The sequence below is a fragment of the Artemia sp. Qi Xiang Cuo genome, unplaced genomic scaffold (assembly GCF_049724085.1).
Source record: "Artemia sp. Qi Xiang Cuo unplaced genomic scaffold, ASM4972408v1 HiC_scaffold_23, whole genome shotgun sequence".
Classification (NCBI taxonomy): domain Eukaryota; kingdom Metazoa; phylum Arthropoda; class Branchiopoda; order Anostraca; family Artemiidae; genus Artemia; species Artemia sp. Qi Xiang Cuo.
In genome coordinates, this window is record NW_028297432.1 from 340,833 (window position 1) to 412,921 (window position 72,089).

Sequence of the window (72,089 nt, forward strand, 5' to 3'; positions counted from 1 at the left end):
AAATTAGTTTTTTCATGTCATAAATGACAGGAAAAAACTTGATTTTTCTCGACTCATCTAAAAATTAATTCTCACTCAACTCCCCATCAATGTAAATTATAAATAATTTCTAATTGTATCATTGTAATCATATTGTAATCAATTGTAATCATAGTAATATACAAAAGAAGTGTTGTCAGTTTAATGAAAAGCTTCCAAGGTATGGATTGACAACTGCGGAACAGTTTTATTACATTAAAAGACGATCACTGGAATAACAAACCATCGCAAATATTGAACTTAGTAAGCTACTTGATTGTTTGAGGTTCGTCTCTTACTATTTCAAAGAAGAAAAATCCGTAGGCTTTTTCCTGTTTGTAATCAGGTTTATATTTTATAATATTTCATTAAAGAATTACAAACGGGACCTAAGTCTATCTTATAGTAACTGATACAACAAGGGAAAGAAAAAGAGGTTTGTCGCATATATGACGTCATACAAGGTGACATTTGATTTTAATCAATTATTATCAATATCATTCATTATCAAGGAAAAGCTTATGTAACGCATCAAGTATCGAAAACCTAACAAAAAAAACAATTTCAAAATTTTTAGGTATTTTCCCAGATTAAATTTTAAGATTAAAATTATTGCTCAGAAGCAATAAATGTTTTTGCAGTTTATAACTTTATTGATTCTGTACTATAACTAAAATACAATAAAAATTGATTTTTTTCCATTTTTAATAAATCGGATGTGGTATTTAACATGCATTTTCAGACAAAAAAATTCAATTTTTTAATATATTTTATTTTTCAGTTTAGAATCGCTCAAGTTATTATGTAAACTGCAAAAATATTTATGATATCTGAGGAATAATATTAATCTTTTCATTCAAACTAACAAAATACCTGAAAATTTAAAAATTAGTTTAATTTTTTGTTAGGTTATGGTTACAGTAAAGAACAAACTTACTGCCCATAGTAACTAAAAAAATATTATAATCCGGGTTGCAGCGGTAGCTAGCAACCTAGTAAGAGAAAAATTGAAACATGGGGGGGATGCAAAAGTACATCATTAGAGCCACCTACTCCCAGTAGAGTCATCACAACTGCCGCAGCCAAAATTGAAAAGAAACTAGTTTTGGCATTCCCCCCCAGTTTCACTTCTTTCCCCTATCCTGGTTATAATAACCATATATGACCTAATGAGTGATTTCGTGAAAATAGAAAAAAATAAATTTTTATTTTATTTTAGTTATAGTACAGAATCGATAAAATTATAAACTGCAAAAACATTTATTGTATCTGAGCAATAATTTTAATCTTATAATTTAAACTGGAAAAATACCTGAAAATACCCACCTGGGAGTAGGTGGCTCTAATGATGTACTTTTCCATTTCCCTACCCCCCCCCCATGTTTCAATTTTGTCTCTTACTAGGTTGCTAGCTACCGCTGCAACCCAGATTATAATCTTATTTAGTTACTATGGGCTGTAAGTTTGTTCTTTACTGTAACATAACCTAGCAAAAAATTAAAATTATTTTTAAATTTTTGGTATTTTGTTAGTTTGATTGAGAAGATAAAAGTTATTGCTCAGGCATCATAAATATTTTTGCAGTTTACATAATAACTTTAGCGATTCTAAACTAAAAAATAAATTATATTAAAAAATTGAATTTTTTGGTCTGAATATGCATGTTAAATTCCACATCCGATTTCGTAAAAATGGAAAAAAATAAATTTTTATTTTATTTTAGTTAAGGTACAGAATTGATAAAGTTATAAACTGCAAAAACATTTATTGTGTCTGAGCAATAATTTTCATCTTATAATTTAATCTGGGAAAATACCTGAAAATTTGAAAATTGTTTTTTTGTTGTTAGGTTTTCGATACTTGATGCGTTACATAAGCTATTCCTTGATAATAAATGATATTGATAATAATGATATTGAAGCTAATTTTCAGTTATTTATATCAGTTATTAATTTCTATTAATTTCAGCTATTTAGCTGAAGTTTGTGCAGATTCAGCTATTTTCTGTTATTTAGTTGAAATTTGTGCAGATGCCTTACTGATTTGGGTAATCCTTAAGTTCTTACATGGCAAAGATGAATATAGTTGTCCAGAACTTGGGAATGGTTTCGAAAATAAGAACGATGTTAACGATTACTGTACTACTTGGATTAACAAAAGTGATTTCAGTATTATTCCTAGGGACAACGACTACGATTACAATACCGACTATGACTACAGTAGCACAAGACATAAAACAAGTTCAAAAGAAAGTCTTCAAATTAGTAGTAGTAGCAGCATTATTAGTAGCAACAAAAACATTAGAAACAGTAGTAGTATTATTAATAACAATAGCAAAAAGCCAAATTTTGCAAAATTAAGAAAACAGACTAGAAACATTTTCAAACATTTTTTTTTCAGAAAGAGACAGAAAGAAATAGAGAGACAGAAAAAAACAGAAGGAGACAGTGATAGGTCAATCTGTTCAACAAGACAGGCACCATACAACAAGACAAGTATTGTGTTAATTAAAGGTATGTTACGTTAATGTTTTTATGACTATTGCTGTTATGTTATGTTGATGTTGTTATATTGTTATTGTTGGTTATGTTATGTAAATGTTTTTATGGCTATTGTTGTTATGTTATGTTGATGTTGTTTCATGGTTATTGTTGTTATGCTATGATAATGTTTTGTTATGTTGATGTTATGTTAATGTTTTTATGGCTATTGTTGTTATGTTATGTTGATGTTGTTACATGGTTATTGTTGGTTATGTTATGTTAATGTTGTTTGATGGCTATTGTTGATATGTTATGTTGAAGTTGTTTCATTGTTATTGTTGTTATGTTATGTTGATTTTATGTTATGTTGATGTTATTTTATGTTTGTTATATTATGTTGTTTGATGGTTATGTTATGATGATTTTGTTTCATAGTTATTTTGATGTTAAGTTTTGTTGTTATGTTATGTTGATGTTGTTTCATGGTTATGTTATGTTGATGTTATTCTATGTTAGTTATGTTATGTTAATGTTATTTGATGGTTATTGTTATTATGTTATGTTGATATTGTTTCATGGTTATGTTATGTTATGGTGGTTATGTTATGTTAATTATAGGTTCCTTCACATTGCTACGTAAGAAATTACGTTATGTCGTTAAGTTACGTTACGTCTCTTAAGTTATGGAGCCCTTTTCACACTATTACGTCCACTTTCACATACAAACCCATAAGCCTCTACATAAAAATCCATAATTTCGTCACTATCAGCAGCAGCGGTTTTTTTTGAACTAGCAATATGTGGAACGGTGAAGACTCAAGCAGCTCTGATGATGAAATTTTTATGCTTTCTGCAGCTCTTTTGTGTGTAAAAGGAAAAAGCCCAAAGAAGAAAAAGAAAAGAGACTATTGGGTCAGACCTATTTTTACATCTGAAAACAGAGATGCATTTGGACAGTTGAACCTTCTACAAGACATGATTCTGTGTGATGATGAAGAAAAGTTTTTTAATTTTACCCGTTTTTCAAGAAGTGAATACCTTGACATATTTGAGCAAGTCAAAGATAAAATTCGGAAGCAGGATACAAACTTTCGAAGAGCTATTTCTCCTGAAGTCAAGCTGGCACTAACTTTGAGGTACCTGGCAACAGGAGCCTCCATGACTTCATTGCATTACGACTTCCGTCTGGGAATCTCTACAGTTAGTGGAATTCTAAGTGAAACTTTAAAGGCTGTTTTTGATAGTCTGTCACCAACTTATCTGCAACCACCCTCAACAAGTCAAATGGAAAAAATTGCAGACGATTTTCTGAAGAAATACAAAATGCCAAATTGTGTAGGTGCAATAGATGGGAAGCACATAAGGATGCAGTGTCCAAACAAAGGTGGATCTCTGGACTTCAACTACAAAGGTTTCCATAGCCTTGTACTACTGGCTGTCTGTGATGCCAGTTATAAATTCAGCTTTACTGATGTAGGCGCCTATGGCAGTGAAAGCGATGGTGGCATATTTGCAAGATCAGATTTGGGAAAAGCCATTGAAAACGGAAGCATACAGTTTCCTGCAAACAAATTGCTACCAGGCTCAGATATAGCTTTTCCCCACTTCTTGATTGGTGATGAAGCGTTTTCACTGAAACCATACATAATGAGAGCATATCCTGGCAAAAAAGTGAATGATCAACAGAGGATATTTAATTATCGATTAAACTCGGTCAGGAGGATAATAGAAAACAGTTTTGGGCTTCTATCACAAAGATTTCGCATATTTAGAACAGAGATAATAGCCCAGAGAGAAAAAGTTTGTCAAATTGTGCAGACAGCAATCTGCCTTCACAATTTCCTTATTGTCAATAGAGGTGTCACTCCTGAAGGTAGCTCTTCAGCATCATCTGATGGCTTGGGAGATATACGCCTGGCCACTAGCAACCACAGCTCAAGACCTACCCGAAACCTACGAGACAAGTTGGCAGACTATTTCATGACTGAAGCTGGTTCAGTGAGAGGACAAATGCAGAGGGCATTTCAAGGCTCATTTTGATTAGTCCCGATATTTTACTTTTTTTTTTTCCTTTAATTAATTTTGTAAACTGTTTATGGATGACTGCAACAAAGAATTAAAGCAAAGAATAATCTCAGAAAGGTTATTAACATTATTTCAATCTCGTTTACAAAAATATATATGAAAAAGGTAACTTTAATTACAAAAGAAGCTCATTCTGTATGCAATGTATTTTTCTTTCTATAATTCCTGATGATACTCAGAATCTCAAGTTGACAGTCCAGTTTGTCTTCCTGCGCCACTTGCTTGAAATGGGGTAAGATCGACTGAAGGAACATGAAATCTGGATCTGAAGTGGGACCACTTGTGTCATCTTTCTTTCTCTTTGAAGAAATTTTTTCAACAAGGTAGTTCTTCAGGGTTTCCTCTAGCTCACTGCTGTCTTCCTTCACTTTAGAAGAAGTACTGACTCCTGATCTCTTTCTCTTAACATGATGAACAGGACCAGGTGATACTGGGAATTCCTTTGGTAGGTTCTCCTCTTTCGACAAGTTAGCAGACCCTGGATCGCAACTTTCCTGTAATAAATCTTCTGGGGAATAAATAATGAAAGTACGTTCAATCTCTTTATCAGATTCTATTTCGGTAACTTCTCCTTGAGTATCACTTGAAGCATATGGCTGGATCTCGTCAGTATAATCAGTCATCATTGGCTTAGGTTGATTAACATTGCTGAAGGTTTTTCTATTTCTAGGCAAAATCACATCTTTCAAAAAATCCATCGCAATCAGCATTTTTACCTCTCCCGGCTTTATGTCGACATCTGCTAGACCAGATCCACTTGGGGGTTTCAAGTTTTTCTTGATCCTAGAATATCTTTCCCGAAGGCCGGTCCATCTTTTCATCAGGTCCTCAACTGCAATGAAAGAAATATCTGTAAAACAAGTAACAATTCAAACAATGCAGAGGTGTCATTTGCTGAAACCTTGGGAGGGACCAGGACCTGGAGCTTAGCCCTCCTATTTTTGGCCGCGAAGCGGCAGCAATTATAAAAATAGATCACTAAAAAGTGTATTATTCCTACATTTGCCTCTTAGACACCTATTTTAGAGAAGCAAATAACTTATAACAAATATCGTGCCGTGAGGTGTCTGAGTTTTCAAAAGTTCAGTATTAGGAAGTATCATTTTGTCTATTTTCTAATAAATGAACTGGATAAATCGCCTCCCCCTATAATCCTTCTTTAATAGTAATGTTAAATTTAAAACTGAGATCGATTTGGATTTTGTTGTAGTTAAATTGATTTTTCCACAAAAGTTGAGGGAAAACAATCTACTAATTGCTTACTGGGGTTATAGGCTAATAGACTTATTAAATAAACAGCAATAGGAAGCATCTTGCAATGAAAGACAACTTGGCCAGTTAGAGTGCTATGTAAAGTTTAATCCAATGGCAAAGGCCAGTTAGAGTGCTATGTAAAGTTTAGATATAACCACTAATCTTCTAGGAGCTATGGATACAATCTGGATTTGCAATTTGAAAAGCTTTGGCATAGGCTACTAAGTTTATTTATTGCAAAACATTGATCTCCATGTTGATCTACTAAACTTAAAACTTGTCATTTATAGCATCATAAAGAAGTACAGAGCTACTCATTGTCTAAGCATGTTATTACTTTAGGGGCTTGAATTTATGCCACTGATGTTAATACCTATTTGTATTCAGAGTTGCATTATATTATAGTACAATATTGAAATCAGTGGTCACTTACAGAAGTTTAAAAAAAATCAATCAAATGGCAGCAATTTACTCTATCTTGAAAAGCCAGGGAGATAAAAGTGACATTTTGGCATGCAGATTTGCTTATAAGGTATTTTTGCTCTAGTATCCAATGGCAAAAAGACAAAATCCAAAGGCTGAGGGCAAATCTGTGATTTAGATATAACCACTAATCTTCTATGAGCTATGGATACAATCTGGATTTGCAATTTGAAAAGCTTTGGCATAGGCTACTAAGTTTATTTATTGCAAAACATTGATCTCCATGTTGATCTACTAAACTTAAAACTTGTCATTTATAGCATCATAAAGAAGTACAGAGCTACTCATTGTCTAAGCATGTTATTACTTTAGGGGCTTGAATTTATGCCACTGATGTTAATACCTATTTGTATTCAGAGTTGCATTATATTATAGTACAATATTGAAATCAGTGGTCACTTACAGAAGTTTAAAAAAAATCAATCAAATGGCAGCAATTTACTCTATCTTGAAAAGCCAGGGAGATAAAAGTGACATTTTGGCATGCAGATTTGCTTATAAGGTATTTTTGCTCTAGTATCCAATGGCAAAAAGACAAAATCCAAAGGCTGAGGGCAAATCTGTGATTTAGATATAACCACTAATCTTCTAGGAGCTATGGATACAATCTGGATTTGCAATTTGAAAAGCTTTGGCATAGGCTACTAAGTTTATTTATTGCAAAACATTGATCTCCATGTTGATCTACTAAACTTAAAACTTGTCATTTATAGCATCATAAAGAAGTACAGAGCTACTCATTGTCTAAGCATGTTATTACTTTAGGGGCTTGAATTTATGCCACTGATGTTAATACCTATTTGTATTCAGCGTTGCATTATAATATAGTACAATATTGAAATCAGTGGTCACTTACAGAAGTTTAAAAAAATCAATCAAATGGCAGCAATTTACTCTATCTTGAAAAGCCAGGGAGATAAAAGTGGCATTTTGGCATGCAGGTTTGCTTATAAGGTATTTTTGCTCTAGTATCCAATGGCAAAAAGACAAAATCCAAAGACTGAGGGCAAATCTGTGATTTCCATCACAGCTGAAAAAAAACTTTGGTAAAGGTGCAGTGTAGCTCCCCTGATAAAAACAGCTTATTTCTAAGGGTATATTATTCAATCAATTGGGTTGTAAAGTTGCACAGATTGCAGCAAACATCCAGTAGAAGCAGAATGCAAACAACACACTTCTTACTGTATATTGCAGTTCTATTTGTAGGGCCTCTGCACCTATACTACAGGGGGAGCTACACTGCACCTTTACCACCATAATAACTTTGGTAAAGGTGCAGTGTAGCTCCCCCTGATAAAAACAGCTTATTTCTAAGGGTATATTATTCAATCAATTGGGTTGTAAAGTTGCACAGATTGCAGCAAACATCCAGTAGAAGCAGAATGCAAACAACACACTTCTTACTGTATATTGCAGTTCTATTTGTAGGGCCTCTGCACCCTATACTACAGGGGGAGCTACACTGCACCTTTACCACCATAATAACTGTGATCAATGATGGAATCACCTACCAAGGCTCTTTTACTAGGCTTTAAAGGTACAAAGAGTACTAGCCTATGTAGATACTGAAACAAAGGAAATGAAAGGAAAACGAACATTATGTAGGTGGCAACCAGTCATAAAACTGGGGTTTCTACCTCCCCCAAAAGCATTTCTTAAACCAGTTTTGCCTATGAAAAGTAGCAAAGAAGTTAACAAGAAAAGTTCTTCCACATTCTTTGTTGATTTTCTCAACAAATGAAGACCAAGCGTTTAGCTTCTTTGCAGAGTCCTTATAGTCCATCTGCTTTTTATCGTACAAAAAAGGACGTTGTTTGACAAAGTCAATTATTTTTTCATCAAGGGAGTCCATTTATCCCACAAAGCTTGAAACTTTTGCGTAACGTAACGTAAAAATAGAGCCCGACTCTATTTTCTATGTTCGTTATGCTATGTAAAAATCCTACGTTACGTCGAACGTAAGAGAACATAACGACCAAAACATAACGTAACTTCTTGATGTGAAAGGTTACATAAGACGCATAAGGCAGTGTGAAAGGCATGACGTAGCAATGTGAAAGCACCTTATGTTTGATGGCTATTGTTGGAATAGCCATCTTACCGTCCTTTGGCTTGAATATAGTATTATTATTAATAACAATAGCAAAATGCCGAATTTTGCAAAATTAAGAAATAAGACTAGAAATAAGAAAGAGATAGAGAGACAGAAAAAGAGAGGAGAGAAAGAGAGAGAGAAAAAGACAGAAAAAGAAAGAAAGAGACAGAAAGAGAAAGCAGGAGACAGAAAGAGAAAGAAAACGACAGAAAGAGATAGAAATTGGATAGGTTGGGTTAGGTTAGGTTAGGCTAGGTTAGGTTAGGATGACAGAAACGAGACAGAACGAGACAGAAAGAGAAAGTAGTAGACAGAAAGAGAAAAAAAGAGACAGAAAGAGATAAAAATTGACAGAAAGAGATAGAAACTGGCAGAAAGAGACCGAAAAGGAAAGAATGAGACTGAAAGAGACAGAAAGAGAAAGCAGGAAACAGAAAGAGATAAAAATTGGTTAGGTTAGGTTAGACTAGGTTAGGTCAGGCTAGGTTCGATAGGTTAGAAAGAGAAACAGAAAGAGATAGAAAGAGACAGTAAGAGACAGAAAGAGACAAAAAGAGAAAGAACGAGATAAAAAGAAAAAGTGGGAGACAGAAAGAGAAAGAAAGAGACAGAAATAGATAAAAATTGACAGAAAGAGACAGAAACAGGCAGAAAGAAACCAAAAAGGAAAGAATGAGACAAAAAGAGACAGAAAGAGAAAGAAAACAGAAAGAGAAAAAAAGAGATAGAAAGAGACAGAAAGAGAAAGAATGAGGCAGAAAGAGACAGAAAGAGACAGAAATATAAAGAAAGCAAAGGAAAGTGACAGAAATAGAAATAAAAATACAAACATAGGCAGAAAGAGACAGAAATAGACAGCAGAAAAAGCCAAAAAAAGAAAAAAGAAGGCAGAATAAGACAGACGGCTAGAGAAAGAGACAGAAAGAGACAGAAGTAGACAGAAAGAGACAGAAAGAGAAACAAAAAGAGACATAAAGAGACAGAAATAGAAAGAGACAGAAAGAGACAGAAAGTGACAGAAAGAGACAGAATGTGACAGAGTAAGAAATAGACAGAAAGAGGCAGAAAGATACAGAAAGAGAAAGAAATGGACAGAAATAGACAGAAATAGACAGAAGGAGACAGAAAGAGAAAGAAAGAGACAGAAAAAGACAGAAAAAGACAAAAAAGACATAAAGAGACAGAAAGAGAAAGAAAGAGAGAGACAGAAAGAGACAGAATAGAGACAAAAAGATAGAGAAAGAGACAGAAGGGGACAGAAGGGGGCAAAAAGCGACAGAAGGATATTAAAGCCACCGGTATTCGACAGAAAGAGACATACATATTTTGAAAGAGACAGAAAGAACCAGAAAGATAAAGAAAGAGACAGAAAAAGACATAAAGAGACAGAAAGTGACAGAATATGACAGAAAGTGACAGAATGTGACAGAGTAAGAAATAGAAAAAAAAAATAGAAAGAAACAGGAAGAGACAGAAATGGACAGAAGGCTGAAAGTGACAAAAAGTGACAGAATCTGACAGAGTAAGAAATAGACAGAGACAGAAAGTGACAGAAAGAGACAGAAAGTGACAGAATGTGGCAGAGTAAGAAAGAGACAGAAAGAGAAAGCAGGAAACAAAAAGAGAAAAAAAGAGACAGAAAGAGATAAAAATTGGTTAGGTTAGATTAGACTAGGTTAGGTCAGGCTAGGTTCGATAGGTTGGAAAGAGAAACAGAAAGAGATAGAAAGAGACAGTAAGAGACAGAAAGAGACAGAAAGAGAAAGAACGAGACAAAATGAAAAAGTAGGAGACAGAAAGAGAAAGAAAGAGACAGAAATAGATAAAAATTGACAGAAAGAGACAGAAAAAGGCAGAAAGAAACCGAAAAGGAAAGAATGAGACAGAAAGAGACCGAAAGAGAAAGAAGATAGAAAGAGAAAAAGAGATAGAAAGAGACAGAAAGAGAAAGAATGAGGCAGAAAGAGAAAGAAGGAGAAAGAAAGAGAAAGAGACATAAGGTGACAGAAAGCAAAGGAAAGGAACTGAAAGAGACAGAAACTAGCAGAAATATAATAAAAGAGGCCTACAGAGTCAGAAAAGTTCGTAAGGTGTAAGAAAGAGACCGAAGCCGATAGAAGAAGACAAAAAGAGACAGATAGAGACATAATAACATAATGTTATTTTATGTTGATGTTATGTTAATGTTTTTATGGCTATTGTTGTTATGTTATGTTGATGTTGTTACATGGTTATTGTTGGTTATGTTATGTTAATGTTGTTTGATGGCTATTGTTGATATGTTATGTTGAAGTTGTTTCATTGTTATTGTTGTTATGTTATGTTGATTTTAAGTTATGTTGATGTTATTTTATGTTTGTTATAACCCAATTAATTTTTAACCCAATTAATTTCCTTTAAAATAAGCCATTTAACAACTCTCTACGATGGATGTTCCAGTGCCAAATTATCTGTGAAAAACAAGAAAGAAAAAAGAAAAAAAGAAAAAGAATATACCGTTTAGGCAATATGTTGTAGTGGCTCCCACTTTTCTTGATTTTCAAGCCAATATATTTCCCTTTCTGTTCAAGCAAAGGGACAGAAAGTTTCCTATACAGGGGTTTCGGACAAGGCGGCTCTAATAATGTACTTTTTGTTTTGATCTGACTCCTTTTTTTTTAGGAACTATGGGTTTTTATATTTCTTAACATTGGACGTGATCGTCTCTTACTAGGTTGCTAGCTACCTGAAAAAAATCGTATAGTAAGGACATCTCAATAGTAACCGAAACTCTAAAAACGCGATTTTGATACCAATAGATACACCAAGAGAATCAGATCTTTTAGATGATTTCAAATATGTAATAACCATATATGACCTAATGAGTGATTTCGTAAAAATGTCTCTTTCTTTCTCTTTCTGTCTCTTTCTTTCTCTTTTTTTTTGTCTCTGTCTATCAATTCTGTCTCTTTCTGTCTCTTTCTGTCTCTGTCTGTCGCTTTCTGTCTTCTTCTGTCTCTTTATGTCTCTTTCTATCTTTTTCTGTCTATTTCTGTCTCTTTCTGTCTCTTTATTTCTCTTGCTGTCTCTTTCTGTCTCTTTCTGACTCTGCCACATTCTGTCACTTTCTGTCTCTTTCTGTCACTTTCTGTCTCTGTCTATTTCTTACCCTGTCACATTCTGTCACTTTGTGTCACTTTCAGTCTTCTGTCCATTTCTGTCTCTTCCTGTTTCTTTCTATTTTCTTGTGTCTATTTCTTACTCTGTCACATTCTGTCACTTTCTGTCATATTCTGTCACTTTCTGTTTCTTTCTGTCATTTTCTGTTTTTCTGTCTCTTTCTGTCTCTTGCAGTATTTTTCTGTCTCTTTTTGTTCCTTTATGTCTCTTTCTGTCTGTTTATGTCTCTTTATGTATTTTTCTGGATCTTTCTGACTCTTTCTTACTCTTTCTGTCTCTTTCTTACTCTATTCTGTCTCTTTCCGTCGGTGTATCTCTTTCTGTCTGTCTATGTTTCTTTCTGTCTCTTTCAGTATCTTTCTTGAGTTTTCTTTCTCTTTCTGACGATTTCTCACTCTTTATTTTTATTTCTTTCCCTGTCTGTCTCTTTCTGTCTACTTCTGTCGCTTTCTTTCTGTTTCTTTGGGCTTATGTATCTTTTCGGCCCCTTCTAGCTCCTTATGTCTCGGTCTTCTTTTTTCTTTCCTTTACGTCTCTTTCTATTTCTGTCTCTTTCTGCCGCATTCTGTTTTTTTTGTCTCTTTCCGCTTCTTTCTATCTCTTTCGGTCTCTTTTTGTCTCTTTAAAGAACGATAATTGAAATAACAAACCATTGCATACATTGGACTTAGTTAGCTACTTGATTGTTTGAGGTTCGTCTCTTACTATTTCAAAGAAGAAAAAGCCGTAGGCTTTTTCCTGTTTGTAATCAGGTTTGATAATAATATATATGATCCGGGTTGCAGCAGTAGCTACCAACCTAGTAAGAGACGATCACGTACAATGTTAAGAAATATAAAAACCCATAGTTCCTAAGAAAGGAGTCAGATCAAAACAAAAAGTACACCATTAGAACCGCCTTGTCCGAAACCCCTGTATGGGAAACTTTCTGTCATTTGGCTTGAACAGCAAGGGAGATATATTGGCTTGAAAATCAAGAAGTGGCAGCTACTACAACATTCTGCCTAAACGGGATAGTTTCCGGGTTGCATTATAATAAAGAACGACCTCTTGCCTTTACTAAATTTTACACGCCACTTAATTATAGTGTAGGCTAGTAATTCCAAAGACAGCTTGGCACTGGAAAATCATAGAGAGTTGTTTAATGGCTCATTTCAAAAGAAATTAATGGGGTTAAAAACCTTTTGTAATTATACAACAAATTATTTTTAAAATAGAATCATTTTTCATACGAAATTACATTAAAAGAAGATCATTACAATAACAAACCATTACATACATTGGACTTAGTTAGCTACTTGATCGTTTGAGGTTCGTCTCTTACTATTTCAAAGAAAAAAAGCCGTAGGCTTTTTCCTGTTTGTAATTATATTAATTATAATAAAGACAGAACGCTAGCTCATAGGAATTCAATAATAATTAATTGTAGTCCGGGTTGCAGCTTACACAAAAACATAATCACACACATACTACTGCAAACTTTGGGGGTTGCTTGCTACTGCTGCAACCCAAATCTTTTCTTACATTTAAAGTTATACCCATAAAATCACATGACGCGTAGTAAAAACCTAACAAAAAAAATAATTCTAAATTTTCAGCTATTTTTCTAGTTTGAGTTAAAAATTTTTAAGTTAATGCTCAGACACCATAAACATTTTTTCAGTTTACACAGTAACTTTAGCGATTCTGAACTGAAAACTAAAACGAAAAAAAAAGAATTTCTTTTCTACGGAAATATAGCACAGCGTTATAGAGATACACACTTTAGGAGTTACTTTAGGAGAACACCATTTACATTTTTGCAGTTTACACAGTAACTTTAGTGATTCTGAGCTGAAAACTAAAACAAAAAAAAATTGAAATTCCTTTCTACGGAAATATAGCACAACATTATAGAGATACTCACTTTAGGAGTGGAGTCAAAAAAGCTTGGTAACAGTTGACAATTATAACTTTAAAGTGACGGATGAGATATCACTTTCGTTGAATAAATCGAACAAAAAACAAAACTTATTTTAAAATTATCAGGTATTTTTCTACTTTGAATTAAAAAATTAATATTATTGCTCAGACGCTATAAATGTTTTTGCAATTTGCATAATGACTTTAGCGATTCTTAACTGAAAGTATGTAAAAATATACTGATGTCATTATCAGTCAGTAAAATCGAACTTTTGTTAAAATATTATATTTGACAATTTTTTACTTTCATATATTTTATTTGAAAAACTAAAAGTTTCTAGGCATTCGACAGTTTAAGCATAAATAGCAAAAATATTTCGGTAAAAAGTTCCATAGCAAATAAATTTCTAAGAAACATATTATAGTAAAGAACGAACTTCAGTCCATAGTAACTAAAACAAGATTATAATTAGCTTTGGTATAAAATACTGTCAGCGGTGGGATTCGAACCTGTGCCTCCGAATTGAAGAGTGGCTAACACAAGCACCTTAAACCGCTCGACCACGCTGCCTCGCATAACTATAAGGTTATAATGCCATTATAAACGCATTAAACTCTAAATTAAAACTCTAAAATAAAACTTAAACTCTTCGATGTGTTTTGCTATCAGGCCACCTTTTTATGAAGCTGTCACTGGATATGATGCTATAGAAAAATCAAAAACTCTAAGATGATTTACTTTTTAGTTGAGGTTAGTAATTCCACAGATAGCTTAGCACTGGCACATCGTAGAGAGTTGTTCAATGGCTCATTTTAATCCGGGTTGCAGCGGTAGCTAGCAACCTAGTAAGAGACGATCACGCCCCATAGTAAAAACTAATGTATAAAACCAATGACTCCTAAAAAAAAGTCAGATCAAAAAAAAAAATGCACCATTAGAACCGCCTTGTCCGAAACCTCTGCATAAGAAACTTTCTGTCCCTTGGCTTGAAGAGCAAGGGAAATATATTGGCTTGAAAATCAAGAAAAGTGGCGGCTACTACAACATTATTCCTAAAAGCGATATTTTTTTTTCTTTCTGTTTTTCCAGAGATAGCTTGGTTTAAATTTTTTTTATAAACAATTCCCGCAATACTACTTAAAACCATCAATTAATAGCAACTTTTTGTATATATTGCTTTAAACTTTGAACATTTGAAATGTTTCCAAATGCCTCTTTTTCAATGCTGACAAGCACCATGCCTATTTATGCTACTATTTGGTTTTAATAAAGCTCTTTGCCTCAATTAGAGAACTTTTTTTCTTGTATATTACTTAATGAAAAACGTCAAAACAACATAGAGCAAGATGGGCCACCGAAGGAATAGAAAACACATAGCTAGGTTTCGGCCACAGGCTGTAAAGGTGTTATGCCTTTATGTCATAGTTGCGAAAAAAGGATGGTAAACCCATAGGTAGTATAAGGGAGTTTACTCTAGATCCATCAGTAGAAACCGAAAGTTCAAAATAAACAAAATTTATTTGAAAACGTCATAGAGACTCAAAATGACTCAAAATATATGAATCAACAGCAAATTATTGGAATAACTGTGAAACCCCATGAAGCCCCTTGTGAAAATGCCTAATGTCATTCATTTACATGGGAGGGGTATTAATGATAACATACAGGTAGGAGTAAATTTAAGGTAGTAAACATCTGGGGTACAGCTAGAGCTACAAGAAACGAACATGGACATCGTAAAATTGTTTACTGGCAGTGTTGCCCCTTAGTTTTGTGAATTTTAATACCTTAGTGGCAAAAAAGAACTTCCAAGCTGAAAAAAGACCTGTCTTCAGAAAATTTTCACACATTTCGTGCTAAACTGACAAACTTGCCCTAGATAAAGGAATAAACTGAAAATGTTTTCCGGAGGTTAGATTTTTTCAAAATTTATTAACTTTAACGCAAATCACTAACAAACACTACTTTCTTTAGATGAACTTATAAGAGATGAAACAAAACTATTATAAATGTGCTTCCTTTGGCAACCCTGCTCTTTGGCTGATTTCATTTAACTGATTTGATATATTTCTTCTTAAATGGTTGGAAATCTCAAAATTTTGATCTGGTGACTTTGGGGAAAAAATGAGGGTGGGATGGGGCCTAGTTGCCACTAATTTTTTGGTCACTTAAAAAAAGTACTAGAACTTTTAATTTCCGTTTGAATGAGCCCTCTTGCGACATTGTAGGGTCACTGGGTCGGTAAGATCACCCCTGGGAAAAAAAACAAACACGCATCCGTGATCTTTGTTCTGGCAAAATATACAAAATTCTACATTTTTTTTTTCAGATAGGAGCTTGAAACTTCTACAGTAGGGCTCTCTGATAGACTGAATCTGATTGTGCGAGTTTCAGTAAGATTCTATGACTTTTAGCGGGTGTTTCCCCTTTTTTTTTAAATGAAGCAAATTCTCTCAGGCTCTTAACTTTTGATGGGTAAGACTAAACTTGATGAAACTTATATATTTAAATTCAGCATAAAATTTAATTCTTTTGACGGATCTATTGGTATCAAAATTCTGCCTTTAAGAGTTTCAGTTACTATTAAGCCGGGTTCCTCCTTACTTAACGTTCGTTACCAGATCGTAAAGGGAGGATTGTGCTTTCTTGAGCCCAAAATTATGCTTTTTCGGACAGAGTTATGCTACACTTTCTGTTATTTTCCCCTAATTCATAAGCAAGTCTATATTTTCTTAGATTATGCCATCATTAAAAGGATCATGAATATCATGATTGGATAATTCCGCTGTTTAATTCAGCTATGTTTAATATTATTATGATACATCTGGCAATATATATATATATATGTATATATATATATATATATATATATATATATATATATATATATATATATATATATATATATATATATATATATATATATATATATATATATATATATATATATATATAATATATATATATATATATATATATATATATATATATATATATATATATATATATATATATATATATATATATATATATATATATATATATATATATATATATATATATATATATGTATATATATATATATAGGAATATATTAATAGATATATATATATATATATATATATAGGAATATAGGAATATATATATTAACTATATATAGGAATGAACTATTTATGTATATAACTATTTATATATATAACCCCCACTTCGTACATAAGTAGGACGAGGGAGGGGGCTAATTGCAGAAGTAAAAAATTAATTTTATGCAGTTTCAATAAATATCCATTTCAAAAGTTAGCTAATCAAATTTCTAGCTTTGGAAAGAAACAACAGCCCATCGGCCTCCATCGAAATCACGTAACCAAGAATCACATTCCAATGCTTTAGATAATGCAGGATTTATTTCTGAATAAATATTTATCATATGCTCAGATAATATGCTCAGATAATATAGGAGATAATAGCCTCCCCCAAAATAGTTTAAGTGAAAAAAATATATTTTGAGTTAATTCAAACGCAAAAATGTCAGAAGAATTAAGCGAACTATTAATGGCGCAGAAGTTGGTTATGAAAAATGTAGAAATAACAAAATCTATTCCGCAATATGATGGACAAACAGATATCGACGAATTTAATATCCAATTGGCCCAGTTTGTAGAATTAACAAAAACAGAGCTAGAAACGTTAGTCGGTATGCTTCTATTTAGATTAAGAGGGCATTCCTTAACCTTCCTAAAGCAAATTGAAAATACTATAGGGGATGATGACAGCTTACCGATAAATACATTAGAAAAACTGTTAACGGCATTCAAAGTTAGATTCATCAAAACTAGTTCAACAAATAAATTAAAACACGGAATGGTAAGCTTTGACCATACACGGAATATAAGAGAATATCTTCACAATATACGGATTTCAGTAGAAACAAAATTTGGAAAAGGTTCAGGAGAAATGTATGAAAAAATCATACTAGAAGCCTTTTTGCAAGGGTTACCCCCAAAAATATATAGAATGGTAATATCCATTTTTTAAGGTCTAATAGAATATTATTAGACGTAGCGAACAAAAGGCTTGTCCACCCCGCCAAGGTAGGGGAAGGAATTTCTACTATAAGAAACTGTAACAAAGAATATATAAAGATCACGAACATAGGTATAAACTTTAGCAATATAACATTGAAGCCTTCCCCACCGCGAGTTTCGCAAGGAACCCAGGGCACAGCCAGGAAGACGCTCATTTGTTCTCAGAGAATTCATTAAGATAAAAAATGACTAAACAATAGACATTTTGAATCTACAAAAATAAAAGTAAGAGATCTGCGACAGTATAGGTCAAACAAAATCAAGAAAATAGCAGAATTATGGAAAAACATAGTAAAACCAAATGTGACGCCGCAAGATGCCGAAATGACGCAGCATAGCGCCAGTATGAATCTAATAGACAATAATAGTGAAGAGAAATTGTACAGGTTCGCGATACGGAAAACAAAGATCCCTCCCAAAACAATGCAAAGAATTCAAATATCACAGATGATTGAGCCAGTAGATAGCAAAACCGAAATATGGCTTGCGATCCCATCGAATGAAATTCCTGAAAATCTGTTATGCGAGGAACAAACCGCATCGTCTATTAAGTAACATAATGTTATCTTTACGGAAAACACAACCGACTCTAAAACTTGTTAATTCCGCTCTAGTTGACCTCCCTGTCCCGGCCAATATTTCTATTTGATGAAACTTTGGGTCCCTACTAGGACTATGCTTAATTGTTCAAATTATCACTGGTCTTTTTTTGGCAATACACTGCAGCACGAGAGTCGACTTAGCAGTCTCTAGAGTCACCCATATTTGGCGGGATGTTAACTACGGCTGACTTCTCCGAACTGTTCACGCCAACGGGGCATCCCTTTCTTTATTTGTATCTATTTTCATATTGGCCGAGGGATATATTATGGATCGTTCCACTACTTTGAAACATGAATAACAGGAATTATGCTTTTGTTTCTAGTCATAGCCACCGCCCTTCTAGGCTATGTCCTCCCATGGGGCCAAATATTCTTTTGAGGAGCCACTGTGATTACCAATCTAGTATCGGCAGTACCCTACATTGGCAATGATGTAGTTCAATGGCTCTGAGGGGGGTTTGCTCTAGACAGTCCCACTCTTACACAATTTTTTACATTTCATTTCTTGATTCCCTTTTTAGTTGCAGGCTTTAATTCCTTCATCAAAGAGGCTTTAATAATCCTTTAGGAATTAATGCTAATTTAGATAAGCTTCCTTTCCACCCCTACTTCACTATTAAGGATACTGTCGGTTTCATAATCCTTATTTTTCTTCTTGTTACACTTTCTCCAACTAACCCGTACCTCCTTGGAGATCCAGACAATTTTATCCCCGCCAACCCGTTAGTTACTCCAGCTCATATTCAGCCGGAATGATATTTCTTATTTGTTATGCTATCCTCCGATCCATCCCCGTCTCTTACTAGGTTGCTAGCTACCGCTGCAACCCGGATTAGCCACCAGTCTCTTCGGAGGCGTGGGTTCAAATCTTACCGCTTGTATACGATTATGTTTGAAAGACTGCATGGTGAAAAGACATCGAAAATGCAGTTTTTGGTGGAAAAATTTATTCTCTTTTAGAAATAATTTATGTTAGTTACAAAAGGTTTTTAACCCAATTAATTTCCTTTAAAATGAGCTATTGAACAACCTTCTACGATGTTCCAGTGCCAAGCTATCTGTGGAAAAGAAAAAAAAGAAAAGAGAAAAAAATATCCCGTTTGGGGAGAATAACGTGGTTAAAGTCAATTTTCTTGATTTTCAAGCCAATATATTTCCCTTGCTTTTCAAGCCAAAGGACAGAAAGTCTCCTTTACAGGGGTTTTGGACAAGGCGGTTCTAATGGTGTACTTTTTGTTTTGATCTGACTCCTTTGTTAGGAACTATGGGTTTTTATATTTCTTAACATTGGACGTGATCGTCTCTTACTAGGTTGCTAGCTACCGCTGCAACCCGGATGATAACTCTCCTTGAACTTTTGTTTGGCTGTCTCAATTTTTGCATGTCTATAATCTTCATCATTTTGATAACACATCTTTCTGTTTTGTTTTGCTCTCTCAATTTTTACTTCTGATACGCCTGGTCGGTCGAATACCTTTGCTTTTCTCTTTCAAGATACTATCTCTGTTGTCTGTGTAGTACTGTTTTTTTAACTTGTGTGCAGCTTGCTTTGATCTAACCATTGTCTAATTAACGAATGAGACCATTTACATCTTTGTCGTTCTTAAGTAGTATTATAATAACGCTGTCTATCACTATCAATTTTCGCATCTCGATACGCCTTGACGGTTGAATACCTTTGTATTTCCATACTGCAGTCTTTTTAAGGATATTTGATTTATGAAGCAATCAAACAGTTCATGGTAATGAACTGTATAGTAATTGCTTCTCGCCTCAATAGTAACCGAAATTCCAAAAAACGAGATTTTGATACCAATAGATTCATCAAATAGATACATTAAGTTCATGATAAAGAACTGTATAGTAAGAGTAACTCGTCTCAATAGTAACCGAAATTCTAACAAACAAAAATTTAATATCAATAGATACATCAAAAGAACTGTATTTTTATGCTGATTTTAAATTCATTTACATAAATGACTGATATATAATCATTGTCAAATAGGTATTTGTCAATTAGGTTTTTTTAATATAATTATCCATTATTATGTAAAATGCAGTAATTTTTTTTTTGGGGGGGAAGGTTAACAAAAAAAAATCATTTGTTAACTGAAACTAGAATAATTCCTGAAAATTTTAGATATATTAATTTTATTTAACTGAAAACTGTAAAAATATTGATGATGTCTGAGCAATAATTTAAATTTTTTAATTCAAGCCAGAAAAATACCTGAAAATTTTAAAATTAGTTTGGTTTTTCTTTCACTTAAAGTAACTGGTTACTCCATTTTTTCGGGTGTATCGAACTCGGGAATCGAACCAGAGCCAACTGGGTGAGAGTCAGCTATCCCAACCACTAGACAATGTAGGATATATTTAAATATCTGATTAATGAAGTTTATGATAAAGAACAAATTAAAGACTTAGTTGCCTGATTCCTTAAGGATTGTCTCTTACTATTCCAAAGTATAATTACGTTAAAAAACGATCATTGGAATAACAAACCATTGCATACATTGAAATTAGTTAGCTACATGAATGATTGAGGTTCTTCTCTTACTATTTCAAAAAGAAGAAAAAGCCGTAGGCTTTTTCCTGTATGTAATCATGATTAACTAGACTGATAATTTGTATAACATACCGTAGAGAAGCAAATTTCAAAAGACGTTTGCTTCAAGTTACAATGTCAACAGATTTTATCAGTTATATTGTCGTTCTTTACTATAATACTATGGACTGAAGATCATTCTTTAAAGTAATACTATAATTAAGTGGCCTATAATATTTAGCATAGGCAAGAGGTCGTTCTTTATTATAACTACCGCTACAACCCGAATCAAACAATCAAGTAGATAACTAAATCGAATGTATACAATGATTTGTTATTCCAATGATCGTCTTTTATTGTAACGTATAAAATTTAGTATACGCAAGAAGTCGTTCTTTATTATAACCATTTAAAATCTGTTTGTTTGCGTCTAACAAATCCTCCATAGCATCTGCTGCTCTGTCAATGACTCCTCCCTGAATTGCATTTTCTGGGTCATCTTCAATGTTTTCATCAATATTTTCTGCCTTTAGAATCTCTTTTGCACGTTCTCGGACCCTTTCTTCAAATTCTATATTACTTTTCCTCTTAACAACAAATTTTTCGTGGTAAGCTACCATGTTGGGATAGTTTACGCTTTCAACACAGTAGGTTTTGTAGTTGCTATTTCCACTTACTACTAGTTCATTTTCATTTCTCCAAGGTTTAAACAATTTTAAAACATCTCCATAGTAAGCATTTTTCTTCTCGTCAGTTTCAAATGGGTTTACCTTTCTGTGATGTATGATATATGGTTTAAAAAGCCTTTTTCTGAGGTAGAAGGACCCGTCAGTTAACATCTTATTATCATCAGTACCATTACGCTCCCGTTCATACCAAGACAATAACTGAAAAAGACTGATATTTTCCATATGTTCCGGTCTTTTAGGGTAGATATCAATAACCCAGTGGGCAATGTACAAATCACTACTCTGTGGATCGTTTTTAGCAAGCTTTTCAAGCTCCTCATACCTTCTCAGTGTCCTCTTCACCTCGCTCTTTTTCGCAAGGTCAATATATCTAAATTGCCTAGAAATACTATACAATTTAGTACCAAGAATCCTATCAGCAGCTTCAACTGCTCCAACTTGACGGGTTTTTATGGACTTCAACAAGTAGGACATAGTTCTTTGACCAAGACTTTTGCATGCATTATTTACTTCCTCCCACATTGCTTCTATTTCGACACTCTCTGCTTTTGTCATGTAATCGGTAATGTAATACGGTAATTTAGAGCCCAAATGGCCAATATATTGAACATCAATGTTTGCTTGATTAGCAATAAGTAACGCAGGAGAATAGTCATTTATATAACGCTCGTCATCTCTTCGAAGCAGATGATATATTCTTTTTCTTGGCTTTTTACGGTTTGTACCATGAGCCAAGCAGTCAAGGATGTCATATAATTCTGTTCGTTCCTTTGTAAGACGAGGAAAGCCAAACTTACAATACGTAACCCATCTTCCTCTTTTTCTCTTATACTTTCTTTGACAGTATTTATTATAGCGGTGCACTTGATGGTCTTTGACCAGTTTGTGAAGAGTTGGACTAGTCAATCTATTTGGTATTTCACAAGTTATAATACTATTGATATACTGAATCACTTCAGACGCTGTTGATTTCCCAATAATAGGAGCATCTTCAATCCACAACACACAGTGTACATGAGGCGCACCTCGTTTCTGATACTCGATACGCCAGAAATGATCCTTAATTTTACCAAACAAAGGATTTGTCTTTGAACATATTAGCTCATTAAATATAGGTGTCCATTTTTTGTCAAAGTGCATGGAAACTGCAATTGGATCTAGACACGTCAACTCTGCTGGGGTCATTTTTGCCACACCAGGTAAGTTCTAATGGACAGTCCGTAAATAATCAATAAATTCAGGAGAGTACCACTCAGCACATGAAACTGTCAAAAACAAAGTCGGTGGACCCAATTGCTCAATCATTGACTTTACTTTATAGGAAAGAGATTGAAAATACTGCTGAGATCCTCTGATTTTTGATTGAACAGAAAACAAAGTCGCTTCCATCTCTCCATCACGGGAATGAAGCCTGTCTATAAATTGACGAGCATTTTGATTTGGTTTCACAGTCCGCAACATATGACCAACGCTATTACACATGTAAGAGAATTCTTGCAATTGGAAGCTGTGAAAAAGAAACTGTTTGTCAAGACGAAACTTAGTATGTCTGCTAAGAAGCCTTGATTTAAAATATTCTGCATTCCTAATCCGAAATGGTCTTGCCTTGTCACGCAAGCCATATTTGCCTTTCGGGAAAAGATTTGGAAACACTTTTAGATCAAGTTCTTCCTGAAATAAGTCTTCGCTCTCACCTTTTAGTTTCTTGATTTGAAATTGGTCAGTACCAAGATCTTTCATTTGCTTAAAATCTTCAATGAAGTCTTTTGGAACCGCTGAATTGAGAGGCTGGACAGAAAAATGTTCAACCAATGTAGATTTTGCACTTTCTGTCAGTTTCTGAAGGATTGCAGCTTCCGGTATTTCAGGTAAATTATCAATACCAACCGCTTTTTCAGCAAGACGGGCTTCAAGTATTTTTTTTAAATCTTCTAGGGTGTATGCATGTATTGTTTTATAGAGACTGTTGTTCTCTCTTAACCACAACAGTGCTTCATGGACTTTTCTCAGATCTATTAGTGCAGTCCAAACATTCTTGTTGTAAGTAGGCTGACCATTGACAATGACTACAAAACTATCAATGTTAAGAAGTTTTTCAGGCTGAATATCTGCATTTGCTTGCACATCAACAGGTAGATATACTATTCTCCCCTTAAGAGCGTCAACAAGTTCTGTTCTAGGTCTCTTCAATGCAGTTACTTGCCCTAATCTGACGATCGTAAGACAAGGCATTACAAATCGAATCATTGCCATTTCAAAATTATTTAAACACTTTATACATTCCGGTGTACAGTCTATATGAAGGTTATTTAATACTGATCGGACATTCTCCTGACTTTTCAACATTTTCCCAGCACAGTAATCACAGACAAAGAATGAATCTATGACATCCTCTTTCCAACCTGTACATTGAATTAGTTCTTCTCTGTCATCTTTGGGTATGTCCTGTTGTAGGTGTTCTAAAATCGTGGCCATCATTACATCAAAACCTTTCTTATTTGAAAGGGATCTTAGACTCTTCAATTGGTATTTTGTCTTTATCTGCTCACAACTGTCACAATGCATTGTGGGGTATACATCCCTAATGTTAGCTACCTTATCAAGGCTCTCACCAAATAATTTTATTATTGTATTTTCATCCACAGAAACTCTAATATTGCCATCACCGTAAATGAAGTCTTGACTATTATTACGACAGAGTCTACTTGACACTTCTTCTATGTGATGACTTAGTTCCTTGTACGAGCCCTCGACTTTTAGTAGATTAATATGTTGTATAATCTTACATTTTGATACTGCCTTATATACGCTATTACTGAAACAGTTCAAGACAGGAAAATGTGGAGCTAGTGCCCTTAGAGAACGCAAATAGCTCTGACATCCCTCATTTGGGCTACAGTATAACGAATGCCCATGCTTTCTTGTGTCCCTGTAATTGATTTCACAATAATCCAAGCCGCCAAGGTAGAAATTAACCACTTTGTCAGTTGAAAATTTTAATGCTATATTGTTTTCAAGGATATCAAAAAGAATTTGACATAATTCAATATCCGTCGGATAGAGCTTGCAGATATCAGGGTGACATTGCCAAGTAACCTGCTGCCCAATTTTTGGTTTTGAATTTTTACTCAGATTGTTATAGGTGACTTCAGCCATCATAATTTCCTTGTCAGATCTAGTTTTAGAGCATTTTTCAATAGTTGTCTCGTACTTTTCAGGACAGTGTGTTCTACTACACAGAGAATTTTTGCCAAATATTCAGTAGAACTAAACGAACTGTTTAAAACACAGTTAGAAATGCTTTTTTCTTGAGTCGGTGTTCCAGGAATTTGTTCTAAATCATTAGTCTTACAAACACATTTACTAATAACCCTAACAGGCTCGTTTTCGCCATAATTGAAAAACATTGCTTTTCCTTCGCTGTTGATAGGTATGCTTGTATATATATTTTTATTGCTGCTACATAAACTGCAATTGCTCCTTCCAAAATTAATATACGAATTTTCTAAGAAGTACGCCTCCGTATATTCACTGTGTTGTCGAACATTTTCCATTGCATCTATAAACTGTTCCGCAGTTGCCAATCCATACCTTGGAAGCTTTTCGTTAAACTGACAACATTTCTTTTGGATATTGCCATGAAGCTTTGCCAAAGCATTTCTAGCCGACTTTTCAACAGCATCCGCTCTTTCAAAGAGAATTTTAATCTGTAATTTCGAATACTTTTCGTGATCCCGATAAAACATGCGTAAAATGTTTCTCAATTTACAAAGATCAGCCTGCATTTTTGCCATCTTCTTGTATTTCTGAATGTAATTTTTCCCTTTGTCCTTATGCGTTCTTCGGTACAACCTCGCAGAGAATTTAATTTTTTCATTATAGCTTTTGTCACCCCAGTATCTACCCATTATTCTGGTAGCAACTTTTTTCTTATGTTTGTTTCGGTAATCTATATCGTTATCATACCGTTCCTTGCTCTTTTGTTTCGCTGTCTCAATTTTCCCTTCTCGATACCCCTGATCCGTAAGATACCTCTGTTTTGCTCTGTCATATTTCATTTTCTTAAATCCTGGATCACAAGACATCTTAGTAGCAATCCTTACGCGTGCTCGAGCTTTATTGCGTTTGGTGGCATTTTTATCTCTTTTAAATAAACTTTTCTTATATTTCAGGATGTTAGCTTTATTTTTTGTGTAGTAAAGTTTTCTATTAGTAGAAATTTGGATTGTTCTATTTTGATATTGTTTTTGGTTATTCTTTCTTTTTTTCCACTCGCGTGAGACCATATTTTTTCAAGATTTAAAATTATTAAGCACACAAAATCCCGTGTCGAGTATCTAAAACCTAGCATAAAACAAAACTAATTTTAAAATTTTCAGGTATTTATCTTGTTTGAATTACAAAATTAGTATTATTGGTTAGACACCATAAATATTTTTGCAGTTTAAATAATAAGTTTAGTGATTCTGGACTGAAAACTAAAATAATTGCAATTATGAGACAATAATATGGAGATATGTACTTTACGGGTTACAGGATACAATAATAAATTTGAACTGAGATGAAAAAAAAATTTCTTCCAGGAGACAAAAAGCAAAACTAATTTTAGAATTTTCATGTATTTTTGTTGTTTAAATTAAAAAATTACTATTACTGATTAGGCATCATAAATATTTTTGCAGTTTACATAATAATTTTAGCGATTAAGCCAAAAAAGAAAATTTTGGTTCCAGGAGTTTCGGTTACTATTGAGACAAGTAGCTATTATTACTATAGAGTTCATTACATGGACTGTTTTATTGCTTCAAAATTCAAATATCTTTGAAAAGACTGCAGTATGAAAATACATCAAAAATGCAATTTTTTTGACAAAATTGATTCTACTTTAAAAAGTATTTTATTTTTAAATACAAAAGTGACTAGATGTTGCAATTTCCTTTAAAATGAGCTATTATACAGCTCTCTATGATTTTCCAGTGCCCAGCTAGCTGAGCAGAAAGAAAAAGCGGAAAGAAAAAAATATCCCGTTTGTGGAGAATAACGTGGTAAAAGTCAATTTTCTTGATTTTCAAGCCAATATATTTTCTTTGTTATTCAAGCCAAAGGGAGGTAAGTTTCCTTTATAGAGGATTCGGACAAGGCGGTTCTAATGGTGTACTTTTTGTTTTGATCTGACTCTTTTTTTAGGAGTTGGGGGGTTTTATATTTCTTGACATTGGAGGTGATCGTCTCTTACTAGGTTGCTAGCTACCGCTGCAACCCGGATTACTTGGTTGCTAGCTACCGCTGCAACCCGGATAACCTTTACTATGGTAAAGTGGCCTATGAGATTTAGTATAGGCAAGAGATCGTTCTTTACTATATTGTCTCTTACTAGGTTTCTAGCTACTGCTGCAGCCCGGATTCACATAGATAGTTACGAGGGGCAAAGTGGCCAAGCGGTCCAAGGCGTTGGTGTTAGCCACCAGTCTATTCGGAGGCCAGGGTTCAAATCCCACCGCTGGTATACGACTATGACGTCATTGATCAATCTTTAATATGTAATCTTTTAATGTGTAATAACCTATACTATAATTAAGTGAAGTATAAATTTAGTATAGGCAAGAGGTCGTTCTTTATTATATTAGTTAATTACAAAAGGCTTCTATATGTTTCTATATAAGGTTTCTACAGCAGTTTCCTTTAAAATGAGCCATTACACAGCTCTTTATTATGACCACGAGCTGTTTAATTTAATACTGCAGTTACTAGGGGTTACAGTTCGTTCCTTATTGTAATGATTTTCAAGCCAATATATTTCCCTTGCTGTTCAAGCCAAATGACAGAAAGTTTCCTATACAGGGGTTTCGGACAAGGCGGTTATAATGGTGTACTTTTTGTTTTGATCTGACTCCTTTTTTAGGAGCTATGGGTTTTTGTATTTCTTAACATTGGACGTGATCGTCTCTTATTAGGCTGCAACCCGGATTTTAATTTAACCATTGAAAAAATCTCTACGATGTTCCAGTGCCAAGCTATTTGTGGATTTACTAACCCATGCTATAATTAAGCGGCGTATAAAATTTAGTATAGGCAAGAGGTCGTTCTTTATTATAATGTGATAACTCTCCTTGAAATTTTGTTTGGCTGTCTCAATTTTCGCATGTCTATAAACTACATCATTATAATAACGCTGTTTGTCACTATCAATTTTCGCATCTCGATACGCTTGGTCGGTTAAATACCTTTGCTTTTCTCTTTTCAAGATACTATCTCTATTGTTTGTGTAGTACTGTTTTTTTAACTTACGTATAGCTATCTTTGATCTAACCATTATCTAATTATGAATGAGAACATTTACAGTTCTGAGGCTTCTTATATAGTAATTATGACGTCACGAAGTAAAAATTTTATTTCATGACGTCATGACGCAATGGTATTGTTTCATGACGTCTTCAGAAACCACAATATAAGGTCGTGTTTTTCTATTCACGTCATAGCTCTAATATAAAACTATGACGACATTCATTATTTATCTAGTAGGGTTTCAGACAAGGTAGTTCTAATGATGTACTTTTGTTTTGATCTGACTCTCTTTTTAAGAGTTTTGGGTTTTATATTTCTTAGCATTGGACTGATCTCTTACTAGGCTGCTAGCTACTGCTGCAATCCAGATTCACATATATATTATTTATGAGAGGCAGCCTGGCCGATTGGTCCAAGGCACTGGTGTTAGCCACCAGTCTAATCGGAGGTGTGGGTTCAAATCTTACCGCTCTTTTCTTGATATTCAAGCCAATATATTTTCCTTGCTGTTTCAAGCCAAGGGACAGAAAGTTTCCTATACAGGGGTTTCGGACAAGGTGGTTCTAATGGTGTACTTTTGAATTTAATCTGACTCCTTTGTTAGGAACTATGGGTTTTTATATTTCTTAACATTGGACGTGATTTTCTCTTACTAGGTTGCTAGCTACCGCTGCAACCCGGATGTAAACAAAGTCTAATGAATGCAATGGTTTGTTATTCAACTGATCGTCCTATAATGTAATGCAACCCGGATTAGAAATAATTTATTTTAGTTACTATAGATTTATTTATTTTATTACTATAGATTTTTTTTAGTTACTTTAGATTTTTAACCCAATTAATTTCCTTTAAAATGAGCTATTGAAAAACCCTCTACGATGTTCCAGTGCCAAGCTATCTGTGGAAAAGAAAGAAAAAAATATCCCGTTTGGGGAGAATAACGTGGTTAAAGTCAATTTTCTTGATTTTATTTCCAATTTATTGCCAATTTATTTCCCTTGCTGTTCAAGGCAAGGGACAAATAGTTTACTATGCAGGAGTTTCTTGATCCTCTCTTACTAGGTTTCTAGCTACTTTGCAACCCGGATGATCGTCTCTTACTAGGTTGCTAGCCACCGCTGTAACCCGGATTAAAAAATTATTATCATATATTATATGTAACTTTCATTTTATAAGTCTTCGACAGTCTAATGGTAAGCATGGCCACTTGTTAGCTGGGAGAAGGCGGTTCAATTCCCCGTCGGGGAGAACTTTTATTATGTTGAATTAAAATCACTATCTTTTCAATTTAAAATTTAAAAAAGCAACTTGTTTATTTACATTCTAGCCAAAATAATGAAGATAATATGAATGAACCAAAGGGTTCAGTTTCTTCGGACTTGACTTCGTTTTTTAACTATAAATACAACCAGGAAAAAGCCTACGGCTTTTTCTTCTTTTAAATAGCAAGAGACGAAACTCAAACAATCAAGTAGCTAACTAAGTCCAATCTATGGAATGGTTTGTTATTTCAGTGATCGTCTTTTAATGTAAATATGGAATGGTTTGTTATTTCAGTGATCGTCTTTTAATGTAAATTTACTAACCTATACTATAGTTAAGTGGCCTATATAATTCAATATAGGCAAGAGGTCGTTCTTTATTATATGCCGCAACCCGGATTTTACTATGGGGCGTGATCTTCTCTTACTAGGTTTCTAGCTAGCTGGTAACAAACAGGAAAAAGCCTACGGCTTTTTCTTCTTTGAAATAGTAAGAGACGAACCTCAAAAAATCAAAGGGCTAACTAATTCCAATATGTGCAATGGTTTTTTATCCCAATGATCGTCTTTTAATGTAACTTCAAAATTCAAACATCTTTGGAAACAATGCAGTATGAAAATACATGAAAAATGAAGTTTTTGGACAAAATTGATTCTACTTTAAAAACTATTTTATTTTTAATTACAAAAAGCACTAGATGTAGCAATTTCCTTTAAAATGAGCTATTATACAGCTCTCTATTATTTTCCAGTGCCCAGCTAGCTGAGGAGTAAGAAAAAGCTTTCAGTTAACATGGGCTAGGTGTCGTTCTTTATTTTATTTAAAATGAGTCATTGAACAACTCTCTACGATGTTCCAGTACCATGCTATCTGTTGAATTACTAACCTATACTACAATTAAGTGGCGTGCAAAATTTAGTATAGGCAAGAGGTCGTTCTTTATTATAATAATGTTTTCAAAGCGTGTTTTCAAAGCGCGTTTTTTCAATTTTTAGTTACTATGGGCTCTGGTTCGCCTTTCACTAGGTTTTGCCATCTATAGCAATTATGATTTTCCAAAACATATTTAAAACTTTTAGTTACTATATGCTTCGGTTTGTCTTTCACTTGATTACAGCTATAGCTACAACTATCATTTAGAGCTCGTTCTTTACTATATAAAAATACTAAACTTTTCAGTTAGTAAAGCCTGAAGTTCATCCTTTATTATAAAATAAATTACAAACAGGAAAAAGCCTACGGCTTTTTCTTCTTTGGAATAGTAAGAGACGATCCTCAAATAATCAGGCAGCTAATTATGTTTATAATTTGTTCTTTAACATAAACTTCATTAATCGGATATTTTAATATATCCTATACGGTCTAGAGGTTGGGATAGCTCTCACCCAGCAGCCTTGAGTTCAATTTCCGTATGGGAAATTTTTACTTATGATGATTTCTTAAGGAACATAATAAAAATTTCTTAATGTAATACAAATAATTTGTTTTAATTACAAAAGGTTTTTAATCCAATTAATTTCCTTTAAAATGAGCCATTGAATAACTCTCTACCATGTTCCAGTACCATGCTATCTGTTGAATTACTAACCTATACTATAATTAAGTGGCATATAAAATTTAGTATAGGCAAGAGGATGTTCTTTATTATAACAAGGTAGAAATTAACCACTTTGTCAGTTGAAAATTTTAATGCTATATTGTTTTCAAGGATATCAAAAAGAATTTGACATAATTCAATATCCGTCGGATAGAGCTTGCGGATATCAGGGTGACATTGCCAAGTAACCTGCTGCCCAATTTTTGGTTTTGAATGTTTACTCAGATTGTTATAGGTGACTTCAGCCATCATAATTTCCTTGTCAGATCTAGTTTTAGAGCATTTTTCAATAGTTGTCTCGTACTTTTCAGGACAGTTTGTTCTACTACACAGAGAATTTTTTGCCAAATATTCAGTAGAACTAAACGAACTGTTTAAAACACAGTTAGAAATGCTTTTTTCTTGAGTCGGTGTTCCAGGAATTTGTTCTGAATCATTAGTCTTACAAACACATTTACTAATAACCCTAACAGGCTCGTTTTCGCCATAATTGAAAAACATTGCTTTTCCTTCGCTGTTGATAGGTATGCTTGTATATATATTTTTATTGCTGCTACATAAACTGCAATTGCTCCTTCCAAAATTAATATACGAATTTTCTAAGAAGTACGCCTCCGTATATTCACTGTGTTGTCGAACATTTTCCATTGCATCTATAAACTGTTCCGCAGTTGCCAATCCATACCTTGGAAGCTTTTCGTTAAACTGACAACATTTCTTTTGGATATTGCTATGAAGCTTTGCCAAAGCATTTCTAGCCGACTTTTCAACAGCATCCGCTCTTTCAAAGAGAATTTTAATCTGTAATTTCGAATACTTTTCGTGATCCCGATAAAACATGCGTAAAATGTTTCTCAATTTACAAAGATCAGCCTGCATTTTTGCCATCTTCTTGTATTTCTGAATGTAATTTTTCCCTTTGTCCTTATGCGTTCTTCGGTACAACCTCGCAGAGAATTAAATTTTTTCATTATAGCTTTTGTCACCCCAGTATCTACCCATTATTCTGGTAGCAACTTTTTTCTTATGTTTGTTTCGGTAATCTATATCGTTATCATACCTTTCCTTGCTCTTTTGTTTCGCTGTCTCAATTTTCCCTTCTCGATACCCCTGATCCGTAAGATACCTCTGTTTTGCTCTGTCATATTTCATTTTCTTAAATCCTGGATCACAAGACATCTTAGTAGCAATCCTTACGCGTGCTCGAGCTTTATTGCGTTTGGTGGCATTTTTATCTCTTTTAAATAAACTTTTCTGATATTTCAGGATGTTAGCTTTATTTTTTGTGTAGTAAAGTTTTCTATTAGTAGAAATTTGGATTGTTCTATTTTGATATTGTTTTTGGTTATTCTTTCTTTTTTTCCACTCGCGTGAGATCATATTTTTTCAAGGTTTAAAATTATTAAGCACACAAAATCCCGTGTCGAGTATCTAAAACCTAGCATAAAACAAAACTAATTTTAAAATTTTCAGGTATTTATCTTGTTTGAATTACAAAATTAGTATTATTGGTTAGACACCATAAATATTTTTGCAGTTTACATAATAAGTTTAGTGATTCTGGACTGAAAACTAAAATAATTGCAATTATGAGACAATAATATGGAGATATGTACTTTACGGGTTACAAACCAAAAAAAGCTTGGTTCCAGGATACAATAATAAATTTGAACTGAGATGAAAAAAAATTTCTTCCAGGAGACAAAAAGCAAAACTAATTTTAGAATTTTCATGTATTTTTGTTGTTTAAATTAAAAAATTACTATTACTGATTAGGTATCATAAATATTTTTGCAGTTTACATAATAATTTTAGCGATTAAGCCAAAAAAGAAAATTTTGGTTCCAGGAGTTTCGGTTACTATTGAGACAAGTAGCTATTATTACTATAGAGTTCATTACATGGACTGTTTTATTGCTTCAAAATTCAAATATCTTTGAAAAGACTGCAGTATGAAAATACATCAAAAATGCAATTTTTTTGACAAAATTGATTCTACTTTAAAAAGTATTTTATTTTTAAATACAAAAGTGACTAGATGTTGCAATTTCCTTAAAATGAGCTATTATACAGCTCTCTATGATTTTCCAGTGCCCAGCTAGCTGAGCAGAAAAAAAAAGCGGAAAGAAAAAAATATCTCGTTTGTGGAGAATAACGTGGTAAAAGTCAATTTTCTTGATTTTCGAGCCAATATATTTTCTTTGTTATTCAAGCCAAAGGGCGGTAAGTTTCCTTTATAGAGGATTCGGACAAGGCGGTTCTAATGGTGTACTTTTTGTTTTGATCTGACTCTTTTTTTAGGAGTTGGGGGGTTTTATATTTCTTAACATTGGAGGTGATCGTCTCTTACTAGGTTGCTAGCTACCGCTGCAACCCGGATACAAACAGGAAAAAGCCTACGGCTTTTTCTTCTTTGAAATAGTAAGAGACGAACCTCAAACGATCAAGCAGCTAACTAAGTCCAATGCATGCAATAACTTTTTATTCCAATGATCGTCTTTTAATGTAACACATCAGTTACTATGGGAGAGAGATCGTTCTTTAGTGTAATTTTGGTTATTCTTTCTTTTTTTCCACTCGCGTGAGATCATATTTTTTCAAGGTTTAAAATTATTAAGCACACAAAATCCCGTGTCGAGTATCTAAAACCTAGCATAAAACAAAACTAATTTTAAAATTTTCAGGTATTTATCTTGTTTGAATTACAAAATTAGTATTATTGGTTAGACACCATAAATATTTTTGCAGTTTACATAATAAGTTTAGTGATTCTGGACTGAAAACTAAAATAATTGCAATTATGAGACAATAATATGGAATGTACTTTACGGGTTACAAACCAAAAAAAGTTTGTTTCCAGGATACAATAATAAATTTGAACTGAGATGAAAAAAAAATTTCTTCCAGGAGACAAAAAGCAAAACTAATTTTAGAATTTTCATGTATTTTTGTTGTTTAAATTAAAAAATTACTATTACTGATTAGGCATCATAAATATTTTTGCAGTTTACATAATAATTTTAGCGATTAAGCCAAAAAAGAAAATTTTGGTTCCAGGAGTTTCGGTTACTATTGAGACAAGTAGCTATTATTACTATAGAGTTCATTACATGGACTGTTTTATTGCTTCAAAATTCAAATATCTTTGAAAAGACTGCAGTATGAAAATACATCAAAAATGCAATTTTTTTGACAAAATTGATTCTACTTTAAAAAGTATTTTATTTTTAAATACAAAAGTGACTAGATGTTGCAATTTCCTTTAAAATGAGCTATTATACAGCTCTCTATGATTTTCCAGTTCCCAGCTAGCTGAGCATGAAAAAAAAGCAGAAAGAAAAAAATATCCCGTTTGTGGAGAATAACGTGGTAAAAGTCAATTTTCTTGATTTTCAAGCCAATATATTTTCTTTGTTATTCAAGCCAAAGGGCGGTAAGTTTCCTTTATAGAGGATTCGGACAAGGCGGTTCTAATGGTGTACTTTTTGTTTTGATCTGACTCTGTTTTTAGGAGTTGGGGGGTTTTATATTTCTTGACATTGGAGGTGATCGTCTCTTACTAGGTTGCTAGCTACCGCTGCAACCCGGATAACTGTGGAATTTATTATAATACTGATGCAACCCAAATTCACATATATATTTATTTATGAGAGGCAGCCTGGCCGAGTGGTCCAAGGCACTGGTGTTAGCCACCAGTCTCTTCAGAGGCGTGGGTTCAATTCTTACCGCTGGTATACGATTATGTTTGAAAGACTGCAGTGTGAAAAGACATCAAAATGCAGTTTTTGGTAGAAAAATTTATTCTCTTTTAGAAATAATTTATTTTAGTTACTATAGATTTTTAAACCAATTAATTTCCTTTAAAATTAGCTATTGAACAACCCTCTACGATGTTCCAGTGCCAAGCTATCTCTGGATACAAAAGAAAAAAAAAAGATAAAAATATCCCGTTTAGGCAGAATGTTTTAGTAGCTGCCACTTTTCTTGATTTTAAAGCCAATATATTTCCCTTGCTGTTCAAGCCAAGGGACAGAAATTTTACTGTGCAGGGGTTTTGGACAAGGCGGTTCTAATGGTGTACTTTTTGTTTTGATCTGACTCTTTTTTTAAGAACTATGGGTTTTTATATTTCTTAACATTGGACGTGATCGTCTCTTACTAGGTTGCTAGCTACCGCTGCAACCCGGATGCTAGCTACCGCTGCAACCCGGATTTCTAATGATCGTCCTTTAATATAAAATTATATTTCTTAACATTGGACCTGATTGTCTCTTACTAGGTTGCTAGCTACCGCTGCAACCCGGATATGGACTAAAGTTCGTTCTTTAATGTAAAAATTCGATGATCGAGCCTTTATGTAACCCGGATTTAAAAATTATTATCATATCTTATATGTAACTTTTATTTTATAAGTCTTCAATAGTCTAATGGTAAGTATGCCCACTTGTTATGTGGGAGAAGGGGGTTCGATTCCCAGTCGGGGAGAACTTTTAATATGTTGAATTAAAAGCACTATCTTTTCAATTTAAATTTTAAAAAAGAAACTTGTTTATTTACATTCTAGCTAAAATAATGAAGATAATATGAATGAACCACAGTGTTCAGTTTCTTTGGATTTGAGTTCGTTTTTTAACTATAAATACAAACAGGAAAAAGCCTACGGCTTTTTCTTCTTTTAAATAGTAAGAGACGAAACTTAAACAATCAAGTAGCTAACTAAGTCCAATGTATGGAATGGTTTGTTATTTCAGTGATCGTCTTTTAGTGTAATACTTTAAAAAGTATTTTATTTTTAATTACAAAAGTGACTAGATGTTGCAATTGCCTTTAAAATGAGCTATTATACAACTCTCTATGATTTTCCAGTGCCCAGCTAGCTGAGCAGGAAAAAAAAGCGGAAAGAAAAAAATATCCCGTTTGTGGAGACTAACGGGGTAAAAGTCTATTTTCTTGATTTTCAAGCCAATATATTTTCTTTGTTATTCAAGCCAAAGGGCGGTAAGTTTCCTTTATAGAGGATTCGGACAAGGCGGTTCTAATGGTGTACTTTTTGTTTTGATCTGACTCTTTTTTTAGGAGTTGGGGGGTTTTATATTTCTTGAAATTGTAGGTGATCGTCTCTTAATAGGTTGCTAGCTACCGCTGCAACCCGGATAGGTTTTTATATTTCTTAGTTTTGGGCGTGAGCGTCTCTTACTAGGTAGCTAGCTACTTCTATAACCCGGATTCACATATATAATGATGAGATGCAGCGTGGCAGAGTGGTCTAAGGCGCTGGTGTTAGCCACCAGTCTCTTCGGAGGCGTGGGTTCAAATCCTACCGCTGGTATACGATTATGACATCATTGATCAATCTTTAATATGAAAAATTCAGTTTTTGGTGGAAAAATTTATTCTCTTTTAGAAATAATTTATTTTAGTTACTATAGATTTTTAACCTAATTAATTTCCTTTAAAATGAGCTATTGAACAACCCTCTACGATGTTCCAGTGCCAAGCTATCTCTGGATACAAAAGAAAAAAAGAAAAAAAATATCCCGTTTAGGCAGAATGTTGTAGTAGCTGCCACTTTTCTTGATTTTCAAGCCAATATATTTCCCTTGCTGTTCAAGCCAAGGTACAGAAAGTTTCCTATACAGGGGTTTCGGACAAGGTGGTTCTAATGGTATACTTTTTGTTTTGATCTGACTCCTTTGTTAGGAACTATGGGTTTTTATATTTCTTAACATTGGACGTGATCGTCTCTTACTAGGTTGCTAGCTACCGCTGCAACCCGGATATGGAGGCATAATTGTCCTTTACTTAGTTTCAGCTTAAATTCGATGATCGAGCCTTTATGTAATAAGAGATGAAACTCAAACAATCAATTAGTAGCTAACAAAGTCCAATGTATGGAATGGTTTGTTATTTCAGTGATCGTCTTTTAATGTAAATTTACTAACCTATACTATAGTTAAGTGGCCTATATAATTTAGTATAGGCAAGAGGTCGTTCTTTATTATAAATTACTCAAATGATCGTCTTTTAATGTAAAATTATTCCAATGATCGTCTTTTATTGTAATTTTCAAACCAAATTAGTTACTATGGGGTAGAATTCTTTCTTTACAATAATGAATAATATCAGTACCTTATGTAAAATTTACTAACATATACAATAGTTAAGTGGCCTATATAATTTAGTATAGGCAAGAGGTCGTTCTTTATTACTACCACTGCAACCCGGATTTAGCTACCCCTGGAGCCACCTTATATCAGTTACTATTGGCGATAGATCGTTCTTTACTGTATTTTTTGACAAAATTGATTCTACTTTAAAAAGTATTTTATTTTTAATTACAAAAGTGACTAGATGTTGCAAGTGCCTTTAAAATGAGCTATTATACAGCTCTCTATGATTTTCCAGTGCCCAGCTAGCTGAGCAGGAAAAAAAGCGGAATGAAAAAAATATCCCGTTTGTGGAGAATAACGTGGTAAAAGTCAATTTGCTTGATTTTCAAGCCAATATATTTTCTTTGTTATTCAAGCCAAAGGGCGGTAAGTTTCCTTTATAGTGGATTCGGACAAGGCGGTTATAATGGTGTATTTTTTGTTTTGATCTGACTCTTTTTTTAGGAGTTAGGGGTTTTTATATTTTTTAACATTGGAGGTGATCGTCTCTTACTAGGTTGCTAGCTACCGCTGCAACCCAGATTTTCATCTCTATCTTGTTCTGACTGCTTTATGGCTTTTGCCTCAAATTGAAGTTGATTTGTACCTGCAGACGTTGGATCAATTTTTACTATAATGTTTCGTTCAGTTATACTCGGAGCTGTTTCATCAGTTGCACTTGCAGTTGCTTGAATAGTTCTATTTGTAATAGGCCTCATTTCAGAATTTCCAAAACATATAATAAAAGAGTATGATGATTTTAGCACAAATCATTTTAGGCTTAGCGTTGCTTAATTTTTTTCTGGCGTAACGAGTCAACTGATGCAAAAGAAAAACCAAACTAATTTTAAAATTTTAAAGTATTTTTCTGATTTAAATTACAAAATTAAAATTATTGCTCTGACACCATAAATATTTTTGCCGTTTTCAGTTAAATAAAAAAAGGTATTTTAAATTTTCAAGAATTATTCTAGTTTCAGTTGACAAATAAGATATTTTTGTAATTATGTAATAATTTATTTTTATATTTTAGTTACTATAGGCTTTAGTTTGTTCCTTATAGTAATATTCTCTTTTAGAAATAATTTATTTTAGTTACTATAGATTTTTAACCCAATTAATTTCCTTTAAAATGAGCTATTGAACAACCCTCTACGATGTTCCAGTGCCAAGCTATCTCTGGATACAAAAGAAAAAAAAAAGAAAAAAATATCCCGTTTAGGCAGAATGTTGTAGTTGCTGCCACTTTTCTTGATTTTCAAGCCAATATATTTCCCTTGCTGTTCAAGCCAAGGGACAGAAAGTTTACTATGCAGGGGTTTCGGACAAGGCGGTTCTAATGGTGTACTTTTTGTTTTGATCTGACTCTTTTTTAAGAACTATGGGTTTTTATATTTCTTAACATTGGACGTGATCGTCTCTTACTAGGTTGCTAGCTACCGCTGCAACCCGGAAAAGACATCAAAATGCAGTTTTTGGTGGAAAAATTTATTCTCTTTTAGAAATAATTTATTTTAGTTACTATAGATTTTTAACCCAATTAATTTTCTTTAAAATGAGCTATTGAACAATCCTCTACGATGTTCCAGTGCCAAGCTATCTCTGGATACAAAAGAAAAAAAAAGAAAAAAAGAAAAAAATATCCCGTTTAGGCAGAATGTTGTAGTAGCTGCCACTTTTCTTGATTTTCAAGCCAATATATTTCCCTTGCTGTTCAAGCCAAGGGACAGAAATTTTACTATGCAGGGGTTTCGGACAAGGCGGTTCTAATGGTGTACTTTTTGTTTTGATCTGACTCTTTTTTTAAGAACTATGGGTTTTTATATTTCTTAACATTGGACGTGATCGTCTCTTACTAGGTTGCTAGCTACCGCTGCAACCCGGATAGGTTTTTATATTTCTTAGTTTTGGGCGTGAGCGTCTCTTACTAGGTAGCTAGCTACTTCTATAACCCGGATTCACATATATAATGATGAGATGCAGCGTGGCAGAGTGGTCTAAGGCGCTGGTGTTAGCAACCAGTCTCTTCGGAGGCGTGGGTTCAAATCCTACCGCTGGTATACGATTATGACATCATTGATCAATCTTTAATATGAAAAATGCAGTTTTTGGTGGAAAAATTTATTCTCTTTTAGAAATAATTTATTTTAGTTACTATAGATTTTTAACCCAAATAATTTCCTTTAAAATGAGCTATTGAACAACCCTCTACGATGTTCCAGTGCCAAGCTATCTCTGGATACAAAAGAAAAAAAGAAAAAAATATCCCGTTTAGGCAGAATGTTGTAGTAGCTGCCACTTTTCTTGATTTTCAAGCCAATATATTTCCCTTGCTGTTCAAGCCAAGGGACAGAAAGTTTCCTATACAGGGGTTTCGGACAAGGTGGCTCTAATGGTTTACTTTTTGTTTTCATCTGACTCCTTTGTTAGGAAGTATGGGTTTTTATATTTCTTAACATTCGACGTGATCGTCTCTTACTAGGTTGCTAGCTACCGCTGCAACCCGGATATGGAGGCATAATTGTCCTTTACTTAGTTTCAGCTTAAATTCAATGATCGAGCCTTTATGTAATTGGACGTGATCGTCTCTTACTAGGTTGCTAGCTACCGCTGCAACCCGGATAAGAGATGAAACTCAAACAATCAATTAGTAGCTAACAAAGTCCAATGTATGGAATGGTTTGTTATTTCAGTGATCGTCTTTTAATGTAAATTTACTAACCTATACTATAGTTAAGTGGCCTATATAATTTAGTATAGGCAAGAGGTCGTTCTTTATTATAAATTACTCAAATGATCGTCTTTTAATGTAAAATTATTCCAATGATCGTCTTTTATTGTAATTTTCAAACCAAATTAGTTACTATGGGGTAGAATTCTTTCTTTACAATAATGAATAATATCAGTACTTTATGTAAAATTTACTAACATATACTATAGTTAAGTGGCCTATATAATTTAGTATAGGCAAGAGGTCGTTCTTTATTACTACCACTGCAACCCGGATTTAGCTACCCCTGGAGCCACCTTACATCAGTTACTATTGGCGATAGATCGTTCTTTACTGTATTTTTTGACAAAATTGATTCTACTTTAAAAAGTATTTTATTTTTAATTACAAAAGTGACTAGATGTTGCAATTGCCTTTAAAATGAGCTATTATACAGCTCTCTATGATTTTCCAGTGCCCAGCTAGCTGAGCAGGAAAAAAAGCGGAATGAAAAAAAATATGCCGTTTGTGGAGAATAACGTGGTAAAAGTCAATTTGCTTGATTTTCAAGCCAATATATTTTCTTTGTTATTCAAGCCAAAGGGCGGTAAGTTTCCTTTATAGTGGATTCGGACAAGGCGGTTATAATGGTGTATTTTTTGTTTTGATCTGACTCTTTTTTTAGGAGTTGGGGGTTTTTATATTTTTTAATTTTAAAATTTTAAAGTATTTTTCTGATTTAAATTACAAAATTGCTCTGACACCATAAATATTTTTGCCGTTTTCAGTTAAATAAAAAAAAGTATTTTAAATTTTCAAGAATTATTCTAGTTTCAGTTGATAGTAATATTCTCTTTTAGAAATAATTTATTTTAGTTACTATAGATTTTTAACCCAATTAATTTCCTTTAAAATGAGCTATTGAACAACCCTCTACGATGTTCCAGTGCCAAGCTATCTCTGGATACAAAAGAAAAAAAAAGAAAAAAAGAAAAAAATATCCCGTTTAGGCAGAATGTTGTAGTTGCTGCCACTTTTCTTGATTTTCAAGCCAATATATTTCCCTTGCTGTTCAAGCCAAGGGACAGAAATTTTACTATGCAGGGGTTTCGGACAAGGCGGTTCTAATGGTGTACTTTTTGTTTTGATCTGACTCTTTTTTTAAGAACTATGGGTTTTTATATTTCTTAACATTGGACGTGATCGTCTCTTACTAGGTTGCTAGCTACCGCTGCAACCCGGATTATGTATTCATGAATGAGACCATTAACAGTTTTGACGTTTCTTATATAGTAATTATGACGTCACTGCATCAAAAATACAGTTTTTATTGAAAAAATTTATTCTCTGTTAGAAATAATTTATTTTAGTTACTATAGATTTTTAACCCAATTAATTTCCTTTAAAATGAGCTATTGAACAACCCTCTACGATGTTCCAGTGCCAAGCTATCTCTGGATACAAAAGAAAAAAAAAAGAAAAAAGAAAAAAATATCCCGTTTGGGGAGAATAACGTGGTTAAAGTCAATTTTCTTGATTTTCAAGCCAATATATTTCCCTTGCTGTTCAAGCCAAGGGACAGAAACTTTCCTATACAGGGGTTTCGGAAAAGGCGGTTCTAATGGTGTACTTTTTGTTTTGATCTGACTCCTTTTTTAGGAACTATGGGTTTTTATATTTCTTAATATTGGACGTGATCGTCTCTTACTAGGTTGATAGCTACCGCTGCAACCCGGATTCCAGTTAACAAATAATTTTTTTGTTAAAACCCCCAAAACATTACTGCATTTTAAATAATAATGGATAATTATATAAAATGAAACCGTATTGACAAACACCATTTATGATGAACTATATCGTTTCTTTATGTAAAACTCTATAATCTTCGAATATTTGAACCTTTTATAATTTATAATGATGTATAATATAAATACTGTAATCTTAACTATATTAACTATAGTGAAGTTGCGTATGCAAGTTAGTATAGGGAAGAGTTCGATCTTTATTATAATTATGTATTCATGAATGAGACCATTTACAGTTTTGACGTTTCTTATATAGTAATTATGACGTCACTGCATCAAAAATACAGTTTTTATTGGAAAAATTTATTCTCTGTTAGAAATAATTTATTTTAGTTACTATAGATTTTTAACCCAATTAATTTCCTTTAAAATGAGCTATTGAACAACCCTCTACGATGTTCCAGTGCCAAGCTATCTCTGGATACAAAAGAAAAAAAAAAGAAAAAAAGAAAAAAATATACCGTTTGGGGAGAATAACGTGGTTAAAGTCAATTTTCTTGATTTTCAAGCCAATATATTTCCCTTGCTGTTCAAGCCAAGGGACAGAAAGTTTCCTATACAGGGGTTTCGGACAAGGCGGTTCTAATGGTGTACTTTTTGTTTTGATCTGACTCCTTTTTTAGGAGCTATGGGTTTTTATATTTCTTAACATTGGACGTGATCGTCTCTTACTAGACTAGATTGCTAGCTACCGCTGCAACCCGGATAAAAGGTTTTTCTATTCACGTCAGAGCTCTAATATAAAACTATGACGACATTCATTATTTATCTAGTAAGGTTTCAGACAAGGTAGCTCTAATAATTTACTTTTGTTTTGATCTTACTCTATTTTTAGGAGTTTTGGGTTTTTATATTTCTTAGCATTGGACTGATGGTCTCTTGCTAGGTTTCTAGCTACTGCTGCAGCCCAGATTCAAATATATATTATTTATGAGAGGCAGCCTGGCCGAGTGGTCCAAGGCACTGGTGTTTCAAGGCCGAGTGGTCCAAGGCCAAGTGGTCCTAAGAGCCACCAGGCTCTTAGGAGGCGTGGGTTCAAATCTTACCGCTGGTATACGATTATGTTTGAAAGACTGCAGTGTGAAAAGACATCAAAAATGCAGTTTTTGGTGGAAAAATTTATTCTCTTTTAGAAATAATTTATTTTAGTTACTATAAATTTTTAACCCGATTAATTTCCTATAAAATGACCCATTGAACAACTCTCTACGATGTTCCAGTGCCAAGCTATCTGTGGAAAAGAAAAAAAGAAAAAAAAATATCCCGTTTAAGCAGAGTGTTGTAGTAGCTGCCACTTTTCTTTATTTTCAAGCAAATATATTTCCCTTGCTGTTCAAGCCAAGGGACTGAAAGTTTCCTATACAGGGGTTTCGGACAAGGCGGTTCTAATGGTGTACTTTTGAATATGATCTGACTCCTTTTTTAGGAACTAAAGGTTTTTATATTTCTTAACATTGGACGTGATCGTCTGATACTAGGTTGCTAGCTACCGCTGCAACCCGGATACTAACTACATCCAGTGACTATGACGTCATTGATCAATATTGTATATAAAAAATTAAGTTTTTCGTTAAAATATAATCAATAAAAAAAATTAAGTGCAAAAGGCACTAGATCTAAAGATTTCCTTTAAAATGAGCTAATGAACAACTATCTACGATGTTCCAGTGCCAAGCTATCTCAGGATACAAAGAAAAAAAAAATATCCCGTTTAGGCAGAATGTGGTAGTATCTGCCACTTTTCTTGATTTTCAAGCCAATATATTTCCCTTGCTGTTCAAGCCAAGGGACAGAAAGTTTACTATACAGGGGTTTCGGATAAGGCGGTTCTAATGGTGTACTTTTTGTTTTGATCTCACTCCTTTTTTAGGAGCTATGGGTTTTTATATTTCTTAACATTGGACGTGATCGTCTCTTACTAGGTTGCTAGCTACCGCTGCAACCCGGAAATTCTAATGGTGTACTTTTTGTTTTGATCTGTTATGGTTTTTTACTGCATAGTATTTGCAACCCGGATAAGTCTCCTATGTATTGATTTCGTACAAGGTGGTTCTATTTGTTTACTTTTTGTTTTGATCTGACTCTATTTTAAGGAGTTACGGGTATTATATGGTTTTTTACTGCATAGTATTTGCAACCTGGATAAGTCTCCTATGTATTGATTTCGTACAAGGTGGTTCTATTTGTTTACTTTTTGTTTTGATCTGACTCTATTTTAAGGAGTTACGGGTATTATATTTCTTAGTAGTGAACGTATTTGTTTCTTACTAGGTTTCTAGCTACCGCTGCAGCCCGGATACCGCTGCAGCCCCGATACCACTGCAACCACGATATATCATATAGTGACTCAGTGTTTTAGTACATATGGGCTGTACTAGCTACCGCTGCAACCCGGATCCCTTCAAGCGAGACCATATTTTTTCAAGGTTTAAAATTATTAAGTACCAAATCCCCCTTGTCGAGTATCTAAAACCTAGCATAAAACAAAACTAATTTAAAAATTTTCAGGTATTTATCTTGTTTGAATTACAAAATTAGTATTATTGGTTAGACACCATAAATATTTTTGCAGTTTACATAATAATTTTAGCGATTCTGAACTGAAAACTAAAATAATTGGAATTATAAGACAATAATATGGAGATACGTACTTTACGTTTTAGAAACCAAAAAAAGTTTGGTTCCAGGATACAATAATAACTTTGAACTGAGATGAAAAAAAAATTTTCTTCCAGGAGACAAAAAGCAAAACTAATTTTTGAATTTTCCTTAATTTTTGTTGTTTAAATTAAAAAATTACTATTACTGATTAGGCATCATAAAAATTTTTGCAGTTTACATAATAATTTTAGCGATTAAGCCAAAAATGAAATTTTGGTTCCAGGAGTTTCGGTTACTATTGAGACAAGTAGCAATTATTACTATAGAGTTCATTACCATGAACTGTTTGATTGCTTCAAAATTCAAATATCTTTGAAAAGACTGCAGTATGAAAATACATCAAAAATGCAATTTTTTTTGACAAAATTGATTCTTCTTTAAAAAGTATTTTCTTTTTAATTACAAAAGGCACTAGATGTAGCAATTTCCTTTAAAATGAGCTATTATACAACTCTCTATGATTTTCTAGTGCCCAGCTCTTACTAGGTTGCTAGCTACCGCTGCAACCCGGATTTTTTTTAGAATTTATGGTTCTTTATATTTCTTAACATTGGACGTGATCGTCTCTTATAAGGTTTGCTAGCTACCGCTGCAGCCCGTATACTTTTAAGGACATATGATTACAAACAGGAAATAGCCTACGGCTTTTTCTTCTTTGAAATAGTAAGAGCCAAACCTCGAACAATCAAGTGGCTAATTTCTTTGAACAAACCTAAAAAAATTAAGTAGCTAACTAAGCCCAATTTAGGCAATGGTTTTTATTCCAGTGATCGTCTTTTAATGCAATTAATTTAAAACTGGACTATAGATCGCTCTTTAATGTAAAACATTGGACGTGATCGTCTCTTACTAGGCTGCTAGCTACCGCAGCAACCTGGATTTACTAACCTATCCTATAGTTAAGTGGCCTATAAAATTTAGTATAGGCAAGAGGTCGTTCTTTATTATAATTTTCTTGAAGCATCGGTTCGAATCCATCATAATCCAATTTTTTTTCAGGAGAGCTCATAAAGAATAAATCCTATAAAGGGTTTCAGACATGGCGGTTCTAAGGGTGTACTTTTTGTTTTGATCTGACTCTTTTCTTAGGAGTTATGGGTTTTTATATTTCTTAACCTTGGACGTGATCGTCTCTTACTAGGCTGCTAGCTACCGATGCAACCCGGATAATACAAATGATTTTTAACCCAATTAATTTCCTTTAAAATAAGCCATTGAGGCCATCCAAATGTTCAATATGCATTTCATCTTTGTTATTATTTGGTTCATTGATTGTTTGATCAATGGTAGTAACGTTTGCTGGCACTTTGTTTTTCATCGATTCATCTTTGTATTACTTAGTAATGTCTTCTAGCAATATCCTTTTTATTTTTCCCGCAATTATCACTGTTTATTATCACATTATTTTTACACAGGTAACAGTTCCACCCTTTTGACAAGATATGGTTTATGATGTTAGTAGAAGAGTAGTCCTTTCTTCTTTTGATCTTCCATTGAATGCTAATACCTGAAAGCTGACGATATGGTATAACGCTTGGTAACAAGTTACCATACGGACTAGCAAGAAGATGCCCCTCTTCATCTACTTTTATTTTTATGTTGGCACTCTCCTTGAGTGCAATCATCTCCAGAGATTTCAATGTCGCATATCCACCAACCTAAGAGTTGATTTTTTTGGGACTCCAAAGAAACTTAATTCTTTACTGTCATGAAAACGCACGCATATGTTTCTGATAATGTTACCACTTGTACTTATTTCATAGTTTAAATACTTCTTCTTGTCAGCATTCAATGCTACAATAACACTTTCATGTGAACATACTTTCTTAAAATGCTTCATTCTCACTTTTTTATAGATAATAGTTAGGTGTTAATCTTTCCACTGCGTAAAACATACTGATTTAATACATGCAATAAACTAGGTAGTGTCGATAACCAGCCATAGAGTACCAGTGGAAAAGCCACATCGTGTCTCTGAGAAAGCATAGAATGCAATTGTTAGAGCTGTAAACATATTTTATGTCATTTTAAGATACGTAAAATAACAAAGAAAAATAAAGAAAAAAAAGATTAAAGTTGAATAATTTTAAAGACCAAAAAAAAATTTAGTTTAAAAAAAGTGCTTATAATGAAAAAATTAAATTCTCTGCGAGGTTGTACCGAAGAATGCATAAGAACAAAGGGAAAAATTACATTCAGAAATACAAGAAGATAGTAAAAATGCAGGCTGATCTTCGTAAATTGAGAAACATTTTACGCATGTTTTACCAGGATCACGAAAAGTATTCAAAATTACAGATTAAAATTCTCTTTGAAAGAGCGGATGCTGTTGAAAAGTCGGCTAGAAATGCTTTGGCAAAGCTTCATAGTAATATCCAAAAGAAATGGTGTCAGTTTAATGAAAAGCTTCCAAGGTATGGATTGGCAACTGTGGAACAGTTTATAGATGCAATGGAAAATGTTCGACAACACAGTGAATATACGGAGGCGTACTTCCTAGAAAACTAGTATATTAATTTTGGAAGGAGCAATGGCAGTTTATGTAGCAGTAATAAAAATATACACACAAGCATACCTATCAACAGCGAAGGAAAAGTAATGTTTTTCAATTATGGCGAAAACGAACCTGTTAGGGTTATTAGTATATGTGTTTGTAAGACTAATGATTTAGAACAAATTCCTGGAACACCGACTCAAGAAAAAAGTATTTCTAACTGTGTTTTAAACAGTTCTTTTAGTATTACAGTAAAGAACGATCTCTCGCCCATAGTAACTGATATACGACTTTACAATCGGAGACTTGATTCGGGTTGCAGCGGTACCTAGTAACCTAGTAAGAGACGATCACGTCCAATGTTAAGAAATATAAAAACCCATAACTCCTAAAAAAAGCTTGGCACTGGGACATCGTAGAGAGTTGTTCAATGGCTCATTTTAAAGTAAACTAATTGGGTTAAAAATCTTTTGTAACTAAAATAAATTATTTCTAAAAGAGAATAAATTTTTCCACTAAAAACTGCTACCACTTCTAATCTGAATTTGTTTTTGTTGCTGCCCAGGTGTGGACCAGGTGGTATTAAGTATATTCGTATTGGGTCGTACGTATTAGGTGTTACAGACCAGGTCGTATTCGTATTAAGTCGTATTAGGTATCCTGTTGCAGGATAGCTTGTTCTACAACACAGAGCATTTTTTTTCCAAATATTCAGTAGAACTGAAAGAACTGTTTAAAACACAGTTAGAAATACTTTTTTCTTAAGGTGGTTTTCCAGGAATTTGTTCTAAATAATTATGCTTACAAAGACATATACCAATAACCCTAACAGGTTCGTATTCGCCATTAACTTTAAATTTCTATTCAAATCAGCCCTCTCTGAAGTTTATACGAGCATCCCTTCCATAAGAACCATATATGCCCCAAGGACATAACTTGCAATGCCTGCCCCCGGGCCCTTGGTGGTTGTGTCGACAACTGAGTTTTTTATCTAAAAAACTCAATTTATCAATTCCTTAGGAACCGGATTAGGTGTATCCTGCGGATTAGGTGTAGGTGTATTTTTAGTTATTTGATTAGCATTTAATAGAATTGCATTTTGTAATTTGATTAGGAATATACCTAATCACTGGATATTCTAAATCCGCCACATAAGAGCAACATTCCCCACCAAGCTACTATTTTACGTTACCTTACAGTGATTTGAACCTAGATCTTTAGAATTTGAATGCAAGGCTTTAAGCCAGCGTACTACCGGTGACGAATGGTAAAGATGAATTATTCTCTTTGTGATTATAAAAGAGCCATAGAAAAATCGGAGAAAAATGGAACCCTGGATTATTTCTGTTGCAAATAAAACAGGCCTCATTTTGAAGGAAATTACTGCATCTAGTCACTTTTGTAAGTAATAAAAAAACATTTGAAAAACAAAATCAATTTTTACAAAAAAAACAGTATTCCCGTGTACAAGTTCGTGGTTGTAGCGATAACTGTAAACTAGTAAAAAACGAACTCGACAAATTATTAATGACATAATGACCAATTATAAATTAGTTTTTTCATGTCATAAATGACAGGAAAAAACTTGATTTTTCTTGACTCATCTAAAAATTAATTCTCACTCAACTCCCCATCAATGTAAATTATAAATAATTTCTAATTGTATCATTGTAATCATATTGTAATCAATTGTAATCATAGTAATATACAAAAGAAGTGTTGTCAGTTTAATGAAAAGCTTCCAAGGTATGGATTGACAACTGCGGAACAGTTTTATTACATTAAAAGACGATCACTGGAATAACAAACCATCGCAAATATTGAACTTAGTAAGCTACTTGATTGTTTGAGGTTCGTCTCTTACTATTTCAAAGAAGAAAAATCCGTAGGCTTTTTCCTGTTTGTAATCAGGTTTATATTTTATAATATTTCATTAAAGAATTACAAAAGGGACCTAGGTCTATCTCATAGTAACTGATACAACAAGGGAAAGAAAAAGAGGTTTGTCGCATATATGACGTCATACAAGGTGACATTTGATTTTAATCAATTATTATCAATATCATTCATTATCAAGGAAAAGCTTATGTAACGCATCAAGTATCGAAAACCTAACAAAAAAAACAATTTCAAAATTTTCAGGTATTTTCCCAGATTAAATTTTAAGATTAAAATTATTGCTCAGAAGCAATAAATGTTTTTGCAGTTTATAACTTTATCGATTCTGTACTATAACTAAAATAAAATAAAAATTGATTTTTTTCCATTTTTAATAAATCGGATGTGGGATTTAACATGCATTTTCAGACCAAAAAATTCAATTTTTTAATATATTTTATTTTTCAGTTTAGAATCGCTCAAGTTATTATGTAAACTGCAAAAATATTTATGATATCTGAGGAATAATATTAATCTTTTCATTCAAACTAACAAAATACCTGAAAATTTAAAAATTAGTTTAATTTTTTGTTAGGTTATGGTTACAGTAAAGAACAAACTTACTGCCCTTAGTAACTAAAAAAATATTATAATCCGGGTTGCAGCGGTAGCTAGCAACCTAGTAAGAGAAAAAATTGAAACATGGGGGGGATGCAAAAGTACATCATTAGAGCCACCTACTCCCAGTAGAGTCATCACAACTGCCGCAGCCAAAATTGAAAAGAAACTAGTTTTGGCATTCCCCCCCCCCAGTTTCACCTCTTTCCCCTATCCAGGATATAATAACCATATATGACCTAATGAGTGATTTCGTGAAAATAGAAAAAAATAAATTTTTTTTTTATTTTAGTTATAGTACAGAATCGATAAAATTATAAACTGCGAAAACATTTATTGTATCTGAGCAATAATTTTAATCTTATAATTTAAACTGGGAAAATACCTGAAAATACCCACCTGGGAGTAGGTGGCTCTAACGATGTACTTTTCCATTTCCCCTACCCCCCCCCCCCCCATGTTTCAATTTTGTCTCTTACTAGGTTGCTAGCTACCGCTGCAACCCAGATTATAATCTTATTTAGTTACTATGGGCTGTAAGTTTGTTCTTTACTGTAACATAACCTAGCAAAAAATTAAAATTATTTTTAAATTTTTGGTATTTTGTTAGTTTGATTGAGAAGATAAAAATTATTGCTCAGGCATCATAAATATTTTTGCAGTTTACATAATAACTTTAGCGATTCTAAACTAAAAAATAAATTATATGAAAAAATTGAATTTTTTGGTCTGAATATGCATGTTAAATTCCACATCCGATTTCGTAAAAATGGAAAAAAATAAATTTTTATTTTATTTTAGTTAAGGTACAGAATCGATAAAGCTATAAACTGCAAAAACATTTATTGTGTCTGAGCAATAATTTTCATCTTATAATTTAATCTGGGAAAATACCTGAAAATTTGAAAATTGTTTTTTTTTGTTAGGTTTTCGATACTTGATGCGTTACATAAGCTATTCCTTGATAATAAATGATATTGATAATAATGATATTGAAGCTAATTTTCAGTTATTTATATCAGTTATTAATTTCTATTAATTTCAGCTATTTAGCTGAAGTTTGTGCAGATTGAGCTATTTTCTGTTATTTAGTTGAAATTTGTGCAGATGCCTTACTGATTTGGGTAATCCTTAAGTTCTTACATGGCAAAGATGAATATAGTTGTCCAGAACTTGGGCATGGTTTCGAAAATAAGAACGATATTAACGATTACTGTACTACTTGGATTAACAAAAGTGATTTCAGTATTATTCCTAGGGACAACGACTACGATTACAATACCGACTATGACTACAGTACCACAAGACATAAAACAAGTTCAAAAGAAAGTCTTCAAATTAGTAGTAGTAGCAGCATTATTAGTAGCAACAAAAACATTAGAAACAGTAGTAGTATTATTAATAACAATAGCAAAAAGCCAAATTTTGCAAAATTAAGAAAACAGACTAGAAACATTTTCAAACATTTTTTTTTCAGAAAGAGACAGAAAGAAATAGAGAGACAGAAAAAAACAGAAGGAGACAGTGATAGGTCAATCTATTCGACAAGACAGTCCCCCCACCATACAACAAGACAAGTATTGTGTTAATTAAAGGTATGTTACGTTAATGTTTTTATGACTATTGCTGTTATGTTATGTTGATGTTGTTATATTGTTATTGTTGGTTATGTTATGTTAATGTTGTTTGATGGCTATTGTTAATATGTTATGTTGATGTTGTTTCATGGTTATTGTTGTTATGTTATGTTATGTTATGTTGATGTTATGTTAATGTTTTTATGGCTATTGTTGTTATGTTATGTTGATGTTGTTTCGTGGTTATTGTTGTTATGTTATGTTAATGTTATGTTATGTTGATGTTATGTTAATGTTTTTATGGCTATTGTTGTTATGTTATGTTGATGTTGTTACATGGTTATTGTTGGTTATGTTATGTTAATGTTGTTTGATGGCTATTGTTGATATGTTATGTTGAAGTTGTTTCATTGTTATTGTTGTTATGTTATGTTGATTTTATGTTATGTTGATGTTATTTTATGTTTGTTATATTATGTTGTTTGATGGTTATGTTATGATGATTTTGTTTCATAGTTATTTTGATGTTAAGTTTTGTTGTTATGTTATGTTGATTTTGTTTCATGGTTATGTTATGTTGATGTTATGCTATGTTAGATATGTTATGTTAATGTTATTTGATGGTTATTGTTATTATGTTATGTTGATATTGTTTCATGGTTATGTTATGTTATGGTGGTTATGTTATGTTAATGTTGTTTGATGGCTATTGTTGGAATAGCCATCTTACCGTCCTTTGGCTTGAATATAGTATTATTATTAATAACAATAGCAAAAAGCCGAATTTTGCAAAATTAAGAAATAAGACTAGAAATAAGAAAGAGATAGAGAGACAGAAAAAGAGAGGAGAGAAAGAGAGAGAGAAAGAGACAGAAAAAGAAAGAAAGAGACAGAAAGAGAAAGCAGGAGACAGAAAGAGAAAGAAAACGACAGAAAGAGATAGAAATTGGATAGGTTGGGTTAGGTTAGGTTAGGTTAGGATGACAGAAACGAGACAGAACGAGACAGAAAGAGAAAGTAGTAGACAGAAAGAGAAAAAAAGAGACAGAAAGAGATAAAAATTGACAGAAAGAGATAGAAACTGGCAGAAAGAGACCGAAAAGGAAAGAATGAGACTGAAAGAGACAGAAAGAGAAAGCAGGAAACAGAAAGAGATAAAAATTGGTTAGGTTAGGTTAGACTAGGTTAGGTCAGGCTAGGTTCGATAGGTTAGAAAGAGAAACAGAAAGAGATAGAAAGAGACAGTAAGAGACAGAAAGAGACAAAAAGAGAAAGAACGAGACAAAAAGAAAAAGTGGGAGACAGAAAGAGAAAGAAAGAGACAGAAATAGATAAAAATTGACAGAAAGAGACAGAAACAGGCAGAAAGAAACCGAAAAGGAAAGAATGAGACAGAAAGACACAGAAAGAGAAAGAATACAGTAACAGACAAAAAGAGACAGAAAGAGACAGAAAGAGACAGAAAGAGACAGAAAAAGACAGAAAGAGACAGAAAGAGAAAAAAGCAAAGGAAAGGAACAGGAAGAGACAGAAACAAACAGAAAAAGACAGAAGGAGACAGAAAGAGACGGAAAGAGACAAAAAAATACAAAAAGAGACGGAAAGATAAAGAAAAATCCAGAAAAAGAAATAAAGAGGCAGAAAGAGACAGAAAGAAACAGAAAAAAAAACAAAAAGAGACATAAAGAGACAGAAAAAGAAAGAGACAGAAGGCGACAGAAAGTGACAGAAAGAGACAGAATGTGACAGAGTAAGAAATAGACAGAAAGAGGCAGAAAGATACAGAAAGAGAAAGAAATGGACAGAAATAGACAGAAATAGACAGAAGGAGACAGAAAGCGACAGAAATAGACAGAAAAAGACAGAAAAAGACAAAAAAGACATAAAGAGACAGAAATAGAAAGAAAGAGAGACAACGACGGAAAGAGACAGAATAGAGTAAGAAAGAGACATAAAGAGACAAAAAGAGATAAAAAGAGACATAAAGAGAAAGAAAAAGACTGAAATATACAGAAATAGATAGAATTAGAAACAAAAAGAGTCAGACAAAGATGGAAAGAGACAGAAAAAAACAGAAAGACACAGAAACACAGAAAATGACAGAAAGAAACAGAAAGTGACAGAATATGACAGAAAGTGACAGAATGTGACAGAGTAAGAAATAGACACAAGAAAATAGAAAGAAACAGGAAGAGACAGAAATGGACAGAAGACTGAAAGTGACAAAAAGTGACAGAATCTGACAGAGTAAGAAATAGACAGAGACAGAAAGTGACAGAAAGAGACAGAAAGTGACAGAATGTGACAGAGTAAGAAATAGATAGAAAGAAAGAGACAGAAAGAGAAAGCAGGAAACAGTAAGAGAAAAAAAGAGACAGAAAGAGATAAAAATTGGTTAGGTTAGATTAGACTAGGTTAGGTCAGGCTAGGTTCGATAGGTTGGAAAGAGAAACAGAAAGAGATAGAAAGAGACAGTAAGAGACAGAAAGAGACAGAAAGAGAAAGAACGAGACAAAAAGAAAAAGTAGGAGACAGAAAGAGAAAGAAAGAGACAGAAATAGATAAAAATTGACAGAAAGAGACAGAAAAAGGCAGAAAGAAACCGAAAAGGAAAGAATGAGACAGAAAGAGACAGAAAGAGAAAGAAGATAGAAAGAGAAAAAAAGAGAAAGAAAGAGACAGAAAGAGAAAGAAAGAAAGAGACAGAAGGAGACAGAAAGAGAAAGAGACAGAAAGAGAAAGAAAGCAAAGGAAAGGAACAGAAAGAGACAGAAAGAGATAAGGACTTTTTGGACAGAAAGAGACAAAAAGAGACAGAAAGAGACAGAAAGAGACAGAAAGAGACAGAAAGAGACATAATAACATAATGTTATTTTATGTTGATGTTATGTTAATGTTTTTATGGCTATTGTTGTTATGTTATGTTGATGTTGTTACATGGTTATTGTTGGTTATGTTATGTTAATGTTGTTTGATGGCTATTGTTGATATGTTATGTTGAAGTTGTTTCATTGTTATTGTTGTTATGTTATGTTGATTTTATGTTATGTTGATGTTATTTTATGTTTGTTATAACCCAATTAATTTTTAACCCAATTAATTTCCTTTAAAATAAGCCATTTAACAACTCTCTACGATGGATGTTCCAGTGCCAAATTATCTGTGAAAAACAAGAAAGAAAAAAGAAAAAAGAAAAAGAATATACCGTTTAGGCAATATGTTGTAGTGGCTCCCACTTTTCTTGATTTTCAAGCCAATATATTTCCCTTTCTGTTCAAGCAAAGGGACAGAAAGTTTCCTATACAGGGGTTTCGGACAAGGCGGCTCTAATAATGCACTTTTTGTTTTGATCTGACTCCTTTTTTTAGGAACTATGGGTTTTTATATTTCTTAACATTGGACGTGATCGTCTCTTACTAGGTTGCTAGCTACCTGAAAAAAATCGTATAGTAAGCACATCTCAATAGTAACCGAAACTCTAAAAACGTGATTTTGATACCAATAGATACACCAAGAGAATCAGATCTTTTAGATGATTTTAAATATGTAATAACCATATATGACCTAATGAGTGATTTCGTAAAAATGTCACTTTCTTTCACTTTCTGTCTTTTTCTTTCACTGTCTTTCTTTTTCTGTCTCTTTCTGTCTCTTTATGTCTATTTCTGTCTGTTTATTTCTCTTTTTGCCTGTGTCAGTCTGTTTATGTTTATTTTTGTCTTCTTCTGTCTCTTTCTTTCTCTTTCTTTCTGTTTCTGTCTTTTTCTGTTATTTTCTGGCTCTTTCTGACTCTGCCACATTCTGTCTCTTTCTGTCTCTTTCTTTCTCTTTCTGTCTCTGTCTATTTCTTACCCTGTCACATTCTGTCACTTTGTGTCACTTTCAGTCTTCTGTCCATTTCTGTCTCTTCCTGTTTCTTTCTATTTTCTTGTGTCTATTTCTTACTCTGTCACATTCTGTCACTTTCTGTCATATTCTGTCACTTTCTGTTTCTTTCTGTCTTTTTCTCTTTATCTGCACCTATAAGTCTTGTATTTTTTCTTTCTGTCTCTTTCCGTCTATTTCTGTCTATTTATTTATTTAGCTGTATTTTGCTGTCCTATGCTTTCACTTTATATCCCTTTATGTCTCTTTCTGTCTATTTCTTACTCTATTCTGTCTCTTTCTGTCGGTGTCTCTCTTTCCTTCTCTTTCTGTCTTTTTCTGTCTCTTTCTGTCTGTTTCTATCTCTTTATGTCTCTTTCTGTCTGCTTCTGTCTATTAATGTCTATTCATATCCATTTCTTTAAGTATTATTCTCTTTCTGCCAGTTTCAGTCTCTTTTTGTCTCTTTCTTACTATGTCACATTCTGTGTCTTTATTTCTCTTTCTGCCTCCTTCTGTCTACTTTTTTATTTTTCTATTTCTTTCTCTTTCTGTCTCTTTCTGTTTTTTTTCTGTTTCTTTCTGTCCCTTTCTGTCTCTTTCTGTATCTTTATGTCTCTTTAAAGAACGATAGTTGAAATAAAAAACCATTGCATACATTGGACATAATTAGCTACTTGATTGTTTGAGGTTCGTTTCTTACTATTTCAAAGAAGAAAAAGCCGTAGGCTTTTTCCTGTTTGTAATCAGGTTTGATAATAATATATATGATTATCCGGGTTGCAGCGGTAGCTAGCAACCTAGTAAGAGACGATCACGTACAATGTTAAGAAATATAAAAACCCATAGTTCCTAAAAAAGGAGTCAGTTCAAAACAAAAAGTACACCATTAGAACCGCTTTGTCCGAAACCCCTGTATGGGAAACTTTCTGTCATTTGGCTTGAACAGCAAGGGAAATATATTGGCTTGAAAATCAAGAAGTGGCAGCTACTACAACATTCTGCCTAAACGGGATAGTTTCCGGGTTGCATCCGGGTTGCAGCGGTAGCTAGCAACCTAGTAAGAGACGATCACCTCCAATGTCAAGAAATATAAAACCCCCCAACTCCTAAAAAAAGAGTCAGATCAAAACAAAAAGTACACCATTAGAACCGCCTTGTCCGAATCCTCTATAAAGGAAACTTACCTCCCTTTGGCTTGAATAACAAAGAAAATATATTGGCTTGAAAATCAAGAAAATTGACTTTTACCACGTTATTCTCCACAAACGGGATATTTTTTTCTTTCCGCTTTTTCTTTCTGCTCAGCTAGCTGGGCACTGGAAAATCATAGAGAGCTGTATAATAGCTCATTTTAAAGGAAATTGCAACATCTAGTCACTTTTGTATTTAAAAATAAAATACTTTTTAAAGTAGAATCAATTTTGTCAAAAAAATTGCATTTTTGATGTATTTTCATACTGCAGTCTTTTCAAAGATATTTGAATTTTGAAGCAATAAAACAGTCCATGTAATGAACTCTATAGTAATAATAGCTACTTGTCTCAATAGTAACCGAAACTCCTGGAACCAAAATTTTCTTTTTGGCTTAATCGCTAAAATTATTATGTAAACTGCAAAAATATTTATGATGCCTAATCAGTAATAGTAATTTTTTAATTTAAACAACAAAAATACATGAAAATTCTAAAAGTAGTTTTGCTTTTTGTCTCCTGGAAGAATTTTTTTTTTCATCTCAGTTCAAATTTATTATTGTATCCTGTAACCCGTAAAGTACATATCTCCATATTATTGTCTCATAATTGCAATTATTTTAGTTTTCAGTCCAGAATCACTAAACTTATTATTTAAACTGCAAAAATATTTATGGTGTCTAACCAATAATACTAATTTTGTAATTCAAACAAGATAAATACCTGAAAATTTTAAAATTAGTTTTGTTTTATGCTAGGTTTTAGATACTCGACACGGGATTTTGTGTGCTTAATAATTTTAAATCTTGAAAAAATATGGTCTCACGCGAGTGGAAAAAAAGAAAGAATAACCAAAAACAATATCAAAATAGAACAATCCAAATTTCTACTAATAGAAAACTTTACTACACAAAAAATAAAGCTAACATCCTGAAATATAAGAAAAGTTTATTTAAAAGAGATAAAAATGCCACCAAACGCAATAAAGCTCGAGCACGCGTAAGGATTGCTACTAAGATGTCTTGTGATCCAGGATTTAAGAAAATGAAATATGACAGAGCAAAACAGAGGTATCTTACGGATCAGGGGTATCGAGAAGGGAAAATTGAGACAGCGAAACAAAAGAGCAAGGAACGGTATGATAACGATATAGATTACCGAAACAAACATAAGAAAAAAGTTGCTACCAGAATAATGGGTAGATACTGGGGTGACAAAAGCTATAATGAAAAAATTAAATTCTCTGCGAGGTTGTACCGAAGAACGCATAAGGACAAAGGGAAAAATTACATTCAGAAATACAAGAAGATGGCAAAAATGCAGGCTGATCTTTGTAAATTGAGAAACATTTTACGCATGTTTTATCGGGATCACGAAAAGTATTCGAAATTACAGATTAAAATTCTCTTTGAAAGAGCGGATGCTGTTGAAAAGTCGGCTAGAAATGCTTTGGCAAAGCTTCATGGCAATATCCAAAAGAAATGTTGTCAGTTTAACGAAAAGCTTCCAAGGTATGGATTGGCAACTGCGGAACAGTTTATAGATGCAATGGAAAATGTTCGACAACACAGTGAATATACGGAGGCGTACTTCTTAGAAAATTCGTATATTAATTTTGGAAGGAGCAATTGCAGTTTATCCGGGTTGCAGCGGTAGCTAGCAACCTAGTAAGAGACGATCACCTCCAATGTCAAGAAATATAAAACCCCCCAACTCCTAAAAAAAGAGTCAGATCAAAACAAAAAGTACACCATTAGAACCGCCTTGTCCGAATCCTCTATAAAGGAAACTTACCGCCCTTTGGCTTGAATAACAAAGAAAATATATTGGCTTGAAAATCAAGAAAATTGACTTTTACCACGTTATTCTCCACAAACGAGATATTTTTTTCTTTCCGCTTTTTTTTCTGCTCAGCTAGCTGGGCACTGGAAAATCATAGAGAGCTGTATAATAGCTCATTTTAAAGGAAATTGCAACATCTAGTCACTTTTGTATTTAAAAATAAAATACTTTTTAAAGTAGAATCAATTTTGTCAAAAAAATTGCATTTTTGATGTATTTTCATACTGCAGTCTTTTCAAAGATATTTGAATTTTGAAGCAATATTATAATAAAGAACGACCTCTTGCCTATACTAAATTATATAGGCCACTTAACTATAGTATAGGTTGGTAAATTTAAATTAAAAGACAATCATGAAATAACAAACCATTCCATACATTGGACTTAGTTAGCTACTTGATTGTTTGAATTTCGTCTCTTACTATTTAAAAGAAGAAAAAACCGTAGGCTTTTTCCTGTTTGTATTTATAGCTAAAAAACGAACTCAAGCCCAAAGAAACTGAACCCTGTGGTTCATTCATATTATCTTCATTATTTTAGCTAGAATGTATAATAAAGACCGAACTTTTCCCTATACTAACTTGCATAGGCAACTTCACTATAGTGAAGATTACAGTATTTATATTATACATCATTATAAATTATAAAAGGTTCGAATGTTCAAAGATTATAGAGTTAAAAATTTTCCCACACCGGGAATCGAACCTGGTCCTCCTAAGTGAAAGTTAACTATCCTAGCCACTAGACCAAATGGGACCATAAAGAAGTATGATTTAAGAACCATATGTATATTATTATTTCACCATACCAATTATAATAAGGCCAAAACAAAATCGTCGAATTGCAACCTTACTTTTGACACATCAGTTAAATCTTCATCATACTTAAAAACTGTTTTGAGAGTTTTGCAGTATCCGGGTTGCAGCGGTAGCTAGCAACCTAGTAAGAGACGATCACGTCCAATGTTAAGAAATATAAAAACCCATAGTTCTTAAAAAAAGAGTCAGATCAAAACAAAAAGTACACCATTAGAACCGCCTTGTCCGAAACCCCTGCATAGTAAAATTTCTGTCCCTTGGCTTGAACAGCAAGGGAAATATATTGGCTTGAAAATCAAGAAAAGTGGCAGCTACTACAACATTCTGCCTAAACGGGATATTTTTTTCTTTTTTTCTTTTTTTTTCTTTTTTTGTATCCAGAGATAGCTTGGCACTGGAACATCGTAGAGGGTTGTTCAATAGCTCATTTTAAAGGAAATTAATTGGGTTAAAAATCTATAGTAACTAAAATAAATTATTTCTAAAAGAGAATAAATTTTTCCACCAAAAACTGCATTTTGATGTCTTTTCACACTGCAGTCTTTCAAACATAATCGTATACCAGCGGTATCCGGTTGCAGCGGTAGCTAGCAACCTAGTAAGAGACGATCACGTCCAATGTTAAGAAATATAAAAACCCATAGTTCTTAAAAAAAGAGTCAGATCAAAACAAAAAGTACACCATTAGAACCGCCTTGTCCGAAACCCCTGCATAGTAAAATTTCTGTCCCTTGGCTTGAACAGCAAGGGAAATATATTGGCTTGAAAATCAAGAAAAGTGGCAGCTACTACAACATTCTGCCTAAACGGGATATTTTTTTCTTTTTTTTTTCTTTTTTTTTCTTTTTTCTTTTCCACAGATAGATTGGCACTGGAACATCGTAAAGGGTTGTTCAATAGCGCATTTTCAAGGAAATTAATTGGGTTACAAATCTATAGTAACTAAAATAAATTATTTATAAAAGAGAATAAATTTTTCCACCAAAAACTGCATTTTTGATGTCTTTTCACACTGCAGTCTTTCAAACATAATCGTATACCAGCGGTAAGAATTGAACCCACGCCTCTGAAGAGACTGGTGGCTAACACCAGTGCCTTGGACCACTCGGCCAGGCTGCCTCTAATAAATAAATATATATGTGAATTTGGGTTGCAGCAGTAGTTATAATAAAGAACGACCTCTTGCCTATACTAAATTATATAGGCCACTTAACTATAGTATAGGTTGGTAAATTTAAATTAAAAGACAATCATGAAATAACAAACCATTCCATACATTGGACTTAGTTAGCTACTTGATTGTTTGAATTTCGTCTCTTACTATTTAAAAGAAGAAAAAACCGTAGGCTTTTTCCTGTTTGTATTTATAGCTAAAAAACGAACTCAAGCCCAAAGAAACTGAACCCTGTGGTTCATTCATATTATCTTCATTATTTTAGCTAGAATGTAAATAAACAAGTTTCTTTTTTAAATTTCCAAGTTTAATGAAAAGCTTCCAAGGTATGGATTGGCAACTGCGGAAAAGCTTATAGATGCAATGGAAAATCAAACAGTTCGTGGTAACGAACTGTAAGTAAGGAGCGACCCGGCTCAATGGTAACCGAAACTCTAGAAAACGGGTTTTTGATACCAATAGATATATCAAAAGAATCAGATTTCAATGCTGGTTTCAAATATATAACTTTCATCAAGTTTAGTGCTACCCATCAAAAGTTACGCGCCTGAGAAAATTTGGCTGATTTTCGAAAAAAGGGGGAAAGACCCCTAAAAGTTATAGAACCTTAATGAAAATCACACCATAATATTCACCGTATCAGAGATCCCTACCGTAGAAGTTTCAAGCTCCTATCTACAAAAATGTGGCATTTTGTATTTTTTGCCAGAAGAAATATCATGGATGTGTGTTTATTTGTTTGTTTGTTTTTTTTCCCAGGGGTAATCGTATCGACCCAGTGGTCCTAGAATATCGTGGGAGGGCTCATTGGAACGGAAATTAAAAGTTCTAGTGCCCTTTTTAAGCGACCGAGAAAAATTGAGGGCAACAAGGCCCCCTCCCACGCTCATTTTTTTCCCAAGGTCACCCGATCAAAACTTTGAGATAGCCATTTTGTTCAACATGGTCGAAAATATGATAAAAATTTCTTTTAGGATGACTTGATCCCCCAAAGTCCCCAGGGAGAGGGCTGAAAGTTATGAACTTTACTCAATGTTAACATATAGTATTGGTTATTGGGAAGTATACAGACTTTTTCAGAGGAGATTTGTTCTGGTAGGTGGGGGAATTTATAATAAAGATCGAACTCTTCCCTATACTAACTTGCATACCCAACTTCACTATAGTTAAGATTACAGTATTTATATTATACATCATTATAAATTATAAAAGGTTCAAATGTTCGAAGATTATAGAGTTAAAAATTTTCCCACATCGGGAATCGAACCCGAGCCTGTTAAGTGAAAGTTAACTATCCTAGCCACTAGACCATATGAAACCATAAAGAAGTATGATTTAAGAGCCATATGCATATTATTATTTCACCATACCAATTATAATAAGGCCAAAACCAAATCGTCGAATTGCAACCTTACTTTTGACACATTAGTTAAATCTTCATTAGGCTTAAAAAATGTTTTGCTAGTTTTACATGAAAGAACGAACCTTAGCCCATAGTAGAAGAAATAAGAATATCTAGGTTGCAGCGGTAGCTAGCAACCTATTACATAATCCGGGTTTAAGTGGTAGCTAGTAACCTAGTAAGAAACGCCAAATTAAAAGATGATCATTAGAAGAACAAACAATTGCTTATATTGGACTTAGTTAGCTGCCTGATTCTTTTAGGTTCGTCTCTTACTATTCCAAAGAAGAAAAAGCCGTAGGCTTTTTCCTGTTTGTAATAATACATGAAAAAATAACCATATGTGACGTAATAAGTGAATGCAATATTTATACACGTTCATCTTTCGACAAGTATTGCATTAAACAACGAGCTATATCCGGGTTGCAGCAGTAGCTAGCAACCTAGTAAGAGACGATCACATCCAATGTTAAAAAATATAAAAACCCCTAACTCCTGAGAAAAGAGTCTGATCAAAACAAAAATCCGGGTTGCAGCGGTAGCTAGCAACCTAGTAAGAGACGATCACGTCCAATGTTAAGAAATATAAAAACCCATAGTTCTTAACAAAAGAGTCAGATCAAAACATTATAATAAAGAACGACCTCTTGCCTATACTAAATTTTATACGCCAATTAATTATAGTATAGGATAGTAATTCAACAGATAGCTTGGCACTGGAACATCGTAGAGAGTTGTTCAATGGCTCATTTTAAAGGAAATTAATTGGGTTAAAAACCTTTTGTAATTAAAACAAATTATTTTTATTACATTAAGAAATTTTAATTATGTTTATAATAAAGAACGACCTTTTGCCTATACTAAATTTTGTACGACACTTAATTATAGTATAGGTTATCCGGGTTGCAGCGGTAGCTAGCAATCCGGGTTGCAGCGTTAGCTAGCAACCTAGTAAGAGACTATCACTTCAAATGTTAAGAAATATAAAAACCCATAGTTCCTAAAAAATGAGTCAGATCAAAACAAAAAGTACACCATTAGAACCGCCTTGTCCGAAACCCCTGTATAGGAAACTTTCTGTCCCTTGGCTTGAACAGCAAGGGAAATATATTGGCTTGAAAATCAAGAAAATTGACTTTAACCACGTTATTCTCCCCAAACGGGATATTTTTTTCTTTTTTCTTTTTTTTTCTTTTCCACAGATAGCTTGGCACTGGAACATCGTAAAGGGTTGTTCAATAGCTCATTTTAAAGTAAATTAATTGGGTTAAAAACCTTTTGTAACTAAAATAAAATTATTATAGTAAAGAACGAACTCTTGCCCTTAGTTACCTACTATGTCTTGTCAAATTAGCTAATTAATTTCATCGAATTTTGTTTAAAAATAATTCCCACACCGGGATTCGAACCCAAGACAATTAATTGAAAGTCAACTACCCTAAACCACTAAACCATATGAGAGATATATAGAAAGCTAATTAATTGTTTTATGATCTCTTATAGCATAAATTTCTTCGGTTATAGCTGAAACCTAGTAAAGAACAAACCACGGCACATAGTAACTATTTCCGGGTTGCAGCGGTAGCTAGCAACCTAGTAGGAGACAATCACGTCCAATGTTAAGAAATATAAAAACCCCTAACTCCTAAAAAAAGAGTCAGATCAAAACAAAAATTACACTATTAGAACCGCCTTGTCCAAAACCCCTATAAAGGAAACTTACCGCTCTTTGGCTTGAATAACAAAGAAAATATATTGGCTTGAAAATCAAGAAAATTGACTTTAACCACGTTATTCTCCACAAACGGGATATTTTTTTCTTTCCTTTCCCGGTTGCAGCGGTAGCTAGCAACCTAGTAAGAGACGATCACGTCCAATGTTAAGAAATATAAAAACCCCTAACTCCTAGAAAAATAGTCAGATCAAAACAAAAAGTACACCATTAGAACCGCCTTGTCCGAAACCCCTATAAAGGAAACTTACCACCCTTTGGCTTGAATAACAAAGAAAATATATTGGCTTGAAAATCAAGAAAATTGACTTTAACCACGTTATTCTGCACAAACGGGATATTTTTTTCTTTCTTTTGTTTCCAGAGATAGCTTGGCACTGGAACATCGTAGAGAGTTGTTCAATGGCTCATTTTAAAGGAAATCTCTAGATCTAGCGCCTTCTGCACTTAATTTTCTTATTAATTATTTTTCACGAAAAACCTAATTTTGTATATACAATATTGATCAATGACGTCATAGTCGTTGGATGTAGTACATAAAGGCTCGATCATCGAATTTAAGCTAAAACTAAGTAAAGGACAATTATGCCTCCATATATTCACAGTGATGTATAAGATTTCCCATTACATCTGTAAACTGTTCCACAGTTGCCGGTCCATACCTTGGAAGCTTTTCACTAAACATGCAACATTTCTTTTGGATATTACTATGAAGTTTTGCGAAAGCATCTCTAGCTGACTTTTCAACAAAATCTATTCTTTCAGAGATAATTTTAATCTTTAATTTTGAATATTTTTCGTAATCCCGGTAAAACATTCGTAAAATTTTTCTCAGTTTACAAAGATCAGCCTGTGCGTTCTTTGCAGCTTGTGTAAACTGCAAAAATATCCATGGTATCCGAGCAATAGTTTGAATATTTCAATACAAGCTGGAAAAATACCTTAAAATGTTAAAATTAGTTTTATTATATTAAAAGACGATCATTGGAATAACATACCACTGCATAAATTGGACTTAGTTAGCTGCTTGATTGCTTGAGGTTCGTCTCTTACTATTTCAAAGAAGAAAAAGCCGTAGGCTTTTTCCTGTTTGTAATCATAGGCAGCGTAATGTAATCATAATCATATTGGCTTGAAAATCAAGAAAAGTGGCGGCTACTACAACATTCTGCCTAAACGGCATATTTTTTTTCCTTCTTTCTTTTCAACAGATAGCTTGGCAATGGAGCATCGTAGAGAGTTGTTCAATGGCTCATTTCAAAGGAAATTAATTGGGTTAAAAATCTTTTGTTACTAAAATAAATTATTTCTAAAAGAGAATAAATTTTTCGACTAAAAACTGCATTTTCGATGTCTTCATACTGCAGTCTTTTCAATACACAAAAGAACAATAATTTCTCAAAATTATATCAACCAACGTTCCTGGTTAACTAATGTTGGAATTGACAGTTTTATCAAACTACACCTGTGCTTCAGCTCCGAAGCAGTATTATTTCGCTTTTAAAAGGGAAAAACATGAATTCCAAAACTTTTCTCAAGCATTCAAGGGATGTTCAAGTCCTTCTAGAAGCAATTCTGGGTACCAGTTATGTTTTGTCAACATATATAATGAAAAACTTTCACAACAATTAAATGTTAATCCTTGCCGTTTTGAAATAGGAGAACAAGAACTTGACTTAAATTTATCTACCGTGCAGGCAGATGCGTTACAAAAATGTACTGATTATATATAATGGAAAAGTATCGAAATGTGATTAAAATCATAGTTTAGGGTCACAAGACATTTATGTTGCCAAGATAAAAGTAATAAAAAAGTATAATTGCGAATATTTTGGCCTATATTTATTTTAGTTCTTCATTCAACAGATAGGTAAGTACTAATAACTTACCAATATATTTATTAGTAAGTACTAATAAATTGAGTATTGATTCAGAGTTTATGGTGTGAAGACCTCTTTTTGGATCTTGACATAAGGATAATAATTTGTATAAACGGATTATTTCGCTGAGTGAGAATTCCCTTGGGAACTGGATACTTTTGACTTCCATATTAATATTGTTTATTATAAGTAATATATATTGGCCAGGTAATCATGAACCATCTGGGTAAAGAACTCTTTTGGGTAAAGGTTTCTTCTGAATAATTATTATAAAGAACGACCTCTTGCCTATACTAAATTTTATACGCCACTTAATTATAGTATAGGTTAGTAATTCAACAGATAGCATGGCACTGGAAAATCGTAGAGAGTTGTTCAATGGCTCATTTTAAAGGAAATTAATGGTTTTTTTACATTAAAAGACGATCTTTGGAATAACAAAATATTGCATACATCGGACTTAGTTAGCTACTTAATTGTTTGAGGTTTGTCTCTTACTATTTCAAAGAAGAAAAAGCCGTAGGCTTTTTCCTGTTTGTATACTATTAGAATCGCCTTGTATTAAACCCTTATATAAGAAACTTAAAGAAACTTTGCTTGAATTATAACTAAATTATATACGCCACTTAATTATAGTATAGGTTAGTAATTCAACAGATAGCTAGGCACTCGAACATCGTAAAGAGTTGTTAAATGGCTCATTTTAAAGGAAATTAATGGTTATCCGGGTTGCGGCGGTAGCTAGCAACCTAGTAAGAGAAGTAAGAGACGATCACGTCCAATGTTAAGAAATATAAAAATCCATAGCTCCTAAAAAAGGAGTCAGATCAAAACAAAAAGTACACCATTAAAACCGCCTTGTCTGAAACCCCTGTATAGAAAACTTTCTGTCCCTTGGCTTGAACAGCAAGGGAAATATATTGGCTTGAAAATCAAGAAAATTGACTTTAACCACGTTAGTCTTCCCAAACGGGATATTTTTTTTCTTTTTTTGTATCCAGAGATAGCTTGGCACTGGAACATCGTAGAGGGTTGTTCAATAGCTAATTTTAAATTAAATTAATTGGGTTAAAAATCTATAGTAACTAAAATAAATTATTTCTAAAAGAGAATAAATTTTTCCAATAAAAACTGTATTTTTGATGCAGTGACGTCATAATTACTATATAAGAAACGTCAAAACTGTAAATGGTCTCATTCATGAATACATAATGGCTAGATCAAAGCAAGCTACACGCAAGTTAAAAAATCAGTACTAAAAAATCAAGAAAAGTGGCAGCTACTACAACATTCTGCCTAAACGGGATATTTCTTTCTCTTTTCTTTGTTTTATAATAAAGAACGACCTTTTGCCTATATTAAGTTATATTAAAGTTTTTATATTTAGATAGGAGGCAGCTAAACTGAGTTTCTTTTAAACTTTAATAACTGTAAGAGACAAGAAAAACGCATCAAAACTGAACCTTTTTTTCTTTTCTTGAAGCAAACAAAGAAGAAGAAAAAAAAACGAAAACAAGACAAGAATAAATGAATGAAGGGAAAATAAGAGAAACATTTCCTCATTTACTTTTAGCTATTGTGGAACAAAATAATCCGGGTTGCAGCGGTAGCTAGCAACCTAGTAAGAGACGATCACGTCCAATGTTAAGAAATATAAAAACCCATAGTTCCTAACAGAGGAGTCAGATCAAAACAAAAAGTACACCATTAGAACCGCCTTGTCCGAAACCCCTGTATAAGAAACTTTCTGTCCTTTGGCTTGAACAGCAAGGGAAATATATTGGCATGAAAATCAAGAAAATTGACTTTAACCACGTTATTCTCCCCAAACGGGATATTTTTTTCTTTTTCTTTTTTTTTTCTTTTTCTTTTCCACAGATAGCTTGGCACTGGAACATCGTAGAGGGTTGTTCAATAGCTCATTTTAAAGGAAATTAATTAGGTTAAAAATCTATAGTAACTAAAATAAATTATTTCTAAAAGAGAATAAATTTTTTCCACCAAAAACTGCATTTTTGACGTCTTTTCATTATAATAAAGATCGAACTCTTCCCTATACTAACTTGCATACGCAACTTCACTATAGTTAAGATTACAGTATTTATATTATGCATCATTATAAATTATAAAAGGTTCAAATGTTCGAAGATTATAGAGTTAAAAATTTTCCCACCCCGGGAATCGAACTTCAAGCCTGTTAAGTGAAAGTTAACTATCCTAGCCACTAGACCATATTGAACCATAAAGAAGTATGATTTAAGAGCCATATGCGTATTATTATTTCACCATACCAATTATAATAAGGCCAAAATTATAATAAAGATCGAACTCTTCCCTATACTAACTTGCATAGGAAGCTCCACTATAGTTAAGATTACAGTATTTATATACATCATTATAAATTATAAAAGGTTCGAATGTTCGAAAATTATAGAGTTAAAATTTTCCCACACCAGGAATCGAACCCGGGCCTGTTAAGTGAAAGTTAACTATCCTAGCCACTAGACCCTATGGGACCATAAAAAAGTATGATTTAAGAACCATATGCATATTATTATTTAACCATATCAATTATAATAAGGCCAAAACAAAATCTTCGACTTGCAACCTTACTTTTGACACATCAGTCATCCGGGTTGCAGCGGTAGCTAGCAACCTAGTAAGAGACGATCACGTCAAATGTTAAGAAATATAAAAACCCATAGCTCCTAAAAATGGAGTCAGATCAAAACAAATATTACACCATTAGAACCGTCTTGTCCAAAACCCCTGTATAGAAAACTTTCATTCCCTTGGCTTGAAGAGCAAGCGAAATATATTGGCTTGAAAATCAAGAAAATTACATTAAAATACGATCATTGGAATAACATACCACTGCATACATTGGACTTAGATAGCTACTTGATTGCTTTAAGATCGTCTCTTACTATTTCAAAGAAGAAAAAGCCGTAGGCTTTTTCCTGTTTTTAATGATATAGCATAAATTATAATAAAGAACGACCTCTTGCCTATACTAAATTTTATACGCCACTTAATTATAGTATAGGTTAGTAATTCAACAGATAGCAGGGCACTGGAACATCGTAGAGAGTTGTTCAATGGCTCATTTTAAAGGAAATTATTACATTAAAAGACGATCATTGGAATGTCAAATCATTTTATGCATGCGAGTTAGTTATCTACTTGATTGTTTGTTGCATAAAGGATCGATGCTGTAAATGGGAATTTGTCAAACACTTCGTGGTAACGAACTGTATAGTAAGAGCGAAACGTCTCAATATTAACCGAAACTCTAAAAAAAGGGAATTTTAATATTAATATATATATCTAAGGAATTGGATTTTCATTCTGTATAGTTACATAAAGGATCGACACTGTACATGGGAATTTTGTAAGCATCATCCATATCATGGTTTTACTGATAGTCCATTTTATTGGAAATATAATTTAAGTAAGTTATTTATTGTGCTCTTCTTCCATGGAAAAAAATAACACTCGCAGGATTCAAATCTGGGTTACTCTCGCCACAACATAGGGTCCTAACCACTAGACGAACGCGACTTATATATTTTATAGTAAGAATTACTAACAAATTTGAAAAAATGACAGAAGATCCGGGTTGCAGCGGTAGCTAGCAACCTAGTAAGAGACGATCACGTCCAATGTTAAGAAATACATAAACCCATAGTTCCTAACAAAGGAGTCAGATAAAAACACAAAGTACACTATTAGAACCGCCTTGTCCGAAACCCCTGTATAGGAAACTTTCTGTCCCTTGGCTTGAACAGCAAGGGAAATATATTGGCTTGAAAATCAAGAAAATTGACTTTAACCACGTTATTCTCCCCAAACGGGATATTTTTTCTCTTTTTCTTTTTTTTCTTTTCCACAGATAGCTTGGCACTGGAACATCGTAGAGGGTTGTTCAATAGCTCATTTTAAAGAAAATTAATTGGGTTAAAAATCTATAGTAACTAAAATAAATTATTTCTAAAAGAGAATAATTTTTTCCACCAAAAACTGCATTTTTGATGTCTTTTCACACTGCAGTCTTTCAAACATAATCGTATACCACGGTAGAATTTGAACCCACGCCTCCGAAGAGACTGGTGGCTAATCCGGGTTGCAGCGGTAGCTAGCAACCTAGTAAGAGACGATCACCTCCAATGTAAAAAAATATAAAACCCCCCAACTCCTAAAAAAAGAGTCAGATCAAAACAAAAAGTACACCATTAGAACCGCCTTGTCCGAATCCTCTATAAAGGAAACTTACCACCCTTTGGCTTGAATAACAAAGAAAATATATTGGCTTGAAAATCAAGAAAATTGACTTTTACCACGTTATTCTCCGCAAACGGGATATTTTTTTCTTTCCGCTTTTTTTCCTGCTCAGCTAGCTGGGCACTGGAAAATCATAGAGAGCTGTATAATAGCTCATTTTAAAGGCAATTGCAACATCTAGTCACTTTTGTAATTAAAAATAAAATACTTTTTAAAGTAGAATCAATTTTGTCAAAAAAATTGCATTTTTGATGTATTTTCTTACTGCAGTCTTTTCAAAGATATTTGAATTTTGAAGCAATCAAACAGTTCTTGGTAATGAACTCTTTAGTAATAATAGCTACTTGTCTCAATAGTAACCGAAACTCCTGGAACCAAAATTTTCTTTTTTGGCTTAATCGCTAAAATTATTATGTAAACTGCAAAAATATTTATGATGCCTAATCAGTAATAGTAAGTTCTTAATTTAAACAACAAAAATACATAAAAATTTTATAATTAGTTTTACTTTTTGTCTCCTGGATTACATTAAAGAACGATCTGTAGTCCATAGTAATTGATTATAATAAGAGACTAACCTCAAAGAATCATCCGGGTTGCAGCGGTATTTACAGTAAAGAACGATCTCTCATCCATAGTAACTGATAAATGGTGGTTCCAGGGGTAGTTACTTGAGGTTCGTCTCTTACTATTTCAAAGAATTTACAGTAAAGAACGATCTCTCATCCATAGTAACTGATAAATGGTGGTTCCAGGGGTAGTTACTTGAGGTTCGTCTCTTACTATTTACTCCAAAGCAGAAAAAGCCATGGGCTTTATCCTGTTTGTAATGATTTTTTTAAAGATCGATATATTTTTTAAAGTCATAACTATAAAGAACAAACACTAGCTATAGTGACTAAAATAATAATTAATAGTAATAGTATAATCCGGTTTGCATCGGTAGCTAGCAATCCAGTAAGAGACAATCACGTCCAATACTATGAAATATCATAACCCATTATTATAATAATATAAATATAAGAAACGATCGCGTCCAATGCTAAGAAATGTAAAAACTCACAACTTCTAAAAAAAAAGTCAGATCAAAACAAAAAGTATGCCGTTAGAACTGCCTTGTCCAAAACCCCTATATAGGAAATTTTTGGTCATTTGGCTTGAACAGCAAGGGAAATATATTGGCTTGAAAATCAAAGAAAAGTGTTAGTACTTAAGAACGAAAAAGATGTAAATGGTCTCATTCGTGAATTACATAATGGTTAGAGCAAAGCAAGCTGCATGCAAGTTAAAAAAAGTACTACACAGATAACAGAGATAGTATCTTGATAAGAGAAAAGCAAGGTATTCAACCGACCAGACGTATCGAGAAGTAAAAATTGAAGGACTAAGTTTACAGTGTGCAATTGTTGACGTAGGTAATCGTTGCTTTGGTCTAGGTATGATGTACGTTGCTCTTTCCCGTGTGACCACTAGTGCAGCTTTACATCTAGTAGAATTTGATAAGACAAAGATTTATTGCGATGTTGATGCTTTAATTGAGTACAACCGTTTGAGAAAAATTTATAGAACAGATCTTCCATTGTTTGAGTTCCCAGAAAGGCAACTCAGAGGTACACCAGATGAAGTACCCTTATTAACTGAAATTTCTCCAACAGGACAGAAAAGGGAGAGTACTGTTGTGCATGCAGTCATAGAAATAGAGAACAAAAGAAAAGTAAAAACATAAGATGCAGAAAAAGACGCTGATTTTAACGTTATGCATAAAAAATTATCTATAACAAATGAAGTAAATTCTAAAGGAAAACATACTCAAGGAAAAAAAATTCCATTGTTGGAGGTTATAATATAGAATGACCTCTTTCCTATACTAAATTTTATAGGCCACTTAATTATAGTATAGGTTAACAATTCAACAGATAGCTGGACACTGGAACATCGTAGAGAGTTGTTAAATGGCTCATTTTAAAGGAATAGTATAACAAAGAACGACCTCTTGCCTATACTAAATTTTATACGCCACTTAATTTTAGTATAGGTTAGTAAATCGAAGATAGCTTCGCACTGGGACATCGTAGAGAGTTGTTTAATGGCTCATTTTAAAGAAAATTAAAAAAAATACATTAAAAGACGATCATTGGAATAACATACCACTAAATACATTGGACTTAGTTAGCAACTTGATTGCTTGAGGTTTGTCTCTTACTATTTCAAAGAAGAAAAAGCCGTAGGCTTTTTCCTGTTTGTAATCATATAGCATAGAAAAAACCCAAGCTGTAACTGACGTCAACGTGGTTATTCCGATTGCAGCGGTAGCTAGCATTATAATAAAGAACGACCTCTTGCCCATACTAAATTTTATAGGCCACTTAACTATAGTATAGGCTAGTACAGTTATTATATTTAAGGTCAATATATTAAAATTTTCCACTAAAAGACGGTCATTGGAATAAAAACCCAATACATACATTTGATTTGGTTAGCTACTTGATTGTTTGAGGCTAGTCTCTTACTATTTCAAAGAAGAAAAAGCCGTAGGCTTTTTCCTGTTTCTAATCAGTTAGAAAGAGTTCTACCTTTAAAATGAGTTATCCGGTTATCCGGGTTGCAGCGGTAGCTAGCAACCTAGTGAGAGACGATCACGTCCAATGTTAAGAAATATAAAAACCCTAGTTTCTAACAGAGGAGTCAGATCAAATTCAAAAAGTACACCATTAGAACCGCCTTGTCTGAAACCCCTGTATAGGAAACTTTCTGTCCCTTGTCTTGAAACAGCAAGGGAAATATATTGGCTTGAAAATCAAGAAAAGTGGCAGCTATTACAACATTCTGCCTAAACGGGATATTTTTTTTCTCTTTTTCTTTTCTTTTGTATCCAGAGATAGCTTGGCACTGGAACATCGTAGAGGGTTCTTCAATAGCTCATTTTAAAGGAAATTAATTGGGTTAAAAATCTATAGTAACTAAAATAAATTATTTCTAAAAGAGAATAAATTTTTTCCACCAAAAACTGCATTTTCGATGTCTTTTCACACTGCAGTCTTTCAAATATAATCGCATACCAGCGGTAAGATTTGAACCCACGCCTCCGAAGAGACTGGTGGCGAACACCAGTGCCTTGGACAACTCGGCCAGACTGACTCTCATAAATAAATATATATGTGAATTTGGGTTGCAGCAGTAGCTAGCAACCTAGTAAGAGACGATCAGTCCGATGCTAAGGAATATAAAAACCCAAAACTCCTAAAAATAGAGTCAGATCAAAACAAAAGTATATCATTAGAACAACCTTGTCTGAAACCCTACTAGATAAATAATGAATATCATCATAGTTTTATATTAGAGCTATGACGTGAATAGAAAAACACGAAAATATATTGTTGTTTCTGAAGACGTCATGAAATAACATCATTGCGCCATGACGTCAATAAAATCATTACGCCGTGACGTCATAATTACTACTTAAGA

General features: G+C 33.3%; 1 protein-coding gene and 1 pseudogene across 1 annotated transcript; both read left to right on the forward strand.

Moving 5' to 3' along the window:
* The first annotated feature begins 7,202 nt into the window (after positions 1 to 7,202).
* On the forward strand, positions 7,203 to 10,078 carry LOC148938940 (uncharacterized). Its single transcript, XM_089107401.1, has 3 exons — positions 7,203 to 7,277; positions 9,356 to 9,450; positions 10,012 to 10,078. The coding sequence occupies exons 1-3, from the start codon at positions 7,203 to 7,205 to the stop codon at positions 10,076 to 10,078; spliced, it is 237 nt and encodes a 78-aa protein (XP_088963527.1).
* A 39,926-nt stretch (positions 10,079 to 50,004) lies between these two features.
* On the forward strand, positions 50,005 to 52,999 carry LOC148938941 (uncharacterized; annotated as a pseudogene).
* The last annotated feature ends 19,090 nt before the right edge of the window (positions 53,000 to 72,089 follow it).

Excerpts from the sequence above, each read along its gene's own strand:
- LOC148938940 (XM_089107401.1), top strand. The coding sequence starts at position 7,203 with ATGGCAGCAATTTACTCTATCTTGAAAAGCCAGGGAGATAAAAGTGGC. Across the intron at positions 7,278-9,355 it reads CATGCAGGTTTGCTTATAAG|ACAGAAAGAGACAGAAAGAG; the intron begins GTATTTTTGCTC and ends AGACAGAAGTAG. Across the intron at positions 9,451-10,011 it reads GTGACAGAAAGAGACAGAAT|AGACAGAAAGAGAAAGCAGG; the intron begins GTGACAGAGTAA and ends AGAGTAAGAAAG.